This window comes from Canis lupus, chromosome 13 (genome assembly GCF_003254725.2).
Source record: "Canis lupus dingo isolate Sandy chromosome 13, ASM325472v2, whole genome shotgun sequence".
Lineage (NCBI taxonomy): Eukaryota > Metazoa > Chordata > Mammalia > Carnivora > Canidae > Canis > Canis lupus.
In genome coordinates, this window is record NC_064255.1 from 37,078,324 (window position 1) to 37,144,315 (window position 65,992).

General features: G+C 63.6%; 7 protein-coding genes across 7 annotated transcripts in view; 2 read left to right on the plus strand and 5 right to left on the minus strand.

Moving 5' to 3' along the window:
• The window catches only part of PSCA (prostate stem cell antigen), a 3,046-nt gene extending 1,378 nt beyond the window's left edge, over positions 1–1,668 (plus strand). Inside the window, exons 2-3 of the mRNA XM_025450987.3 lie at positions 26–133; positions 914–1,668. Coding sequence (XP_025306772.1) covers positions 26–133; positions 914–1,128 — 323 coding nt within the window. The 3' untranslated portion in view covers positions 1,129–1,668. The remainder of the gene's footprint in view (positions 1–25; positions 134–913) is intronic.
• A 6,079-nt stretch (positions 1,669–7,747) lies between these two features.
• On the plus strand, positions 7,748–11,884 carry THEM6 (thioesterase superfamily member 6). The gene is made up of 2 exons (XM_025450916.3): positions 7,748–8,287; positions 10,348–11,884. Exons 1-2 carry the CDS (start codon positions 7,775–7,777, stop codon positions 10,459–10,461), a joined length of 627 nt encoding a protein of 208 aa, XP_025306701.1. The 5' UTR covers positions 7,748–7,774; the 3' UTR covers positions 10,462–11,884.
• On the minus strand, positions 11,827–15,534 carry SLURP1 (secreted LY6/PLAUR domain containing 1). Its single transcript, XM_025450917.3, has 3 exons — positions 15,396–15,534; positions 14,861–14,980; positions 11,827–14,528 (listed from the first exon to the last, which is right to left on the minus strand). The coding sequence occupies exons 1-3, from the start codon at positions 15,454–15,456 to the stop codon at positions 14,368–14,370; spliced, it is 342 nt and encodes a 113-aa protein (XP_025306702.3). The 5' UTR covers positions 15,457–15,534; the 3' UTR covers positions 11,827–14,367.
• Positions 15,535–19,147: 3,613 nt separating this feature from the next.
• On the minus strand, positions 19,148–21,190 carry LYPD2 (LY6/PLAUR domain containing 2). Its single transcript, XM_025450997.3, has 3 exons — positions 21,020–21,190; positions 19,830–19,949; positions 19,148–19,412 (listed from the first exon to the last, which is right to left on the minus strand). The coding sequence occupies exons 1-3, from the start codon at positions 21,084–21,086 to the stop codon at positions 19,207–19,209; spliced, it is 393 nt and encodes a 130-aa protein (XP_025306782.1). The 5' UTR covers positions 21,087–21,190; the 3' UTR covers positions 19,148–19,206.
• Positions 21,191–24,556: 3,366 nt separating this feature from the next.
• On the minus strand, positions 24,557–29,865 carry SLURP2 (secreted LY6/PLAUR domain containing 2). Its single transcript, XM_049092826.1, has 3 exons — positions 28,988–29,865; positions 25,831–25,929; positions 24,557–25,558 (listed from the first exon to the last, which is right to left on the minus strand). The coding sequence occupies exons 1-3, from the start codon at positions 29,037–29,039 to the stop codon at positions 25,422–25,424; spliced, it is 288 nt and encodes a 95-aa protein (XP_048948783.1). The 5' UTR covers positions 29,040–29,865; the 3' UTR covers positions 24,557–25,421.
• A 157-nt stretch (positions 29,866–30,022) lies between these two features.
• On the minus strand, positions 30,023–35,801 carry LYNX1 (Ly6/neurotoxin 1). The gene is made up of 4 exons (XM_025450470.3): positions 35,652–35,801; positions 34,549–34,747; positions 34,245–34,346; positions 30,023–34,044 (listed from the first exon to the last, which is right to left on the minus strand). Exons 2-4 carry the CDS (start codon positions 34,598–34,600, stop codon positions 33,848–33,850), a joined length of 351 nt encoding a protein of 116 aa, XP_025306255.1. The 5' UTR covers positions 34,601–34,747; positions 35,652–35,801; the 3' UTR covers positions 30,023–33,847.
• Positions 35,802–46,588: 10,787 nt separating this feature from the next.
• Positions 46,589–54,807, minus strand: LY6D (lymphocyte antigen 6 family member D). The gene is made up of 4 exons (XM_025451011.3): positions 54,471–54,807; positions 48,131–48,247; positions 47,307–47,405; positions 46,589–47,113 (listed from the first exon to the last, which is right to left on the minus strand). The coding sequence occupies exons 2-4, from the start codon at positions 48,180–48,182 to the stop codon at positions 46,878–46,880; spliced, it is 387 nt and encodes a 128-aa protein (XP_025306796.3). The 5' UTR covers positions 48,183–48,247; positions 54,471–54,807; the 3' UTR covers positions 46,589–46,877.
• Positions 54,808–65,992: the final 11,185 nt, after the last annotated feature.

Here is a 65,992-nt window from a genome sequence, read left to right on the forward strand (position 1 = left end):
AGCCTCTGAGCACCCCGCCCCGCAGGCACCGCCCTGGAGTGCTACTCCTGCAAGGCCCGCGTCAGCAACCAGGACTGCCAGCGCGTGCAGAACTGCTCCCACTCCGAGACGCAGTGCTGGACCGAGCACATCCGTGAGTGGCCCTGCCGCCCCCGCAGTCCTCCCGTGACCTGCCCAGACTCTCCCAGGGCTGGGTGTGGCTCTGCCCTGCCTCCCGCCATCCCTTCTACTCCCTGCACACACCCCCGGTGGTAGGGGCTCAAAAAACCTCCTGTCCACCTGCTGACTTCATCTATCCACCCCCAGATACAGGTGGTTAGCTTCCCATCCATTCATCCCCCCGTCCCTTGTCTGTCTGTCCATCACTCAACCCTTTACCGTCCATCCCCCTTCCATCCCTCCTTCATCCATCCATCCCCCCTTCCATCACTCATCCATCCCCCTCCTTCATCCATGCATCCATCCATCCCTCCTTCATCTATCTATCCCCCTTCCATCACTCATCCATCCCCTCTTCTGTCACTTATCAATCCCTCCCATCACTCATCTACCCATCCATCCATCCATCCATCCCCTCATCACTCACTCATCCACCCATCCATCCCCTCCCTCATCCACCCATCCATCCTTCCTTCATCCATCCATCCCCCTTCATCCATCCACCCATCCATCACTCATTCACCCATCGCTGCATTTGTTCACTCATCAGGCATGTTGAGTGCCCAGCAGGTCTGGCCGGGCATGTGGACATGGATGAGGCCAGGTGCCTGCCCTGACACTGCTGGCAGTCTGGAGTTGACTACTCTAGAGTTTCAGTTAGAGTGGGGACAGGAAGAGGGCCATGGGCATGGGGACAAGGCCAGGTGGGTGAGCATCCAGGACCCAGCCCTAGCTGAGCGGCCCTCACTCCCAGGTGCGGTTGGCGTCCTGACCCTCATTAGCAAGGGCTGCAGCTCGCACTGTGTGGAGGACTCGCAGAACTACTACGTGGGCAAGAAGAACATCACGTGTTGCTCCACTGACCTGTGCAACGCCAGTGGGGCCCATGCCCTGCAGCCAGCCACTGTCACCCTGGCACTGCTCACTGCTCTCGGTGGCCTGCTGCTCTGGGGCCCTGGCCGGCTGTAAGATCCAGGAGGACCCCGCTGTCCCATGCTGGGCATTGATGTCCAGGGGCCCAGAGCACTCTTCACACACACCTGGCCCAGTTGAGGCTCCTCCGAGACCCTAACTCAGCTTGGACCGTGCCCCTCTGCCTTCTCCAGCCTTCTGTGGCTCCCCCCACGAGCCCTGCCCAGCTCCTACTGCTCAGCAGGCTGGGTTCTATTGCTGTGGCACTGTCCCAAATGAGTAGAACCCAGCCCGTACACAGTCTGTCCAACCCCCAGGCTCCAGCCTACCCCACAACCCTCGCTCAGGCATCTCTTCCTCCAGGAAGCCTTCCCTGCCCACCCCCTCCGTCAGCTAAGCCATGTCCCACCCATGGTGTCCCCCACCACCAGCAAGTCGCTGGCACTCAGGAGGGCCCCATGAAGGCTGAGGGGTGTAAGGTCCCACAGGTCCCAAAAGATGAGGTGTGGAAGGGGGTTCCAGCTCCACATGGCCATGGGAGTCCTGGGGCAGGAACCCCAGCACAGGGTAGGCCCTTAATAAAGTCCCCTTGACTTAGCTGCAGAGAGCTCCATTCTTGCATGCCCCTGCGTGGGGTCAAGGCTGGGGTGCAGGCCTGTGTTGGGGTGCCACCTGGCCCTGTGTCCATGGGCTGTGGCCACGTCCTTGGCCAGCCACGTGGGGTGGAGCTCTGGCCTGGCAGGAGCACGTGATGGGCGCCTGGAGGGAAGCAGCATCCTGGGGATCCCGGCTCTTGCAGTGTGGCCTCACTCATGTCCTTCGACCTCTCTGAGCCTCAGACACTTACCTGTGACCCCTCTGTGCTGTGAGAATTGAGGATTCACAGGACACGGGTTTCTGGGTGGGAGGGGCTGCTGCTGAGTGAGGTCCCCACGGCGGCCCCGCCCTGTCCTTCCCCTTCATTTGAGGAGAGCCCTTCCGTCTGCTTCTTAAATTTTTTTTTGTCTGTTGTAAGTTCTCCAAATCCACAGTGAAAAAGTCAAACTACGCTGAAGGGTCCCCAGCAGACGGGCCTCCCCGCCCCCGACCACCTGTCCTTCCCTGCTCTAGGAGCCCCCATCACTCCTCTTGGGGCTCCCTTCAGAGTACCTGTGGCCTGGGGGAGGCCACCTGAGGGGGGTGGGCCGTGAGGGCCGCGGGCCAGGGCGGGGACCTGCATGAGGTGCTTCTGGTCCTGGTCCAAGACACACACCAAGTGGTAGCTGCAGCAGGATTCGAACTTGGGATCTGGAGCTCTGGGTGGGGGCGGGGCAGGGTCACACTGCCCAACATGGCAGGGCCAGAGGCTCCGAGTCTCCCCCAGTGTGTCCCAAGGCAGGACACCAGGTCCCAGGGTCGCACCGTTGGGAGGGCAGAGTTCCCCACTGCGCCCTTCCCAGCCCAGGCGCCCAGCTCCTGTTGGGGAGTTCTGGGCCATGGCCTCTGCCACGATGCCCCTCTGACTCCGGTCCGGGGTCTGATCGAGGGCCCAGAGTTCAGGGCCAGGCTTCTGTTTCCTGGGAGGGCACCACAGACCTGGGGTCCCTGGGCAGACCCTTAGGCCCATCGGGGTCTGGCCCGGGCTGGAGCTTGGGCGGACAGCAGATTGAGGACTGGTGGACACCAAGGACGGGGCTTCCAGTGGAACTTTGTGCCTCCCTCCTGTGGGACCCAGGCCTGTTGACTCTGTCCCGGTGACCACAGAGGACACTGGGTGCATCTGCCCAGCAAACAGTTGCGGAGCACCTACTCTGTTCCAGGCACTGTTCCAGGCACCCAGAAACTGCAGTCGCCTGGGCTTGGACGGATTCCCCCACCCCCTGACCTCTCTTGAAGCCCTGGAGCCACCCGAGGTCATGGAGCTTACAGGACAATGGGGCCTGGTGAACAGGCAAATATAGAAATACGTAGCGGTCAGCTGGCGAGCTCGAGAAAGAGCACAGCACGGACAGAGGATCCCAAAGAGCAGTGTGGCCAGGCCTGGAAGCCCAGAGGGACGGGCCACAGCCCGCCGAGCAGAGTGGCGCGCCCACGGCAGCCCACACGTCAGGCACACCCTGGCAGGGGTGCCCCTCCCCTCCCCGCCTGCCCCCCCCCTCCGACCTGGGCTCCAGCAGGAGGGGAGAGAGGGCGGGCGCTGGGACAACGGAGCTAGAGCTGGGTTCTCCGTGTCCACAGGCCACGGACTCCTCTGACCTCCTGGGCTGTCCCCAGGCTCATGCTGCCTCACGCGGAGAACCCGGGCGCTGGCCTTGCCCCTCCTCCCTCCCCTCCCAACGCAGCACACGCCGGGCGCTGGTCCTCTGCGGGGGCTCCTCCTCTGGGGGTGGGGTCAGCAGGGGCTTGACCACCTGCAGAGCAGCCCACCGGTGGCGCTGCGCCCCTCAGCAGCTGGCCCAGGGCGGGGGGGGGGGGCCTCCTCTCCTCTCCCTGCACCGTCTCATCTTTATGAGCTACAGAAAAGCAAGAAAGAAGGGGTGCAGGATGCAGATCCCTGCACCCGAGGCTCGCTTCTCCCACCATCCCCGGGGTGCTTCCTGTGCACACACACACAGGTGCACGCCAACGTGCACACCGGGGTCACCATGCACACGCTTCCCAGTTTCTAAACAAAGATCCTCGCACAGCAAGCACTGGGGTCCCTCACGGCTGCGTCTGGTGGCTGAGGGCTCCCCTGGCCGGACAGACCTGGGGTCGTTTATACGATGCCATTTCCTGAGTAGTCACGGTGTTGGGGACGCCGTCTGGGCCTTTGGCATCAATCACAATAGGTGACAACAGTAGCAAGTGTACCATTTGCCACAGGCCCAGGCTCCCTCACGGGCCTCCCGTGCGAGCATTTGATTCCCAACCACCCTGAACAGGGAAAAACCCAAGGCGCAGGGATGTGAAGGAGCCGACCCAGGGGCACAGGGCTGGCTCCTAGCTATCCTCCCCGGTGGGCTCATTCAGCCCAAATCAGGCCTCCAGGGGCATCCCCGGGTGGGCATCGCTGGCCCTGGTGTCACGCCCAGCCTCCCGTGCCGTGCTGCCCCCGGCCTGCTGGCTCGGCCTGACCATCTGCCCAGGCCTGTCTGGCCGCTGCAGGGCCGGGATCGATGCCCCACCCCGGGCCAGCGAGGCCTCCACCTGCGATCACTCAGGTGTTTGTAGAGCACCCGGCCCACCTGGCCCAGGACCGGGCGCACAGGTCACTGTGTCGGTCAGCAGCCCGGACCCTGCTCTGCGAGGTGCCACCCCTCCCTGGCTGGACTTGGGGTGCAGGGGGAGGGCTGCTGAGTGGGGGCAGGGCGGCTGCCGAGGGGTGACACAGCAGCCCCTCTGGAGGCCAGGAAGCGGGGGGCGGGCAAAGAGCTGAACTTCCCCTGCCTCGGGAGGCTCCGTCTGTGGCATCTGGCTCCAAGCCCCACCTCCCCCTCGGCCTGGGTCTCCGCAGCCCCTTCTCTCCGCTGCGGGGAGCCCACCTACCTCTTCAGGGCTCCCCTCTTTCCCATCCTGAGGCCACGCAGGGTGGACACAGCCGCAGCCAGGAGGCAAGCTAGACAGGAAAGAGCCCTGCATCCCTGGCTGGGGCGCGGGGGCCCTACGGGGGGGCACGGGTGTCTGGCGCCCATCGCCAGTCCTGGAGAGGCTTGGCGCCCCCGCCAAGTCCCCAGAGCTGCAGGGCACAGAGCTGGGACCCCATCTGCCCACTCCACAAAGGCCACAGTGGCGGGGGGCACCCTGGGGAGGCGCCCTTCTGTGCGAGGCCCGGCTCTGTGCTGCTACCCTAGCCCTGAGCCCCCGAGCTGGCCGGCTGCCTGGACGTCACCATGAGCCCGTGGAACACACGGCCTGCCTCACGGCGCAGCATTCCTGCCCCCAGCCCAGGCATGGGCACACGGCACCCAGAAAACAGCCCCAGCGGGTGACCCCGCAGGAGCAACAGGCTGACTGTCCCCCGGAGCACATCCCAGAGCTGCAGCGGAGCCACCACCAGCTCGCGACCTCTCCCTTTCCACGGACCTGAGGCCCCAGTTGGCTACGGGCCCCCCGCCCCCCTTCCCCGGGGGGAACCTAGACAAACGGCTCTGGACCCTCTCAACCCCCCTTGGCCTCGCAGGGTGACTCCCTCACGGGCAGTGTGACAGTGGCCAAGGCCTGGGGCCGGCCTGGGAATGGGGCTGGAGGGGGCGCCGCTCCAAATGCTGGCACCGTGGCTCCCATTCCGCTGCGTGGCGCCATGAGCCCGCACTCCCCCTCTCCCTGCACCCTGGGAGCCCTGAACCCCGGCGGCAGCCACCTCTGTCGGCGACGCCAGGCGCTACCCAGATGGGACAATTCTGGAGGAATCGGGGGACCCAGGAGTACACCCCGAAGCTCCTCCACCCTGCGCGGTTCCCAGGGCTCACGTACCTCAAGCCAGTGCAGAGGGAGGGGCTTCTAGGTCCGATGCCCAACGGTCCCTGGCCTGACCGGGACCCCCAGGAATGTGCCGATGACCACCCCAGGACACCCGTGTCTGCTGTGTGGGACCGAAGCAGCTGGATGGTGGGAGCTGAGACGGAACTGCTTCGTGCGGCATTCCCGAGTGGGCTGTGGACCGTGCTGGCCCTGGGCCTGCACCATCAGAGGCCCACAAGGCCCTGCCTGGCCTCCTCTCTCAGGGGCCAGCAGGAGGTGCACCCCCGGCTCACATAATTGAGCCTGTGCAAAAGCGGGGTAAGCCCGGGACTCTGGGAACTTCATGGTCTGGGGGTCAGGGAGGGGAACCTTGGGAGGGGAGGGTCCCTGGCAGAGGGAAGGGTACCTGCGGTGTGCATCTGGTGGGGGGCTCAGCGTGGCTGGCAGAAGCTCCCAAGGAAGCTTTGAGAACAGGCCTCTGGGGGCGGCCCCTCCCCTGTGGGGATGAGACCAGGTGAGTGACCAGGCTGCACTCACAGAGCGGCTGCGGGGGGGGGGGGGGGGGGGGGGGGCTCAGGACGTTGCCATCCTGCTGCCACCCACCTCGGGGACAGGCAGTTGGAGCTGAGCCGGGACAGCTCCAGCACGACAGAGACAAGTGTGAGCCCCACGTGGGGAAGGCCTGTCTTACCTCCAGCGGTTCCTAGGCCATAGAGAATGAGCTTCCCGTCCCCGGGAGCATCCAAGCAGATCCAAGGATCCAGGAAACCCAGGTCCCATTCTACCAACTACTGGCCCTGGAAGCAAGGCCAGAAAAGTAAAGACCTTGGCCTCTGCCCAGAGGGTGCCCAGGGCAAGGGAAGCCACCTGCTGTGGTGGGACTGCCCCGGGAGCCCCCCCTTTCGGAGGGCAGTTAACCCGAGCCCAGGCCTGCTGTGGCCTGGATGAAAGCTCAGCCGCCTCTCAGGATGGGCGGTGTTCTCCAGGGCTCCAGGGTAGACCTGCGGAGGGGGCCTCCCCGGGGACCAGCCAGCCGTGGGGGGCAGGGGAAGCAGGACAGACCCCCTCTGGGCTTTCCTCCCCAGGGATGCAGAGAAGGGGATGGAGGCTGGAGTGCGGGCTACAGGCTGCTCGTCCACACTCCACCGCCAGGGGCTACAACACCTCAGAGTCCTGCACATTTGCGACTCTGAGCCTCCATCCCTGGCGTCACTGGTTCCCTTTCTGAAAGCACCAGGGATGGGAGCGCTCGGGAATGAGTTTGAGATGACCTGGGGGTGATGAGCTGGGTTACCGTAGGGGCCAGACCGGGACGCACCCTGCACCGCTGCCCGGCATGGGGGCCGTGGCCCTGCGGGGTGGGGGTGGGGAGCCAGCCCCTGGATGTTTGAGGGGCGTGGGATGGTCGGTCTCCAGCAGTCCCGAGGCCATGCCCGCGGGGACCACTGCACCCACGCTCTCGGAGGGCCCTGCCGCCTGGGCCAGGAAACGCCAGCGCTGTGACCCCCCTCAGGCCAGGGTCTGAGTCTCTGGGACAGGCAGGAGCCGGGACAGGTAGGCGAGGGGATAGGCAGGTGGGGGGGACAGGCAGGTGAGGTGGGGACAGGCAGGAGGGGGGACAGGTGGGGGGGACAGGCAGGTGGGGGAAGACACAGGTAGGCGAGGGGACAGGCGGGGGGGACAGGCAGGTGGGGGGACAGACAGGAGGGGGAATGGCTAAGGGGGAGACAGGTGGGGGGGATACAGGTAGGCGAGGAGACAGGCAGGGGGACAGCCGAGGGGACAGGCAGGAGGGGGTATAGGCAGGCGGGGGATAGGCAGGAGGGGGGACAGGCAGGCGGGCGGGGGGCGACACAGGCAGGCGGGGGAGGACAGGCAGGTGAGAGGGGACAGGCAGGCGGGGGGGGGGGCGGGGGGGACACGGGCAGGCGGGGTTCCGGCTCCGCCAGGCGGCCCAGCCCGGAACCTCCTGCGCCTGCAGCGCGGGGAGCCACCGCCAGAGGGCGCCGTGGCGCGGCCCGGAGGAAGGGGCGGGGCGGGCGGGCGGGCGCGGGGGACGCACCACTGCGGGCGCGGGGGGGGCGGCGCGCGGGGGGCGGGGCTCCGGCCTGCGGCCCCGGCGGGTTCCGGCGCGTCCCTCCCCGGCCCGGCCCGCGAGGTGGTTGGGCCCGGCGGCGCTCCGGGAGAGCCGGCAGGCGGGGCGCGGACACCGGCGGCGCCGCGAGCAGCGCCCCGCGCCCCCGCGCCCCCGCGCCCCCCGCGCCCCCCGCGCCCCGCCGCGATGCTGGGGCTGGCCGTGGCGTCGCTGGCCGTGGCGCTCGCCTACTTCGCGCTGCTGGACGGCTGGTACCTGGTGCGCGTGCCGTGCGCCGTGCTCCGTGCGCGCCTGCTGCAGCCGCGCGTCCGCGACCTCCTGGCCGAGCAGCGCTACGCCGGCCGCGTGCTGCCCTCGGACCTGGACCTGCTGCTGCACATGAACAACGCGCGCTACCTGCGCGAGGCCGACGTGGCGCGCGCCGCGCACCTGGCCCGCTGCGGGGTGCTGGGGGCCCTGCGCGCGCTCGGGGCCCGCGCCGTGCTGGCCGCCTCGTGCGCGCGCTACCGCCGCTCGCTGCGCCTGCTGGAGCCCTTCGAGGTGCGCACCCGCCTGCTGGGCTGGGACGCCCGCGCCTTCTACCTGGAGGCGCGCTTCGTGAGCCTGCGCGACGGCTTCGTGTGCGCGCTGCTGCGCTCCCGCCAGCACGTGCTGGGCACCTCGCCGGAGCGCGTCGTGCGGCACCTGTGCAAGCGCCGGGTGAGCACCCTCCGCCGGCCCCGGGGCTCCAGGCCCTGCCCCTTCGCCCAGGCCAGCTGCCTGAGCCCCCCGGGTGCCCGCCTGCCTCTGAGCGCCCCTCCGGCCTTTCCTCCGGGCCCAGGGCCTCCCTCCACTGATGCTCCTTTCCCGGGAACTCCCAGGGCCCCCGAATCGGCTCCATGCGCTCCTGCCGCGGCCGAGCCTTGCCCCTCGGACTCCACGCCCTCCCCTCCACCTCTTCCAGAACAGGGAGCCCCAGACGAGCCTGAGGCCTGGTGCTGCTGTGTGGCTTGGACTCTGGAGCCACCGTCTCCGGCCCCTGGTTCTGAATGCGAGTGGTGGGGTCAGTGAGAGGGCAGGTTACGGGGAGTTCCAAGGACCTGAGGACACCCACCCTCCCCCTGCCCTTCACACAGCTGGGAGCTGAGGGGTCGGGTCACCCGTCACCTGGATTTGGGCCCCAGGGGATTGAGCCCCAGAGAAGCTTTTCTGCTTCCCAGTTGCAGAGAGTCCCGCAGCGCCTGTGTGGGGCCGGAGCACCCTCCCCAGGGCCCGCTCCTCCCAGCTCAGCACAGCCTGCTCCTGCAGCGTGGCAACAGGGGCCCTGGGGACGAGCCAGGGCACCAGCACGGCGATCGTTTCCAGGCAGGCCCCAGCCTCAGGCGGGTTCCCATAAACTTGCCTGGAGCCTCCAAGCCAAAGGCAGAGCCTGCCCCAACCCCTAGTGCCCTAAACCAGGGCACTGCCCTCTCTGGCTTTGGACAGGCGCCTCCTGAGCAAGGAGGGTCACAAGCTCACCTTCATTGTGACAGGCCAGCCTTTCCCCCGTATCAGAAGTGGGGAAACTGGGGCTCAAAGAGGCCGTGGGAACTGCTCAAGGCTACACCTCGGGCCATGGGCACAGCTCCCTGGTTCTCTGCCTCAGCACACCCCCAGAGGTCCTGGATGCTGCCCACCCTGTGGGGGCAGAGTTGCTCCATACGTCCCTTCCCATGTTAGGAGGCTGGCATGGGCAGTCACTGGCCATGAAGGATTTTAATCGGGGACCAAGAGCTGGGGTTAAAAGAGAGAAGAGAGCTCTTCCTGCAGGAGGGGGGCCCCGGAGGAGTCCCACGGCCTGGGGGGACCCCAGACAGAACCCCAGGCTTAGCGCAAGGCCATCCAAGTCCAGTGCCCAGTGATCCTGCCTGCTGAAATTAGGGTGACCTTGGGGCGACAGAGGCACCGCAGCTGGTCGCTGCAGCGGGCTGGGAGGGCGGTGCTCCCAAAAGCCTGGCAGGGACGCTGAGCAGAGCTCCCCCGTCTATAGGGCCAGCCAGGGCCGCAGCCCCAAGTGCCTCTGCCCGTGCTTCTGCCCTTGGCCCTGAAACGCCCGCAGCCTGTCCACGAGGCCTCTGACCGCTCAGGCTTCACCCTACATCTTTTTTTCTTTTTTAAGATTTTATTTATTTATTCACGAGAGAGAGAGAGAGGCAGAGACTCAGGCAGAGGGAGAAGCAGGCTCCCTGCAGGGAGCCTGATGCGGGACTCAATCCTGGGACCCCGGGGTCATGCCCCGAGCTGAAGGCAGACACTCAGCCCCTGAGCCACCCGGGCATTCCCCTCACCCTGCGTCTCGCCAGCCTCCCCATCGCGCTGGTGGCTGAGTGTGCAGGGTTGGGGACACAGTAGTCAGGCCCAGGGCCACAGGCTCAGCCTCTCCTGATGCACTGAGGACAGAGGGGCCCCAGGCAGGCCCCTGTCCAGCACTCTGCCAGCAGAGGCGCTCTGACGGCCTCCTCTCCGCCCTGCTATCCTCCCCCCCCCGCACCCCCCCCCCCCGACTCCTGAAGCCCTCTGGGCCTCCTGTCTCTTGTCACTTCTCTCCCTGCAGCGGGCGTGGCCTCCGGTGTGGCCCTCTTGGGGACACGGGCCTGGTGAAGGAGGATGGTGTCTTGAGAGCTAGCACGGCGGGAGGCCCAGTGGTGTGAAAGCAACACCCTGGCTGGGCACTCTGCCCGCACCCCTGCTGGCCGCACTGGCAGTGGTGCCCGTGGGCATCATACTCTCTCCCCCTGCAGGTGGAACCCCCGGAGCTGCCAGAAGACCTGCGGCACTGGATCGCCTACAACGAGACCAGCAGCCAGCTGCTCAGGGCTGAGAGCGGGCTCAGTGACGTGGTCAAGGACCAGTGACCACCACGCCCCCCACCGGCCTCGCCCTGGGGCAGTTGCCCACCCGCCCCTGCATGTCAGGGGCAGAGAGCACAGAGTGGGCTGGCACAGAGTCGTCTCCCCGCTGGAGTGGCCTGCATCCCAGCCCCCCTTCCGACGCTCTGGCCCTCCCTCCCCCTGCTGGTCTTGGAAGCTCCTCCCCTGCCCCCACACAACGCTGGGCACCGGACGAGGGCGACACAGGTGCCCGGCTCCAGCTCTGCCCTCGGGGTGGAGGTGACGAGGAAGGTGGGAGGCCCAGGGCCCTCGGCCTGTGGGCTGTGGGGGGGAAGAGGGTTTGGCCCCACCCTGCTGATGGAGCCAGGCTTCCGTAGGCTCAAGTCGGGAGAGTGCTGGGACCAGAGGGACCAGAGGGACCAGCTGGAAGCACCCTGAGCCCCGGAGTCTGGAGTTTGAGTTTGACAGAGCTGCTGGGGGTGGGGCGGGGAGTGTTGTGGCAGGAGTGAGGCCAGAGCAGCCCTGGGGCATGGGTGGGGCCTGATCACAACAGCAGATCCCTCTGGCCGCAGGTGACAGCGGGGCAGGCCCAGGGTGGGGTCTGGGCAATCGGGGCCAGGCAGACCGACCAGAGGGCACAGGGGCGCCCCTGGGGTGGGGGCAGGACCTGTGGTTGGAGCATGTGCGGGGGCCCAGTGCAGGTTGGGGGGTGCAGAGTCTCCTGTGGCCGTACTGGTGGTGAGCCTCCCGTCCCAGCTGGGCCTGCTGCTGCCGAGGAAGCAGAGCAGCGAGCAGGGTTGTGCCCACATGCCCTCTGCACTTTGCCCTCGCTTCTCTACACCACTGGGTGCTCACTGGGCTGTGCTCTGACCGTGGTGAGGGCCCTGTCCTCTCTGGGCCTTCACCTCATTGGCCTGCGCTCCTGGGGTTGTCATCCCCATCTGCCTTCTGGGGACTTCCTCCTTCCCTCCAAGCGCTGGGGCCAGGGAAGGGTCTTTACGGCTTTGCTTGAGGGGCTCCCTGTCAGGGTCACCAGCTGCTGGGACACCAGCCGAGCTGCCTGTCCCCGCCGCCTCGCTCGCCTTCCTGCCGAGGAGGCCCGGGGACGAGCAGAACCCGGCGCAGAGCGGCCCGGCCAGGTGGGCAGAGCCGGGAGCCTTCGCTCCGGGTGGCTGGAGACGCGGCTCAGGCCCCGGGGGTGGCACTGCTGCTCACCCAGGACGAGGCGGCCGCCGCCACGCACCTGCTCCCACCAGCCCGTGGTGTGGCTGGGGCCACCCCCCCCCCGCCCTGCCGGGCCCCGCCAGCTGGAGCTGGAAGCGCAGCCCACCCACGTCCCGCCTGCCCCCTCCTGCCCCCCTCGCTGACGTCTGCCTTACAGCCGCAAGGGAAAGCTGCAACGTTTGTTTTATTTAAGAAAACCTGAGATTAAAGGGTTTTTAAAGTCCGTGTGCTGGAGGCAGTCCTCATTCCCGAAGCCCTGGTCCCTTGGGGAAGCCGTGGGCCACTCCCTGCGGTGTCTTCTGGGGTGGGGCGCTGTCTGAGCTTCTGGGGATCCCGTGACCTCAGGGACCAGGAGGGCAGGGCACGACTTGCTCCTGTTTCACAGAATGTGGGCCCGGGGCCCTGATGCTCTCGTTCCCAGGCTGCGACGGCTGGTGCACGTTTGTGGTTTGGTCCCAGGATCCCCCAGAGGAGTTTGGGAGGTTAGGCCTCAGACTCTGGGCTTCCTGGGGTGAGGTGGGGGCGGCAGGTTGGCAGAGGTCAGTGGGCCTTAACGGGTGGAGGTGGGGTCCCCCAGGTCCCGTGCCGTAAGTCCCTCAAAGAGGGCAGGAGGTGGGGCCGGCACATAAGGCGGGTGAGGGGCGCTATGGGCCACGTCGTGCCCTGACCACCTGCTCCAAGGGCCTGGAAGAGAACCGGCAGTTGGATTCGAAGTGGGCACTGGGGAGGGAAGGCTGCGGCCTGGCTGAGGCCGAGGGAGGTCGGCTGAAGCTCAGCTCTTCCCACGTCCCGCCTGGCCCTTGGGCCCTGGGGCTGGCCAGGCTGGGCCTCGCACCCACCCTGGGCAGCGGTGCCTGGCCTACAGGGGTGCTTGGGTATCCGTGTGGAACGTCTGTGTCTGCCCGTCTAACAGGTGTACGTGCAGGTCCTGTGGGGCACATACGGGGGGTGGGGGAGCGTGGAGGTCACCCCAGGTGTCACACGGTGGGACTGGGGACAGGAAGCGGTGTGCACACAGTGGGTCTGGGTCCCAGCAGGTCCCTGCAGTGGTGGCGGCCAGCTGGCACCCTGGAGCAGGGCAGGGGCTGGGAGGCAGGGTCTGTGTTAGGAGGTGTTCAGGATGGTTGGGGGCATCTGGGCTGAACATCGTGTGTCCCAGGGGCACCGGGGTTTCTCTGTCAACTCAAGGGAGATGCCCCAGCCAGTGGGGACGGGAGGGGAGGCTGTCTCACTCGTTCTGTTTGGAGGAGCTCCAACCAGGGAGGAGGATCCTGACGAGGGCCCAGGGCTGGGCCGGGGGGCAGAGGGCGTTGAGCAGCCTCAGCCATCCTGCCTGTGGAGCGGATCACCCTTGGTGGGCATCTCCCCTCCTGTGTTCTCTGTGACCCCACAGACAATTCCTGGATCCCAAGGCCACAAGTGCCCCCAGCTGTGTGAGCAGCTCCTGTCCCCGCTGTGGGTACGCCAGGGCCAGCCGTCCCAAGGCCTCCTCCGTGGCGTCCCCAGCTCCCGAGGAGACAGCGGGATGTGCAGGGCTGGCAGGCGTTCTCAGGCCTGCAGACGTCAGGGGCTTTCCTTGGGCTCAGGCCGCTCGGCTGCGTTGGTGGCCGCCCGAGCTCACGGGCTCTGGGCAGGGGCACCCTCTGTCAGCTGTGCGGCCCCAGCCCAAGGAAAGCTGCCGGACCCCAGATTTGGAGGCCTGGGCCCAGGGCCCCGTCTCACCACGGGGAGTGGGCAAGTGGATGCTGGAGCTCTTGGCTGCAGAAGCTCTGGGGAAGGCTGGCCAAGATGCAGAACCTGGAAGTTGCCCGGCCCAGAGGGCACCAGTGGGAATCGGGGCCTGGGGAGGGGTGGCGGCCAGCTGGGGCCAAGCAGGCTCCGAGGCTGCCAGTGCGCCGGGCGTAGCTCCCGCCCCACCTCCCCCCAGGGCTGCCGAGCCAGGTCAGGGCCGGGGGCGGGGGGGGATGGTGGGCAGCTTGCAGGGGAAACAGGGTCCGAGGTCTGGCCCCTCCGTCCCCACCCCGGGTGCCGCATGTCCAGTGTGGTGCAGGGCCCGGCACTGGCCCTTGGTGTCTGGGCCAAGCTGGCATGTCCTTAGCGCCTCCTACACCCCATCTCTTCTCACTTTGGCTGTCCCCAGGGCCAAGGACTCAGTGGGCCCTGGTCAGGGGAGGTGAGTGAGGCCAGGTGTGTGGGTGACACCTGACCCAGACGCAGCCCACCCCGTGCCCCCTCCAGGAGACCATGTGCTGTGCTCCCAGCCCCCACCCCCCGCCCCAGGGCGGACATACGCACCCTTCACTCCTGCTTCCCTGCTACCTGGGGGGCGGGAGTGGGGGCAGATTTCCCTTGGGCTCAGGAGCTGGTCCTGCTCTGAGGTGCCCTGGGACTGGTTTCCACGAAGGCCAGCCCAGGATGCATTTCGCACCCGAAGCCACCGCTCCCCCTTCCATGAAATGAGTCCAAACAGCCCGAGTGCCCAGAGTGGCCCGACTCAGCCCAGTGCTCCTGCAGCCAGGCTCCATGGGCTCTCGGCACCCAGGAAGGAACGGGGTCGCCTGTGCCTTGGCTTGCTTTATTCTCTGCCAGGGTGGGAGCCAGAGAGTGCCCCCTGCAAGGCTCTCACCCTTAGGGTCCCATGATTAACCTGAGGCTCGGGAAGCTCACGGAAGTGGGTAGAGGTGACCTCCGCTGGTGCCAGGACCTTCAGGGAAGGTGGCCAAGGAGCCTGCTGGCCTGCACTGAATTGCACAGGTCATGGAAGCAGCAGAAGACGAGGTGGGCGGCCCCAATACTGTCGGGGTCGGTGGCTATGCAGGAGCTGGAGCAGGACCGGGTCACCATGGGGCTCTGGTGGAACGGGTACTCTGCCGGCCGTGGGCAGGTGTCAGGGCCTGCTCCTCTACTCCCCGGGCCTGCCCAGCTGCCCCGACCTCCATGCACTTGATCTGATCCTTCCTGACCCCTCCAGTGATACCCTGTGACCCCCAAACTAATGGCTGGGCCTGGGAAGTTGTCCGTGCTCCCTCCAGGCCCCTGTTGGGGCCCGCGGTGTAGCCTGGGGGCAGGAGCCCAGGGTTCTGCGGCACAGAGCCCGTCTGTGGGCCTTCCACCGCAGCCCCCTGCACCTCCAGGCCTGAGGACCACGTGGGGAAGGTGACTGCAGTGGACCCCCCAGACCGCTGTGGGCCAGACTCACCTGACTCAATCTGCAGCAGCGTGGTCTTGCAGGCCGTGTCCTCTGGCTTGCAGACAGAGATGTTCTTGCATAAGGAAACAGGTGTGGGCAGCTCACAGGTAAAGCATCTGAAGGCCTCACCTGGGCAGGGATGGGCAAACTCATCACCTAGCCTTGAGAGCCCTCTCGGAGGCTAGAGCAGAGGCCGTAGGGTCTCGCCCCTGGGCATACCCCCAGTGCCCACCTGGCCCGTCTCCCCTCCCACCCCTGCCTGGGGAGGTAGCCCGCCTTGCTGAGGCCCTTCAGGCCCAGGGCTCTGACCAGTGGACCTGGACACTGCGTTCCTCTCTGAGCCTTGGTCTCCCTGCCTAGACAATGGGGCCTGGGAACCTGTCCCGGGTGAAGGCTCTAGGGCCCAGAAAGCCCATTGAGGCCAAGGGAAATGAGCTCAGTAGGGGCTGAAGGAGGCCTTCTGCCCAAGCCCCTGAAGGGCCCCCTCCCGAGTGAGGCCTTGAGACGGGTCCCTCGCCAGCCACACCACCGCCTGGCCACTCACCAGTGCGCAAGCTGGCGGCTGCAAGGAGCAGCAGCAGGAGTGCAGCCCCGCACCGGGCCATCTGCTGTGCTCGGAAGCTGGGAGAGGCAGTGCCGGGGCCACCCTCTGGGCACTTATACCCTCCCCTCTGCGGCGCAAGCCAGGGTGGTGGCGGAAGTGGCTGTGAGTCAGCAGGGTGGCACAGGGCAGAATGGGAGGCAGCGGGCGGGATGGTGGGCAGGCAGGCCGCCTCACTCACAGACCCTCAGGCAGTGGGACCCCTCGTGGCTCCAGCCCACCTGGTGGTGGCCCACATGGACACCGCACAGGCACTGAGCTCCCTTCGGCAGGCCCTAGTCTGGACTTGGTGTATCTCAAACCCAGCCAGGGCCAAGACCGGTGTCCTTCACACCTGGATGTCCTGCCCTGACACAGGTGCCCACCCGAGCACAGGCCCGGAGGTGGGGAGTCAGGCCAGGTGCGGAGGAGGGGGAGTGTCTGCTGAGGCAAGGGGATGGTGTCATGTGGGGTGGGGTGGGAGCCCAGGCTCCTCTCGGGATGATGGGTGTGAGGCTCCAGGCAGGCCCCACAATCACTGCCAGCCCCTTCCCTACAAATGACCTTTAGACCAAGCCTGAGCTTCCAGGTTTTAGGCCCCAGACAACAGGATCCTGCCCACCCCGTCTCCCGGCCTGATAGCCTTCTCTGACTTTGTTCACTGCCCACATCCCACCGCAGGCTTTCCCGTGCCCACACCTCTGCGTCTCAGTGGGCACCGTCTCTACTCTCCCATCCTAGCCTCAAGTCTTCCCCATGCTATATGGCCCAGTCCAGGTGCCCCTCATCCAGAGGTCATCCTGGTGTTCCAGACTCTGTTTCCTCTGTCCTCTGAGGGCCTAATGGGTGGCTGGGAGGGTGGATGATAGATGGATGGGTGGGTGAGTGGATGGACGGGTAGATGGGTGGATGGATGAGTAGATGGATGGATGGGTAGATGATGGATGGAGGGTGGGTGGGTGAGTAGATGGATAGTTGGGTGGGTGGATGGGTGAGTGAGTAGATGGATGGGTGGGTAGATGATGGATGGATGGATGGGTGAGTACATGGATGGGTGGATGGATGGTGGAGGGATGGGTGGGTGGGTGAGCAGATGGATGGATGGGTGGGTTGGTGAATGGGTGAGTAGATGGATGGGTAGACGGGTGGATGGATGAGAAGATGGGTGGATGGTTGGATGGATGGGTGAATAGATGGATGGGTGGGCAGGTGGGTGAGTGGGTGATATTTGAGGGAGTGGATGGGTAGAGGGCAGAGTGAATGGCTGGAGAGTACATGAATGGAGGGAGGAAAGATGGGGGGAGATGGTAGATGAGTAGACGGAAGAGCAAGTGGATGGGTAGGTGGCAGATGAAGGAATGCGAGTGTGCTGCCGGCTGGGTGTGTGGAGGGGGTGGTGGGCCCCGCTGCAAGGTATGGAGTCAGACCCCAATCTCCAGGCAGGATGACATGCTGGGAGGAGGTTGGGCTGGCACTCCAGAGGCCTGGGTTTTGGTCTTGGCTTTGCCACTGGCTCTGCGTGCGGCCTTGGGGTGACTCCCTTGCCCCTCCAGACTGCATTCCTGTCTGTAGGATGGGACTGGGAACCTAGGGCAGTTTCGAGGGCAGACGTGACCTGGTCCTGTGGACTGAGGAAACAAAGGGAGGGCGTTGCTTGCAAAGGACGAGACGGCGGTTGCTGCAGCTCCGACAACTGGGCCTCACACGGCAGGTGCAGGCACAGACAGCACCGGGGCGGCCCCTCCCCGGGGCCGGGTCCACAATCGCGCCCAGGATGTTGCAAGAGGAGCCAGGGAGTGTCTAGTGTGGAGTCTGATGGATCCAGTGGGTCCTGGCCCCGCCTGACCTCCTGTGTGGCCAGTGTGCTCATGAGCCCTTGACCCCCTTTCTTCCACCTATCAGCCAGGCAGAGCGGCCTCAGCGCCTGAGGGCAGCCGTAAAGACGAGGGGGGCGTGGACCTGGGACGGGCGTAGGCAGGAGGGCAAGAGACCCCACAGGCTGCTGGGGCTGCCTGGAAGGGCCCTGCTCTGGCTTTGGAGGGGAGGGAAGGCCAGGTGGGAGCGGCGGCCGGGAGGGGGGCACACAGCTTCCCGTGTTTGCCTGGAGGGCCGTGTGTGTGCGTGTACGTGCACGTGTGTGTGTGTGTGTGTGTGTGTGTGTGTATTGTGTGTGTCTCAGACCAGGCTGTGGGGCTCAAGTGGCCCCGCCACTCTCCTTGCCTTTGTGGGAGACACAAGAAACGCCGGGGGAGAGGCGTGATGAGTTACTGGACGGTGCCTCCCCTGTGACAGTCAGAGCTCAGGGCCACAACCCCAAACGCAGGCGCGCTGACAGCACTTGGCCGAGCCCAGCCTCCCGAGCTCCCTGCCAGTCCTGGAGACTGCGCGAGGGGCTCTGGGGCACATGGTGGCCATGCTGTGTGGCCAGTCTGTGCTGGACACATGGGGGGCCCACTGGGCAGTGGGGTTCTGTCCCCCAGGAGCTGGCTCAGGACCACAGAGCCCCTGAGACTGAAGGTCTTGCCACAGGAGGCAGAGGTGTGGGGTTCCTGGGGTCCCAGGGAGAGGGGTCCTTCTGGCCACTGGTCTCTGTCAGAGGCATGGGGTGTCTCCTGGGCCAGGAAAGTGCTGCATCGGGTCCAGGCTGCTGCCCTCCCCATCCCGGAGCAGGAAGTCCCGGGAGGAGGGTGAGGGCTGGTGGCGAGGGCTCTCTGGACTCAGGGCGGAGGCCGGCGGGAGCACCCTGGTGAGCTAGAAGGAGCTGTGCCCCCTCCCAGGACTAGGCCAGGAGAAGGTGCTGGAGCAGGAGGCCAGAGACGAGGGGCAGGCCCCAGGGTGACTGAAAGCTCTGGCCTCTCCTCCCCTCTCGCCTCCCTCAGGTTGTCCTGGGGAGGAGCCAGCGCTGGGTGGGAGCACTGGGGGGGTCCGTCCCTCCTCAAGTGCCGAGCCCTCGCTGTGTTTCCAGGACCACGTGTGTGAGCGTGTGTGCGTGTGAGTGCTGAGGCCCAACCTGGATGCCGGCAAGGGGTCCTCTGGGACGAGAGGCCTGCGGGGCAGGTGACTCCCAGGAAGATGAGCCGGAGGATGTGTGCCCAGGGCCAAGGTAGAGTGAAGGTCCCCTCTGCACTGGAGCCTGGCTGCCCAGGGCACCAGGGAGTGGGCTCGGTGGGCCTGGAGAAGGCAGGCGGTGGAGGTGCCACCCAACATAAGGGGACATGTCACTAGGGGCCGGGAGAGTGGGCAGGGGGCCTTCATGGAGCAACCCCAGACCCAGACCACTCTCAGTGCACTGGACCTTCCTTCCACCCGGCTGGGCCTGTCTCTTCTCCCAATCAGTCACCGAGAAGCCACCATGTGTGACCTGGGCCTGGCAGGTGGGGTGCTGCCCCCGCCTGTGGGAACCCACTCTCTGCCCCCACAGGGCCCAGGGAGCAGAGCCCTGCCCGCTTTGATGGCCTAGTGACCATCCCTGCTTAGCACATCTTGGGACACGGGGAGGAAGCAGACGAGGGCGGCCATGTGGGTGACAAGAGGGCCCCAGAGAGACCCCAGAGGCCAGGAGGGGCTGAGAAGGGTCCCTAGGGGGACACGGGACTGACAAAGCCAGACGGGGCCCGAGGGGGACACGAGGCTGACAGAGCCAGACGCGCAGCTGGAGGCCCCCCACCCTGGGTCCCAGCAGCAGAGCTGCCCGAAAGGAGATTCAGGAGGCCAGGTGCAGGGACAAGGCTTCTTCAGGGGCGCTCGGGCGGCTGCCCAGGCCGGCGGGGGTGCGCTACAGGCCGAGGCTCCAGAGCAGGAGGGGCGCCAGCGCCAAGGCCAGGCTGCGGCGGCCGTCCAGGCCGGGAGCCCCGTCCAGGTTGCAGAGCTCCGTGTTGCAGCAGGACACGGGCCGGGTCTGGCCGATGCTGTCCACGTCCGAGGGCACACACTTGCTGGCGCAGGACTTGGTCACCGTGGAGTCCCCCAGGAAGGGGTACACTGTGGGCCATGTTGGGGGCCTGGTCAGCTCGGCCCTCGGGCCCCCGCGCCCTGCCCCGTGACCCCCAGGGCGGGTCAGCACTGCCTCTCAGGCTGTCCATGACCCGTCCCCCCTTCCTCTTTTGTCCCGCCACCGTGGGCTGAGTGCCGCCTCTGCTCTGAGGATACAGGGACTTGCACAGGGGGTCCTGGCTGGATAAGGCAAGCCCTTTCCAGGTGACCCCCAGGCAAGGCGAGGATTCCTTTCCATTAAAGGAAAGAAGGGAGGAGGGAAGGAGGCCTAATTGCTTGGACCAAAAACCCTTTAGCAAATGGCTAAGGCGGTGGTTGCCTGCTGCGCATCGCTGGCCTGGGGTGACTGTCCTGGAGGCAGCTCCGCCCTGGGACCCCAGCCCCGCCCACCCAGCACCCGCTGACCTGTCTCCAGGGAGTAGAGGGTGGTCTTGCACATGGTCTCGTTGGTACCGCAGGTGGCGATGGTGGCACAGCTGGACACAGCAGTAGGCTCATGACAGGTGTAGCATCGTAGGGCCACCACTGGGTAAGGAGGGACGGAGGATGCATCAGGCCGACCCTGCCCCTCCCCACACCCTCTGTCCTGGAGGCCCGGGTTTGAGGGGGACAGTGCCATCCAGGTTCTGGTTGCCCACCAACCCAGCCCCTGGGAGGACTTGGGAGGTCTGAGCTGCGGTCCATAGAGACAGAGGGTGCCCCTGATGGGCTCGGCCTGCGGGGCCCGGGTGGGGAGGGGACCGCTCTGGAAGCATCGAGAAGGTGCCTGCAGGGCGCCAGCCAGCCCTGCAGGGTCAGGAAGGGTCAGGGTGGCCTCGGTGTGGCCGGACAGCCCCTCAGGTCCTGACCAGCAAAGAAGAGCACCCAGAGGGCTGCAGTGTGCATCGGGCACAGATGAGAAGGTGTGTGGGGTACAGGGCAGGCCGGCCCAGGGCTCCCAAGGTGCCAGCTTCCACAGGCGGGCAGAGCCACAGCCCAGGGCCCCAGGCAGGGTGGGGTGCGGGCCAGCAGGGGTGGGGCCCCGGGGAGCGTTTCTCTTCCCCACCCCACCCCATGGGAGCCCGGGGGGCCTGGCTGGCTCGTGCTGATCCACGCATGGAGGCCACAGGCTCCTCTGCCCCTCTGTGTGTCCCTGTGTCCCTCGAGTTGACCTCAGCTTCCCTCCGGCGGGGTCCCGCTCTGCCCAGCTCCCCTTCTGGTTGGGCTGGGGCCCCGAGGGGCAGGGGCGTCTCCCCCAGTTGCTTTCTCAGACCCTCCGGCAGCCCCCATTGGCAGAGCCTCCGGTCTCCCCAAGACACCCCCGAGGCCGGAGCCGGGGGGCAGGGTGGTGACCATGCCCTCTCCAGCTGACGGCCCTGCCCGTGCCCGTGGCCCCAGGGACTTGCTCCCAGGGCTCCCCAGCCGGCCCCCTTCCCCGGGCTGGTGCTGCCCACCCAGCCCACCCAGCCCGCCCCAGGCCTCTCCCTCAGCGCGGGGCTCGGCACGGGGCTCAGCACAGGGCTGGGCCCTTCCCTCCTGATCAGCCCGCTCCCCGCCCCGCCTCTCCTGGGTCTCCCCGCTTCCCCTCCGCCACCCCTCTGCCCAGCGCCCCTCACCACGCTCTCCACGCTCGCCCCAGGTGGCCAGCAGCAGCACCAGTAGCACCAGCCGAGTCCCCATCATGGTCGGGTCCTCACACCGCACCTCTGCACGCTCACCTCTGGCCTGCCTGCGGGCCAGCGGACACCCAGTGCAGCCACCCAACCGGTCAGCCAGGCGGATTAGTGGGATTGGGTTTCCTGTGGGTGGCAGAGATGTGGAGGCCCGCCCCTCCCGCCCTCTGAGGCCCTCCCGCCTCCACTGGGCGCCCCGTTCCTCTGTGGGGACTCCTCTGCCCTCCTTGTCCCTTCCCATCACTCTCCCTCCCTCCCAGAGCCCGGGTCCCTCCTCGGCCCCGAGGGCCCCCCTCTGTGGTTTGGAGGTCCTCACTGCCCTCTGTGACTCCCTTTCCTGGGCTCCCCACCGTCTCCTTCCTCCTCCACCCCTACCCCCCACCCTGGTTCCTGCCTCTGCCCCGCACCCTTCCCGCTTGGGTCCCCATGCCTATCTCCAGGGCAGAGTCTGGGTCCGGTGGTTATGGGTTTGAATGCTACCAGGGTGCCCTGATGCCCCCCCGCCCAGCTCCTCTGAGACAGTGTCATGGGGCACAGTGACATGGGGGCAGATTTCTGCCCGGACAACCAGCCAAAGTGAACTCAGAGGCTTAAGGGGACAAGGACAGGAGAAGTGCTGGGTCAACAGAAAAGTGCTACACGGAGGGCGGGGGAGGGGAGGGGCAGGGTCGCTGTGGGGATGCTAATCCCCGTGTCCCCAGTGTCCTCTCCCACTGTCAGGCAGGGAGGTGGCAGGAAGGTCCTTGTCCAAGGCCCAGACAGGATGGAAGTGGGGCTCCAGCCACTCCCCTACCCACACGTGTGCACATGCTTACACACACACGTGTGCCCCCCCCCCCCCCAGAGTGCCTGCACTTCAGCCTCCCAGGACGTGCTCCGTCTGTGACTCTCACACCCTCCACCGAGCCCACGGCTGCCAGGGTGAGCCCTGGGGTGGGGAGGGTTGTTGGCAGGTCCCAGGGCCTCTTGCTGGGCAGTCAAGGCCACGGCGCCCGGCCTCGCGGGGGCCATACTGCAACCCCACCCAGCCCCTCCGTCTTTTCCCAGTGGGTCCAAATCTGACTCCTCCTAGACTTTGCTCCTGCTCTTCCTGTCCCCAGGGATGCCCATCCCTCCCCGGCCCTCCCCTGCCCACTCCCGCCCTCCTGTGGTTGAAGTTCTCTGTCTGGGGACCTGACCCCGACCCCCATCCCGTGGCCTCCATGTGGGAGCTGGAAGGGCCCTGGGGAGGGCCGAGGGCGTGGCGCGTGGTTCCCCGTGTCACCTCCCCGTGTCACCCAGCGTGCATCAGCCACCTCTCCCGCGGGACGGTGCTTTCCTCACTACGCCACGAACAGCTATCCCGCGGACACAGGGTCAGATGCTCCTAGCAGCCGGCTGGCTTGGCCAGGGCACGAGCTCGGGCTGGGCAACAAGCAACCGGGCTTGTCCGATTTTACGCCCACTGAGCCACGGGCTGCGGGCGGGCCGGGAGCTGGGAGCGGCTAACAGGATCCGACACCCGCCACACACGCCCCGGCGTCCCCCTCGGCCAGCCCGCCGCCTTCGCTGCAGCCCAGGCCCGCCGACGCCTCGTCCGCAGACCAGGCCCCACCTGTGCTTCGGGAACACACCCCGGGCCGCTCTGGCAGTTTCGGCCCCATCCCTGGGGAGCCAGTGAAACTCCCCAGGTGGCACCTGTCTACTGAGGGCCGGTGGGAATGTGGCTCAGTCAGTCTGCGTGGGCTAAGACCCCTCCACGCTGAGAGGCCTCCAGCCGCCCCTCAGTTCTACTAGGGGCCTCCAGGGCTCAGGGTGTGACCAGGGTCAGGGCTCAGAGAGTGACTGGGGTCAGGGCTCAGGGTGTGACCGGGATCGGGGCTCAGAGTGTGACCAGGGTGAGGGCTCCTGTGCTCCCGCTCCATCTGCAGGCTAGGGTCCTCCTCCGCTGCTTGTGGTGGCCTCTTCTGAGCGGTGTCCTCAGACCCCAGGAAGGCAGGGCGCATGCTCCAGCAGGCCCCCAGTCGCCCGTTGCCCCCAGAGGCATCCAGCAGAGTAGAGTGACGGTTCCTAAGCAGGTGTTTCCTCCACTGTGACAGCAGCGTATGGTGTGACGTTCTCCCCAAGGCAGGCCCGAATGCCTTCTAGCTGGACCCCTCCTGAGGGACCCCCAGGTGGATGTACACAGGGACCCCCAGTGTTCGGGCACCTGTGTATTAGCAGGCATCAGGCTGCTCCCTGTGTCGTGCCGGAATCTTCCAGTGGGACGAGCGCTGGGAGGCACATAGCCGGGACCCCCGGGAACCCCCGTTGAACCCGCGGCGCCACAGGCTCCTTGTCCCGGCTCGGGGCTTCTCCTCCCCGCTCTCCACCACGCTTGACCCTCCGGCAGGTTTGCAGGAAGGCAAAGCTGACAAATGACTCCCATTCGTTGCAGGAACTTTGTGAAAGACGCAATCACTCTTCGATGAAAACCATTAGACAGCTGTTCACGCCTCAAGGCCCACAACTGGGGCCTCAGAGGCCAAACCGCGATCTCAGGGCGCTGCGTCTCCCCCATGAGCCGCCCCCCATGCACCTGGTCCTCAAGCCTAAGCAGGGGAGGCGCAGGCCCCGAGTAGCCGACACTCACTCCCGTCCACAGGTGTGTGGTGACATTTCGGGGGCGGCATCAACAAAGTTCTTGGGGCATCTTAGAGTTTGGCGCAGGCTTCGGACTCGCCTGCAGGGCAGCACCACCCCACACCCCACACCCCACACCCCACACCCCACACCGGCGCGGGGGCTGCTTCCCGCCTGTCGCCACCCCCTTCTCTGCTCCTCTTTGGGATTCTCTAGTGGGGAAGGGGTCATCTTTTTTTCACACGTGTGGCAGGCATTTCCAACCCTGTTTTCTGTGTTTCCGTTTTGTGTATTGTACTTTTTCATGTATTTCTTAGATTTTTTTGTGAGGTCATGAATCTTTCTCAGTGTGGATTATCAATCTTGTTTTTCTTTTTTTTCTCATTGTTTTTTTCTTGTTAGTTTTTAGCCAGCTTTATTGGATGGCCCTCACATTCCGCACAATTCACCCCCTGGAAGTGTTTCCCGCAGGTTCGGGCAACCATCCCCTGGGGCCCAGCGAGAAGCCCCTGCCCCCGGGCCCCCCCTGCGCAGCAGCACCCCCCCCCCAGCTGCCCTGGCCCGTCGTAGGCCCCCCGCCCCCCAGATTCGGCCTCCTGCGCTCTGCATCGCCTGCTACTCCCACACTCAGAGCCAGGGACGGACGCGCCTCAGAGCCGGGGACGCACCGCGGGGACTGTTGTGTCCCTCCGAGCACTGCCCTTTGCCGCCCTTTGCGCTCCTCGCACGTTGTTGCCACCAGGCCCCGTGGCAGCGCGTTCACGGAGAGGTTTTTGTGCGAACACATGTTCCCCTGTCGTGGGTATGCGCCTGCGGGTGGGAGGGCTGGGTGACTAGATTTTCTGTGACAAGCTGTCATTTTAACAATTTTTTTAAGTCTTTTTGTTTTTTTAAAGATCTTATCTATTTATTCATGAGAGACCCAGAGAGAGAGGCCGAGACACAGGCAGAGGGAGAAGCAGGCTCCACACAGGGAGCCCATCGTGGGACTCGATCCCAGGATCCCGGGGTCACGCCCTGGGCTGAAGGCAGGCGCTCAACTGCTGAACCACCCGGGTGCCCCCCCCGGCCTTTTTTTTTTTTTTTTTTACGTTTAAATCTCTGATTCAACTGGAATGGGAGAGAAGGCCCCGAGCCAGCCTGGTTTTCTCCTGGGGTGGTCAGCTACCCACCTCCCGAGTCGTGCTTCCCCCGCTGCCCCTCTGCGCCGCGTTAGCGCCTGCACAGAGCTGTTCTGCGGTTGGGGTTGTCCGAGTCTCTCCCATGCACCCTGAGCCCCGCCACCCGGAGGCCCTCCTTGTGCCCCTGTGTGGGGCTGCTCTCTGCTGGGACGCTCCCCACCACCGCCCCTGGGGGGCTGCACCACCACACTGGCTTTTCCACTGGCTTCCATGAGAGCGGCTGGGGAAAGGGAAAGGGCTGGGGGGTGGGCCTGGGAGTCACTGGGGAGGTCTTGGTCCACTTGACAGCTGGAGGCCGGCTGGAGCCATGCTTCAAAGATCCCAGGTGGGTGCGTGCGCATGCACCTGTGCGTGGGTGGGGGCAGAGCCGCCTCCAGCCTCACCCACCCACCTGCCCGCTCTGTTCCCTCCATGCTCCCTCCCACTCCACGAGGGCCCCTCCTGCTTCCTCTGACCCGCCCAGGGCCACCTGTAGGTGTTCCGCCCTCCTGCTCTGTGCGGGTGCAGCTCTGAGCTCTGCAGGTGGGGGGAGCCGCGGGGGGGTGGAAGCGGCGGTCAGTCGGTCAGTCGGTGTTGCAGAGGCTGAACTGGCAGCAGACGATGGACACGTGGGGGCCAAGGCCCAAGGTAGAGATGTCGGGGCAGCCACTGTAGCAGGATTTGGTCACCAGAGGCATGTCAATGACGCTGAAGGGGACTCCTGGGGTGGACAGAAGATAAACTGCAGGCTCTCTGAGGCTCTGAGCTGCCCATGCCCCCTGCCCCTTGCCACCAAGCCCAGAGGCAGTCCCCAGAGTGGGTGTAACTGGCCCCCTCCCTTGGGTCCTTTCCTGAGCTGCGGCAGGTGGATGCTACCCCCACCCTGTTCCTGACTAGCTGGGAGCCTGGATCAGCTCTGCACCCTCTGGGCCTGGGTCTCTTCTACTGGGCAAGGAGGGGACGGCTGGCCCACCCCGCACATGCCCTACTCACGGGTGGCGATGCTGACGCAGTAGTTGGAGCCCCAGGGGCATGTGGACGGACGGAGGCACCCTCCGAAGCCCTTGCACTGGTGACAGCTCAAGGCTCGGGCTGCAGCCACAGGTGGAGGGACGGGTGGATGGACACACAGACAGGGACACAGGTGTGAGCAACGCCCACCTAACAGTCCCTTCTATCCCCACCCGGTGCCCCCTGTCATCCTCAGGACCTTAGCCCCTCGTCCTAGGGTACCCAACCCCTCAAGATCTCCCAGATGGGGGGTGGGGGAGATGACCAGGGCCACAGCTGGGTTGGCTGCAGCTGGAGGCAGCTCTTCTGATGAGGACAGCACTGGGCTGGGGGGCAGGATGGGGTCTTCCCGGGCTCGCTGTGTGACTCCCCCACCGCCCCCCCGCCGGCAGTGGACGAGCAGCAGAGGGAGTGGAGGGTTGGGGGAAGTTTGGGATGGGAGAAGCAGGCGAGGGCTCCCCAGGACATGGCCTCGCCCACACGTCTGCGGGTCTGAACAGGACCCCTGAGCCCCTCAGGCACCTTGTTTCCGGTGGCTGAGGTGGTGGGGCCTCACGGCCTCCGTGGGGAGTGGGAGGCAAGGGTGACAGAAGCGCTGGGCAATAAAAGGGACAGGAGGAGGCTGGCACGGCCCCGTGTGTTCTTTGAGGATGGCCCTGAGGCTTTTGAAACCCCAAGTTCATTTCATAAGCGTCTGGCACACCTGCCCGTTGACCCGCCTGGCTCTCGGTCGCCTGTCCCCTCTCGCCACCCATGCTTCTCGCCTTGAACTTCCTGCCTCCCTCCCTGCCTCTCCTGTGCTTCCTGCACCCGAGCTGTGTGCCGTCTGAGCGCGGCGTCGCCCTGCTCTGGCCGCGTGCACCTGCGGGCACCAGCACGCACGCAGCCCAAGGGCCGGGGGAGCCGCTGGCCCGCGCCACGCACACCCGCCGAGTGCAGGCTCCGAGCCTCAGGACGCTTGTGCCGCAGTCCAGGCCGTGTGCTCACGCCCCGGCCACGCCCCAGTCAGTCCTCTGGGCCTCTGCTGGGCTGCCCCAGCCCCGCCGTCACCGCCCCAGGGCAGCACACTTTCAGACCCGGGTCCTTTGGCCACAATGATGAACCACACCCTTTAACCAGGCTGTAGTGTGCACGGCGCACGTGTGCACACACACACATACACACGCCCGGGCAGGGCTACCTGCACCCTCCTGGCTGGCCCTGAGCCCTCTGCTCACCCCTGGGGCTGTGAGTGGCCTCCTCCCTGAGCCACAGAGCAGGCGATGGAGACGGGAAGTCTCCATGGTGGGAGTGCCGCCGGCCATCAGCCAGCCCCACAGAGCCATCCGAGACCCCACGCGTGTCCAGGAGAGGTGACAGCTCAGGTCACAAAGCCCATGGAAGCTGCCTGAAGCCACCCTCACGTCTAACCTGACGACCGTGTGGTAAGCTGCATGTGCCACCTCATGGACAGACAGGGAATGTCACCTGGAAGGCAGGGTGTCTGTGGCCCTGAGACTTAGCAGGGCCTCCCGCTCTCCTCTGCTCGGCCTCCCAAATGCCTTCCTGCTTTGCCCATACTGTTCCTTCTGCCTTCCAGGCAAAACAGACCCCAGCTCAAATGCCGCCTCCTGGATTTCCAGGCAGAGTTGATGACTCCTCCTTGGACGTGCCCACCACGAGCTGCTGGCACCTCTGGCCCTAGCCTGGCGACAATGTCACAAGATCACACCCCACCTGATCTTGCTCAGGGCTCCCTCCCTACCCCCACTGCCTCTGATGTGAAGGACATGGGTGGGGTGTTTCACCCCCTCTTCTGTGCCCCCAGAGCATCCTCCTCTGTACCCAGTGGGGCTCAGGAGAGCTTTGTGGAAGGGAGGGAGGGAGGGAGGGAAGGAGGGAGGGAGGGAGGGAGGGAGAAAGGAAGGAAGGAAGGGAGGGAGGGAGGGAGGAGTGAGTCAGGTGGAAGGGCTGCAGGTGCAGCTGACCTGGCTCGTGTCCTATCCTGGTTCATGGAGCAGCAGGCGGACACCTCCCGCTCTGGACCCCGTTTGTTCCCTCTAAAGCAGGGCTGGCATGTGTGCTGGGGGACAGTGTGCTTCCCATGGGTAGCAGGGAGAGGACACAGGCAGCACCGTGGCATGGGGGGAGGGGGCTCCTGTGATCCACTGAGGGGAGGGGAGCCAGGGGAGGGAGGAGGGGCCTGTGGGGGCCACTCCCAGATGCCACCCAACCCCTGTGACCTAGCCCTGGTGGTGACAGAGGCTCTCCCCACCCCGGTCTATCCACACTGATGGCCCCGGGGCCCTGAGCCTCCCAGACCTTCCCCACCAGACAGAGCCTGCACAGAGCGTTCCTGCAGGGAGAGAGCGGCGGGTCCCGGACGCTGCCAGGTGCAGCCCTGTGCCCATGCCCGGGGCCGCCCAGACACTCTCTGTTGATCTCATTCAGGGCCACTGGCCGTGAGGAGCCGACCCAGATGGGGAGACAGAGGCCTTGCCAGGTGAGGGCAGGAGGAGTGGGCTGGTTGCGGTTGGATCGAGGGCCCAGCTGGTTTGGTTCGGGCCTCTGGGGGGGTGGGTGGAGATACCATCCCATCTCGTGTGTGGCAGGAAGATGATGCGGCCACGAGTGGGCAGTCCCATTCGAGGGAGATGCCCCCGAGCAGCCCTTAGGCAGGCATCGGGTCCAAGGGGCCTGGAGCAGCACCAGATGGGGCCAGTGATAGCGGACGTGGGTGCAGCCGAGTATGGAGGTGGCCAGAGTGGGGAGCTGGCCCCACGAGGGAGCCTGAGCACGGGAGGAGAGACCCGGGCCCCAGCCGGAGGAGAGTTCGGAGGCCCCAGAAGGGGGTGCAGGCCCTGGGAAGCTGGAAGGGAGCCCCACTCTCAGTGTGGGGCTGTGGGGGAGGTGGGGGGAGAAAGGCATCAAGCTCGGGGTAGCGCTTGCAGGACGAGGACAGCCTCGAGGGCTCGGCTGAGGGGCCTGCGGGTCCCAGAAGGGGGTCGGGGGAGAACTCCTGAATGCTCCAGAAGCAGACGGCGGGGAGGGCCCAGCGCCCCTGGAAAGGGGGTGGAGGAGCAGGACTTGGGTGCCCCTGAGGCGGTGGCTGAGGTCAGGGAGGGCTTAGAGCTGGGGAGGAGGTGGCCCCTGGACTCACCCGGCTCCAGGCTCAAGGCGGCCGCCAGCAAGAGCCCGAGGAGCAGCCGCATGGTGTCCTGGGGAGAGGCTGGTCCCGGGCCCCCGCTGCCATCTTATACCTGCTGTCCCCGCCGCACCCGCTCCGTGTGACTCAGTGGCTGCTGACTCAGCCGAGAAGCTGGCCGGGCCGCCCAGCGCCCAGGCCTGAGGACAGGCCCGGTGTACCGCACAGACCTCTTTCCTTGCCCATCAAGGGCGATCCCAGCTTGTAGGTGGGGACCACGGAAGAGCGCCTGGCACGGGGCAGACCCTCGGCGCACAGCCTCTGGTTTCTCCTGGGCTGAACCGGAGGTCTTCCCGCTGGCCGTGCCAGTGATGCTCAGGGCCCCCGGGAACCTTCAGCAGCGCTGCCTCCTGCGGGCTAGAAGACCAGCCCCCCTCTGAGAGCCAGAGCATGCGCGTCCTCAGCTGTCCTGCCCATCAGATGGGGCCAGTGGGCAGCAGACAGGTATCTGAGGTCCCATGATGGGTGAGAGCCCAAAAGGGCACACCTGGGAGCAGAAGCCAGCCATTCGGGCCAAAAGCTGCAGGCCTGGGGCACCACAGGGGCCAAGCAGTGGCTGTCCCGGGGCGTTGGCTCTGTCAGCCGCTCTATCTGGTGGGCTCCTTAGGGCCGGGGGCCGGGTAGACTCAGACCTTGCTCCCGGATGGGGAGCCAGGGTGAGGAGCCTGAGAGCCAGAGGTGGTAGGGGGGTTCCTGGGTGCCGCCTCCCTCCCCCAGCCCCCACCAGCCTTCTCTGCTCAGAGGGGGCAGCTGGGTGACTGGGTGGCCAGCCGCTTTCCCTGGACCCACGGATCCTCCTGCCTGTCCTGCTCGCTCCCCTCCCATGGGTCATCCCCTTGCCCTGTGCAAGCCCCGGCTCCGGCTCCGAGGGCGACTGGATGAGCTGGAGTCTGGGACCCACGCAGCCGGCATGACCAGCTGCACCAGACCGGAAGGGGGGACCTGAGGTCAGGCCCCGCTGGCTGGTGAAGACAGAGAGAAGGGCAGACATGTGTCCTCATCTGTTTATTCACACTGGAGATACTGAAGTGCATAGTGTGAACAGAGAAGGAGGCCCAGGCCCAAAGGCGGAGTCTCATGCGGGTCAGGGTCAGGGTCAGGGTCAGGGGTTGGCATTAGCTGCCTGCAGGGGCATGGCCCTGGAAGTGTCCAGAGCTCGCAGTGGCAGGAAGGGAGGAGGGACCACCCATGGATCTGAGGCCTCCTGTGTGCTGGGCCCTGGGCTGGGCACTTACACCCCCAGCTTCGTCCATCCCCCCGAGGCCTCGGCTTGGTGGGCATCATGCCCATTTTATGAATGAGCCAGCCCAGAGCTGTAGGACCCAACAGAACTCAAGAGGTCTAGAAGCATGAATGAGTTACATGTTTATCAAACAAGTCAGCAGCTGCGGAGGGAGATGGGGCGGTTGGTCGACCCCCCCTCCCCGCCCGCCCACCACCAGCGCACCTTCCTGATGCCTTCTGTATGCAGCGGGGCCAGGCCGCACACAGGTCTGGAGGGTGCCTTTGGCTGCAGATGCCCACCCTGTGTCCCCAGGGTGGGCGCCTGCTGCCCCCGCTCCCCAGCTGTGCTCCCAGGGTGCCCACAGGAAGCAGCACAGCAGAGACACCCAGGCTGCTTCCAGACTCGAGATTTGGACGCCACGGAGAGCTTTAAAGAGCCCGAGCATCGATTCACATGGACGGGACACTCATTTCTGTTGGGGGGACCCCCACAGTGGAAATGCCCACTGTCTCGCTGGCAGCTGGAGACACGGGCCTGGTGCCCCTGTGCCCCCCCTCTGCAACCCCAGCTTGCGGGACGCAGACGCGGGGCTGGACGCCTGCCTCTGGGCCTCACGGTGTCTCAAATCTCTGCTTCTACTTTTCCCCTTCTAGAGCTTTCCTGACCCTCAGCTCTTATCATTATCTCACAGGCCAAAATAGTTCTAAGTTTATAACCTGCTCCCTTCCCTGTCCCAGGCTCTGGGACGCAGCCTCCCAGCAGATGGGAGAAGACTGCACAGCGGGGGCAGGGTGGGGGGTGTCGGGCAGCCACGCCAGCGCCCCGTGCCTCAGCCTCCTCACCTGTAATGCCTTCTACCTCGCAGGGTGGTCGTGGAGTGCTTACAGCCACAGCACAGGGCAGCCGGACAGTCAGTTCCCATGGTCGCTGTGCTTGTCCCCACCGGCACTGCCCTTCCAGGTCAGCGTCACATGCGTCCCACCAGGGGCCGGGGCCCCCGTATTGGTCGAGGACCTCCTGAGGGCTCCGGGCTGGGTTCTGAGGACAGCCCAGCCAGCCAGAGCCCGGCCTGTGGCGGTGGGGTGGACGGCACGGTCCTGCGGGCCTGGTGCAATGCGGTGGGTGTTGGGCTTGGACCAGGTCACAGTGGACAGAGGGGCACAGAAGGCAGGTGTAAGAAGCAACCCCATACGGCGGCAAGCCCAGCTCCCTGGATCCCTGCTCTCAGTGACCCCAGAGCCCACGGGTGCCCAGGCAGGGCTCTAACGTCATCAGCCACTGAGGGGAGGGAGGACCGATCCTGTGCTCCTCCCGGCCGTGGCCTAGGATGCCTGCTGACCCAGGACAAAGGTCTTACACAAGCACTTTAACAACCGATTCCAAGCCTCTCCCACTGAGTCAGGTCAAGGGCGGCTAGGGCTGGAGGACTCTGTCTACCCTTTCTTCCAGCCGGCATCCGCAGGTAGAGGCCTGCGCTGGCCCTCCAGGCAGCCTTGTGGGGAGCTTGGTCTTCCTGAGACCAACCCTTCCTGGGGGGTGTCCCGCAGGACCTGTGGGAGCTCAGAGTTGGAGTCTGGCTTGCTGCCCGCCTCCCCCAGGGAAGGGCTCATACCGGATCGGGCCTCAGGAGGAGGCACCCAGGTGTCCTGTGGGGACTGAGCCCTTGACCGGACACTCTGTGGGGTGCAGCTCCTTTCCCGCCCAGGATGAGAAACTCATCTTCCCCGACCTTCTGGGAGGTCCAACCAGGTCTGCCCGAGGTCACCTGCTGAGGCTCCCCCAGGCTCTCCCACGATATCCTAATCCCTTGGGTTCTGGAAGCACTGGGTGAAGCTCTCAAGGCGGGATCTCCAGCACAGTCTCCCTTGACGAGGCCACGCTTGGGGGCCAAGAGCCTCTGCATTCCAGGGACGATGCCACCACACAGGCATTTGCCACAATCCTGCCCACTTAGGTCCAGACAGCCTGAAGGTGCTCCTGGGCCCCTCCCTGGACCCTCGGGCTGGGGACACTGGGCAGCTAAGGCCTCAGGCAGGCCCTGTGTGACCTGGGGCACCATGTGGCATGCAGTCTGGCCTCAGTGGGAGGAGGACCGGCGTTTCCTGGGCCACCCTGATCCAGCATGGTCTGTGCTGGGCAGACTCTTATCTCTGAAACCAGGCCAGGGGTGGGGTTCACCTAGGCTTATACCCTTTAAATAATGCCAATTCTTGGGCCTTTGAAGGTCCCAATACCCCACTAGGTTGGGGACACTTGCAGACCACTCCTCGGATCAGAGAGGAAGCTCTCCAGCCCCGGTGGGCCTCTCTCTCTCCTCAAGCACAGTTGGAGGGTAGAGGGTTCCCTGGAGACCCGCAGGCTGATGGGCTCAGGCTTTGGGGCCCAGGCCAGTTCAGCCAGCACTCACTGAGCGGGGCCTGCAGGCCAGAGCGGAGGGAGGCCAGCCGGAAGCCGCTGTGGGCAGTGCTTATTGGGATGGGGGTTGCAGAGGAAATCCTGGGGTGCGTGTCCAGAGGGAGCCTGGTCATCTGCATTGCATCCCAGAGTCGGCCTCTCCCAGCATCTCTCCGACTCCTCTCCTTCCTCCCAGGATCCTCCCCGCACCCCCCCACCCCGACCTCCGCCCTCCATCCTCCGCCCTCCACCCTCCCCCGCTGATTCGGGTGCTCACACTCTCAGGCACCTGCTGTGGCTCACTCCCCTCCACTAAGGGCCAGGCCAGGGCTGAAGATCAGGCTGTTCTGGTCCCACCCAGCTCCCTTCTCTCCCTGCCAAAAATAGCCCTGGGGTCAGCTCTCATGCTCCACCAAATATAGCCATCTGGCCTGCCTGCCCTGCCCCCAAGTGCCTGCCAGCCTCAGGCAGGGTGCAGAGGGGGGAAGGTCAGGGATTGGGCAGAGCAAGAAGGGAAGAGCCTCTTGCCAGGCTCCTGGGGCTGGGGGCCTCAGGGGCTCTTTAGGATGAGCCACCCCCACCCCTCACCCAGGCCTTCCTGGCACTCCCACCTGGATGGCTGACAGGGACGAAGCGTGGCCCTCTATGCCACGCCTACCCTGGGCAGCTCCTGGTCTGTCAGAATCACAGGGACAGACCTCCTGGGGCCCCAGAAAGCCCTTCTTCCCAAGACTGCCCCCCACCCACCCTGGGTCCCTGCTTTCCCCAGCGCCTCCACACACTTACTAGGCAGACTAGGCAGACTGGGGCAGACCCCCAGAGCTGCCAGGAGGGTGGGCCAAGTCTCCCTTCCCATCAGTGTTCCTCAGCCAACTGAGGACCCCAACTAAGCGGCACACTTCTCCAGATGCCCTCATCCTCATGTAGAGGAGGGGCGAGCTCTCCCACCAAGACCAGACACTTTTGGAAGGTCCCACGTCAACCTTTGGAAAATGGAAGGTGGTGGTCTGGGAGCGAGGCCCAGGATGGTGGTGGACACTCGAGTCCCTCCAGTAGGCAGTTCTGGATGGTGGCTGGAGCGGTTGCGGGGGGTGGTCTCTGGGAGCACAGAAGGTGGGGGCAGGGTGAAAGGGTGAAAGGGTAGGGCTGGGCTTCTCAGAACTTGTCCTTGCGTGGGTCCTGGTGGGGGCAGGGCTTCAGAGCAGACCCCAGAGGGTAGCCAGGAGTATGGGGGCCAGGGCCAGGGTTCCGGGGATGGCGAGGCCAGCGCCGTTACAGAGGTCGTACTGGCAGCAGGAGGTGGTAGAGGCGTGCTTGGAGTAACCATCGTACACGGTCTCGAAGCAGCTGGGCACGCAGGACTTGCTCACCTTCATCCTGGTCGGGGTGTAGTCTGCACAGCGGGGGTGGGCCAGGACTCAGGTTGGCCAACCCTGGCACACAGGCCTTTAGGGCAGCCAAGTGCTCCCAGGTGCTCCCCCAAGAGACTCCTAGGGCAAGCGGGGGCCTCCCTGCTCAGTCTCCCACCCTCCAGGGCTGGGGAAGAGCAGCCCCTCATGCTCCCAGGGACCGCTGGGGCACCGGCCGACTCACAAGTGCGCGTGGTCATGCAGTAGGTGACCATGGCCGGGCAGTGGACGGGGTTGAAGCAGTTCTCTCCGTTGTAGGCGCACACGTGGCAGTCCAGAGCCTGGGCTGGGGGCCAGGGGACGGGGTGGGAGCTGGATGGGGGTCCCAGAACCGGGAGGGGCCCCTCCTCCAGCCCATCAGACCATAGGTCCCATCACCTTCCCCAGAGCAGAAGAGCTGGAGGGACAGGGGATTAGGAGATCTGGCTTCTCTCCCCTCCTACCCCCCAACATGGGGCCGCCTGTTCTCTGTTCTCCATCCGCCTTACCCAGCGGGAGGCCCACCAGGGCCACCAGGAACAGGGTTAGCAGGGGCCCCATGGCTGGAGCTGAGAGTGGGCGTGGTGAGGTGAAGAGCCGTTGGTCCTGGATTCAACTCCGGCTGGGGCAGGGCCCAGGGGCGGGGGCGGGGTGTCTGACAACCCCCTCCCCTCCCAGAGCTCCTGCTGTACTGGAGGCACTGCAGCCCTGCACAGAGGTGGACAAAAGGCAGCTGGTCACCACAGAGACTGAGGGACCCAAGGGGACCTGGGCAGGGGAGCTGGTGGGCAGGAGAGCCTCCCAACTCAGCCTGGGTGTCCAGTTTCCTGAAGGAGGGGACACAAAAAGAGAAGGGAGCAGGGTGGGGGACATTCCAAGACGAGAGACTGGTATCTACAAGCCCAGGAGGCCTGTGGTGCAGACTGAAGGGGGGGGGGCTCATGCAGGGGCCTGTGGGAGCCTGACACACTGCACCCCCACCTGGGGCCCTGAGTGAGGGACTGGCCCCGGGGCTAGGTCTCTCTCACTGCTTCCCCTTCCCTTGGCTCCCGGGGTATCCCTGAGTGGGTCCCCCACTTCGGCTACTTTCGGGGTCCGGGGGCGCCGCTCGCTCTCCCAGGAAGCCGCCCGGGGCGCAGCCTTCCTAGGGCCGCAGCCGCAGCTCTGGGCAGGCGGCGGGGGAAGTGCGCTCTGAGCGCATTCCGGGGGCACTTGGGCACGGCCCCCGCACAGCTCCCCGGCTCGGCCTCGGTGAGGGGGTCGGGACCGAGCCCAATGTCCGGCCGGAGGCTGGGGGAATCTGGACCACCACTGCCCTCGGGCCCGCGGGGATGCTCGGGGGCGGCGGGGGTGGGGCCGCAGCGTCCCCACCAGGGGAACTAATTAGACTCGCCCTTCCCCGGAACATCAAGCCGCCTCATCCCCCCCCACCCCCACTCAACTTCAGGATCTAACAGGCCTGAGTGAGGCCAGGCCTGCGGCTCCGGCGCCTCCCGCCCCCTCCCGCACAGCCCCACCCCAAAGACTGCGGTCCCAGCACAGGGGGAAGGTTTCGGGGTGACCTTAACTGTGACCTTCAGCACGCTGAACCTCCGCTGCTCCCGGGACTCACCGCGGCCGCTCGCCGACCCCTGGGTCTGACGGCGCGATCGTCCGGGGGCCCCGCGGAGACCACGCCGCGATAACCCTCTGCGGCCTCCGCCGCCAGGAGCCCGCAGCCCTGCGGGAGCCGCTGCGGAGGCCCCGCCCCGGCCCGCCCCGGCCCGCCCCCGCCCGGCTTTGGACCCGCCCTCGCCCCGCCCCAAGCCCGCCCCTGGGCGCAGCCCCACCCCCGCCGCTTCCAGGCTCACGCCCCTCCCTCTATTTAACCTCGGTCCCGCCCAGTCTCCGCCCCTCCCGTCTCCGCCCCTTCCCCAGCCCCGCAGTCTCAGCCCCGACTCCGCCCCCTTCCCAGCCCCGCCCCCTCGCAGCCCCGACTCCGCCCCCTTCCCCAGCCCCGCAGTCGCAGCCCGACTCCCCCCTTCCCCAGCCCTGCCCCCTCTCACCCCCGACTCCGCCCCCTTCCCAGCCCCGCCCCCTCGCGGCCTCGGCTCCGCCCCTTCCCAGCCCCGCAGTCTCAGCCCCGACTCCGCCCCTTCCCCAGCCCCGCAGTCTCAGCCCCGACTCCGCCCCTTCCCAGCCCCGCCCCTCGCAGCCCCGGCTCCGCCCCTTCCCAGCCCCCGCCCCCTCGCAGCCCCGGCCCCGCCCCCTCCCAGCCCCGCCCCCTCGCAGCCCCGGCTCCGCCCCTTCCCAGCCCCGCCCCCTCGCAGCCCCGACTCCGCCCCTTCCCCAGCCCCGCAGTCTCAGCCCCGACTCCGCCCCTTCCCAGCCCCGCCCCTCGCAGCCCCGACTCCGCCCCCTCGCAGCCCCGCCCCCTCGCAGCCCCGGCTCCGCCCCTTCCCAGCCCCGCCCCCTCGCAGCCCCGACTCCGCCCCTTCCCCAGCCCCGCAGTCTCAGCCCCGACTCCGCCCCTTCCCAGCCCCGCCCCTCGCAGCCCCGGCTCCGTCCCTTCCCAGCCCCGCCCCCTCGCAGCCCCGGCTCCGCCCCTTCCCAGCCCCGCCCCCTCGCAGCCCCGGCTCCGCCCCTTCCCAGCCCCGCCCCCTCGCAGCCCCGACTCCGCCCCTTCCCCAGCCCCGCAGTCTCAGCCCCGACTCCGCCCCTTCCCAGCCCCGCCCCCTCGCAGCCCCGGCTCCGCCCCTTCCCGGCCCCGCCCCCTCGCAGCCCCGACTCCGCCCCTTCCCCAGCCCCGCAGTCTCAGCCCCGACTCCGCCCCTTCCCAGCCCCGCCCCCTCGCAGCCCCGACTCCGCCCCCTCGCAGCCCCGCCCCTCGCAGCCCCGCCCCCTCGCAGCCCCGGCTCCGCCCCTTCCCAGCCCCGCCCCCTCGCAGCCCCGGCTCCGCCCCTTCCCAGCCCCGCCCCCTCGCAGCCCCGACTCCGCCCCTTCCCCAGCCCCGCCCAGCCGCAGCCCCGGCTCCGCCCCGCCCCGGCTCTGTCCCCGCCCCCGCCCCAGGTCTGCCCGGGCTCCTCTGCCACCCCATCCCCCGCCTGTCACGTCAGCCTGCCGCCGCCCACGTGGACTGGAACCCCAGGCCTGGCTCCGGCAGCGCCAAGTGCCGCACAGCCACCCCCACGCGATCCTCAGATGCTCGCGCACCATTCGGGGCGTCACCACGGGGTCTGGCCACAGTCCCCTGGTGCAATCTTCTGTCTCTCTGTCCGCCTGCTTCTGCCAGGTGCACTTTGCCCCCTCGCCCACGCCACCCCCAAGCCCTGAGCCTTCAGCCTGGTTCCGCAGAGGCGCAGCCCCAGGGCTCAGTGACCCCTGCCCCTGGCTCCTTCGTCAGCCTGCCTGGGTCCCCACCGGGCCCTGCCTTCGCTGCTGAGGGACTTCTGTTCTGTTTTAGGCAAAACTTAAGATATTCATGGGCCCTACATTTTTCATTTTTTCTAATGTGAAAAAACATTTTATTTCACCATACAGGGTTTTTGTTTTTGTTTTTTTCTTTAAAAGAGGTGAACCGGGATCCCTGGGTGGCGCAGCGGTTTAGCGCCTGCCTTTGGCCCAGGGTGCGATCCTGGAGACCCGGGATCGAATCCCACGTCGGGCTCCCGGTGCATGGAGCCTGCTTCTCCCTCTGCCTGTGTCTCTGCCTCTCTCTCTCTCTCTCTCTCTGTGACTATCATAAATAAATAAAAATTAAAAAAAAATAAAAGCGGTGAACCATTTGGGGGGCCCTAGGCACCCAAGCCTCTAGAGCCATGGAGGCACTCTCTCTGGGCAGACTGGGATGGTTGGTCACCCTGTTGCCGGTAGTCACTGAGATGCTCCATGTGCCCCCAATATTCTCATCCTCATGAAGCTCACACTCTAAACACAGATCAAAACCAGAGCATGTCACAGGCTTCAGCATCAGGCTATGATGAATTACAGAGAACTGGGCTTGCTATCTTGCCTGAAACAACTAAAAAGGGGAGAATAGAGGAAGCAGCATTTTTAGGTCAGCCGAGGCAGTGGCTCTGGGCGAAGGGACTTGACAGGAGGCTCTGCAGGCCTTAGTGCTGGGGGACCAAACAGAGCCCATGGTCTCCCTGATGGAGGCAAGTGGGGAGTGGGGGAGGCCAGGGCAGCTAGAATGCACAGGGCAGAGCTCAGATCGAGGAGGGCTGCCCAGGACAGAGCTAGGAGGTGGGCAGAGGGTTCCGGGCACGCATTTGGGGAAGCTACCCGAAGACGCAAAGGGAGCTGCAGAGAAGGATGGGACAGGACAGTCCCCAGAGCCACACAAGGCCACGGGTCAAAGATCACAGGCTTGAAGACGAGACATCAGGCAGAGCTAGCCAGGACGTGATGATGACTTCCAGCGCTGCAGGAAGCAGTGCAGCCGTGTCCCTGCAGTCCCAGGAGAGGCGAGGAAGGGAAAACATCGTCCCAAGAAATAATTGCCAAATCTTTCTGAATTTGTTGAGCACTACAAACACACGGAACCCAGAAACTCAATGAACCCTAACAACAAGAAATATGAAGAAAACCGGGCCAGAGCACCTTGCGCAGCAGGTGTGAGAAGCAGCGACATAAACGGGGCCCTGAGGGCTTGCCAGGTGTGCGCCTCGGCCAGGGCCAGCTAGCGGCGCAGAGAGGCCAGGGCTGGAACCCCGGAACCCGGGCCACCCAGTGCAGCAGCCGCAGTGGAGGGGTCTGAATGCGCAGAGCATTTCCCAAGATGGCCTGTGCTCTGGGCCATAAGACAAATCCCAGTACATTTACAAGGAGGGAAATCATATGAATTGTTTCCTTAGACGACAACAGAAGTAAATTAGAAACCAGAAACAGAAAAATATTTGTAAGCTCCCCCAGATATTTAGACACAGAGCAATGCATTTCTAAATAACCTATGAGTCAAAGGAGAAATTTGAGAGGAACTTAGAACCCCCAGCCCAATGAAAGTGAAAACGCAGCACAGCAAAGTTAGTGGGCACAGCTAAAGCAGTGTTCGGAAGGGGGGTGCGTCTGCATTAATACTCACATTAGAAAACCAGAAAGCTCTCAACACAGCGAGACTAGAACAGGATCAAAGCAAACCCCAAGGAAGCAAAATACAGAGAATGATAAAAATAAAAGCAAAACCACCCCGCCATGAAATACCAAAAGAAAAACAACGTGGAGGATCAATCAGACCTAAAGCTGATTCTTTGAGAACATCAATACGATTTTTAAACTCCTGTGCAGACTGATCCAAAAGAGAAGAGCTGGGACAAAGCACAAAGCAGGAGTGAGAAAGGGGGCATCAGGACAGGTCGCGACAACATTACACCAATGTGTCCCACAACGTAGATGACTTGGGCCGGGTCCTGCACATCCACGGGACAGGCCAGCAGCGCTCACTCTGCGGGACATACATAAGTGATTATCCCTCCATCTTTCGAAGAAATTGAATTTGTAGCTAAAAATCTGCCCACAAAGAAAACTCCAGTGAATTCTACAAAGCATTGATTGATTGATGGTATTTATTTTTAAGGACTTTACATATTTGAGAGAGGGCGAGGGTGCATGAGGAGGGGTAGGGGCAGAGGAAGAGGGAGAAGCAGACTCCCTGCTGAGCAGGGAGCCTGACCCCACGCTCCATCCCACAAACCAGAGATCGTGACTTGAGCAGAAGGCAGCGGCTTAACCGGCTTAACCGACTGAGCCACCCAGACGCTCCTACAAAGCATTTAAAGTTGGGAGGCCGCCCTCCCCGCCATGACCAGAACCAGACACAGACATTACAGGGAACCGTGACAGACCGGCATCTCTCACAGACGTAGCTGTAAAAGTCATGAACAAAAATACAGCAAATGAATCCAATGATGGAGAAAAGGAAATATAAAACGACAAAGCACAACGCTGGTTTGACATTTGAAGATCAACGAGTGTGATTCACCATAGCACAAGCCGACTATCTGCATAGATTTGGGAAAAATATTTGACAAAAATCTCACATCCATTTCTGATCCAACCAACCAACCAACCAACCAATCTCTTAGCAGACTAGGGACAGGAGCCTGATGAAGGCATCTGCAGAAATCCTACAGCGGATGCAGGCGATTGGTACACCCTGAACGCTGGCCCTCCCTAGCAGGAGCAGAGCAGGCTCTGATGGTTCTTACTCAGCCACCTGCCGGAAGCCCCGTTGTGCAACGAGGAACAGAAGGACATAAAAGACACAAAGATTGGAAGGGAAGTAAAACTGCCTCTGGGTTTCAGATGACAAGACTGTTCACAAAGAAAATTTCAGGGAATGTACAAAAAAAAAAAAAAAAGCCCTCAAGAAAGCCTCTTAGAACTATGTTGGTTTAGCAAGGTTGCAGGATAGAAGGTTAACTGGCAAACATGTATTGCATTTCTATATTCCTATAACCAACAACTGATAATTGAAAATGGAAAAGACCATTTATAAAAAACATCTCATGCAATACTTGGGGATGATGTTGACAAAAGACATGCAAGAACTTTCACTTTGAAAGCCACCAAACAAATAACCAGGGAGGAAATTGAAGCAGTCATCAAAAACCTCCCAAGACACAAGAGTCCAGGGCCAGATGGCTTCCCAGGGGAATTTTATCAAACGTTTAAAGAAGAAACCATACCTATTCTCCTAAAGCTGTTTGGAAAGATAGAAAGAGATGGAGTCCTTCCAAATTCGTTCTATGAGGCCAGCATCACCTTAATTCCAAAACCAGACAAAGACCCAACCAAAAAGGAGAATTATAGACCAATATCCCTGATGAACATGGATGCAAAAATTCTCAACAAGATACTCGCCAATAGGATCCAACAGTACATTAAAAAAATTATTCACCATGACCAAGTAGGATTTATCCCTGGGACACAAGGCTGGTTCAACACCCGTAAAACAATCAATGTGATTCATCATATCAGCAAGAGAAAAACCAAGAACCATATGATCCTCTCATTGGATGCAGAGAAAGCATTTGACAAAATACAGCATCCATTCCTGATCAAAACTCTTCAGAGTGTAGGGATAGAGGGAACATTCCTCGACATCTTCAAAGCCATCTACGAAAAGCCCACAGCAAATATCATTCTCAATGGGGAAGCACTGGGAGCCTTTCCCCTAAGATCAGGAACAAGACAGGGATGTCCACTCTCACCACTGCTGTTCAACATAGTACTGGAAGTCCTAGCCTCAGCAATCAGACAACAAAAAGACATTAAAGGCATTCAAATTGGCAAAGAAGTCAAACTCTCCCTCTTCACCGATGACATGATACTCTACATAGAAAACCCAAAAATCTCCACCCCAAGATTGCTAGAACTCATACAGCAATTCGGTAGCGTGGCAGGATACAAAATCAATGCCCAGAAGTCAGTGGCATTTCTATACACTAACAATGAGACTGAAGAAAGAGAAATTAAGGAGTCAATCCCATTTATAATTGCACCCAAAAGCATAAGATACCTAGGAATAAACCTAACCAAAGAGGTAAAGGATCTATACCCTCAAAACTATAGAACACTTCTGAAAGAAATTGAGGAAGACACAAAGAGATGGAAAAATATTCCATGCTCATGGATTGGCAGAATTAATATTGTGAAAATGTCAATGTTACCCAGGGCAATATACACGTTTAATGCAATCCCTATCAAAATACCATGGACTTTCTTCAGAGAGTTAGAACAAATTATTTTAAGATTTGTGTGGAATCAGAAAAGAGGCCGAATAGCCAGGGGAATTTTAAAAAAGAAAACCATATCTGGGGGCATCACACTGCCAGATTTCAGGTTGTACTACAAAGCTGTGGTCATGAAGACAGTGTGGTACTGGCACAAAAACAGACACATAGATCAGTGGAACAGAATAGAGAATCCAGAAGTGGACCCTGAACTTTATGGGCAACTAATATTCGATAAAGGAGGAAAGACTATCCATTGGAAGAAAGACAGTCTCTTCAATAAATGGTGCTGGGAAAATTGGACATCCACATGCAGAAGAATGAAACTAGACCACTCTCTTGCAGCAGACACAAAGATAAACTCAAAATGGATGAAAGATCTAAATGTGAGACAAGATTCCATCAAAATCCTAGAGGAGAACACAGGCAACACCCTTTTTGAACTCGGCCACAGTAACTTCTTGCAAGATACATCCACGAAGGCAAAAGAAACAAAAGCAAAAATGAACTATTGGGACTTCATCAAGATAAGAAACTTCTGCACAGCAAAGGATACAGTCAACAAAACTCAAAGACAACCTACAGAATGGGAGAAGATATTTGCAAATGACATATCAGATAAAGGGCTAGTTTCCAAGATCTATAAAGAACTTATTAAACTCAACACCAAAGAAACAAACAATCTAATCATGAAATGGGCAAAAGACATGAAGAGAAATCTCACAGAGGAAGACATAGACATGGCCACCATGCACATGAGAAAATGCTCTGCATCACTTGCCATCAGGGAAATACAAATCAAAGCCACAATGAGATACCACTTCACACCAGTGAGAATGGGGAAAATTAACAAGGCAGGAAACAACAAATGTTGGAGAGGATGCGGAGAAAAGGGAACCCTCTTACACTGTTGGTGGGAATGTGACCTGGTGCAGCCACTCTGGAAAACTGTGTGGAGGTTCCTCAAACAGTTAAAAATATACCTGCCCTATGACCCAGCAATTGCACTGTTGGGGATTTACCCCAAAGATACAAATGCAATGAAACGCCAGGACACCTGCACCCCGATGTTTATAGCAGCAATGGCCACGATAGCCAAACTGTGGAAGGAGCCTCGGTGTCCAACGAAAGATGAATGGATAAAGAAGCTGTGACCTATGTACACAATGGAATATTACTCAGCTATTAGAAATGACAAATACCCACCATTTGCTTCAATGTGGATGGAACTGGAGGGTATTATGCTGAGTGAAGTAAGTCAGTCGGAGAAGGACAAACATTATATGTTCTCATTCATTTGGGGAATATAAATAATAGTGAAAGGAAATCTAAGGGAAGGGAGAAGAAATGTGTGGGAAATATCAGAAAGGGAGACAGAACATAAAGACTGCTAACTCTGGGAAACGAACTAGGGGTGGTAGAAGGGGAGGAGGGCGGGGGGTGGGAGTGAATGGGTGACGGGCACTGGGGGTTATTCTGTATGTTAGTAAATTGAACACCAATGAAAGCCACCAAACATTGCTGAAATAAATTTTTAAAATAAATTTTTAAAGATTGCTTCACCAGATGGAGCGGAATGTCCTACTCACTGATGGGCAGACTTAATAATGAGAGAGAACTCATCCAGAACCCAACTATGGATTAGATGCATTCCCAGCCCAAAGCCCAAGGGCATTTTTCTTGAAGAAATTAGCAGCTTGGGGCATCTCGGGGGCTCCGCGGTTGAGCGTCTGTCTTTGGCCCAGTGTGTGACCCCAGGGTCCTGGGATCGAGTCCCACATCGGGCTCCCTGCATGGAACCTGCTTCTCTCTCTGCCTGTGTCTCTGCCTCTCTCTTTCTGTGTCTCTCATTTATAAATAAATACAATCTTAAAAAAAAAAGAAGTTAGCAGGCTAAGTCTAAAATTTATATGGAAATGCAAAGGATCTAAAATAGCTAAGACCATTTTGGAAAAGAAGGTAAAAGGTAGAGGTCTCACACAACCTGATTTTAGGCCTTAATTTACTCACAAGACTGTGGTAGGGCTGTCACATGGACATACAGACCCAATGCACAGGACTAGCGCCTAGAGCAGACCCCACGTGTTTGGTCAGCTGACTTTTGACAAAGGTGCTAAGTCATTTCGATGGAGAGAGAACAATTTTTTCCACCAGTGAGCCAGACGCGAGCACACTGGAATCTCAGTGTGGGACTCACGCTGCACGCACAGACGAGCTCACAGTGGGCCACAGACCTAACCTAAGAGCGGCACCAGAAGAAATCCTAGTGACCGTGGGTACGGCAAACATTTCTCTAGAAACAGACTATGCGAAAAGAAATCCATAAACTGGACTGCATCACAGCAAAACTTTTGCTCTTACAAAACAATGTCATATAAATGAGCAGACGAGCCAGATTGGGAGAAAATATCTGCAAAATATGTATCTGAGAAGTTGTATGAATGAAAATGTGTGAATGACTTTTACAAATAATAAGCAGCCAAACGACCCAAAAGAAACAAGGGAGTAAGAGGATTTGAACAGTTTATCAAAGAAGATACCCAGACGGCGAAGACGCATGTGAGAAGATGCTCAGTGTTAGTTAGGGGCAAACGAACCCCGCAGTGAGACCCCAGGACCCCCGAAATCAGGACGGCTCCAGTTGAAGACCGGCAACGCCTAGTGCCGGCGAGGACGTGAAGCGACAGAAACCCTCTTCCGCTGCCGGGGGCATGCGGAGAATAGGAGTCTGGTGGTCGCTCGGGGGCGGAGGGTCCCTCTGTCATCTGCCCCGTGCACCCCACTCCTGGGTTTTATCCAAGGGAGAGGAAACATCTGGACATGAATGGTCATAGCAACGTCACCCTGAGAGCTCAGGCCCAGAACCTCCCAGCTGCCCGGGCACAGGTGCGTGGATGGACCCCTCGGTGGCCAGCCCGCCAGGCCCCGGCCCAGTAGGGGCGAGAGACCCAGATGCGCTGGAGCGGGGCTGCACCCCAGGACCCTGCCGAGTGAGAGAGGATGGCCACCGCAGAATGCCTGCTGTCGGATTCCATCTGGTCAAATTCTGGAAGCTCGGGGCTGACCCGCGGCGCTGGGGGATTTCCGGGTGTGAGCGGTCACAAAGACACCCCCACCCCCCGGGAGCACAGCAGATCCGTGGCCGCCTGGGGTGGGTGCGCAGGGGAGGCTGGAGGGCCCGTACAGGGGTGCGGGCAGCTGTGGAGGGGAGCCGTTCTCCCGCTCGTTCCCTTGAGTGCAGCGATGGTTTTGACGGCATGTGATGCGTGACGGCCCAGCACCTCGTGCCCTTTAGGTGCGTACAGTTTATTGTACCTCGAGTGTCCCTTGATGAAACTAAGACCAGAGTATGTTAGATGGTGAAAAGCTGTGGGGAAAGATTGAGGGGAGCGGGGGGGGGGGGGGGGGGGGGGAGGTGGAGGGAAAGCCACCCGGGTCACAGGTGTGTCAGACGGGGGCGCCCGTGCGCAGGGCTGCCAGGAGGGCGCACAGGCCAGGCCCTGGTGCCAGGCAGCTCTGGAGGCAGCTCCTCCCTTTCACCAGAGTCCTCAGACCATATGCGGTCTGGCTCCTCCTGCTCCTGGCTGGGCCTCCCATCTCTGCCACCCCTCAGCCAAGCACCAGCCGGGGCACCTCCTTGCCGGCCCTTGAGTCGGGTCTCTCTGTCTGACCCACCGTGAGGCCTGAGAGTGCCGTGACTGCCCCAGAGGAGGAGCGAGCCCCCAGGAGCCTCTGGTCTTCCAAGGAGCGGGGAAGGCTCCTTGTCTGGCATCGATTGGGTGCTGGACACTCACAGACACAATGATTCCAATTGCCCAGAACCCAGGCAGCGGGCCCAGAACCCGGGCAGGGACCCAGAACCCAGGCAGCGGACCCAGAACCCGGGCAGGGGCCCAGAACCCGGGCAGCGGGCCAGGACCCAGGCAGCGGACCCAGAACCCGGGCAGCGGGCCCAGAACCCAAGCAGAGAACCAAACCCAGGCAGGGGGCCCAGAACCCAGGCAGCGGACCCAGAACCCAGGCAGGGGCCCAGAACCTAGGCAGCAGGCCCAGAACCCGGGCAGGGACCCAGAACCCAGGCAAGGGGCCCGAACCCAGGAAGGGCACACAGAACCCAGGCAGGGACCCAGAACCCAGGCAGGGACCCAGAACCCAGGCAGCAGACCCAGAACCCAGGCAGGGGGCCCAGAACCCAGGCAGGGACCCAGAACTCAGGCAGCAGATTCAGAACCCGGGCAGGGACCCAGAACCTAGGCAGCGGGCCCAGAACCCAGGCAGCGGACCCAGAACCCAGGCAAGGGCCCAGAACCCAGGCAGGGGACCCAGAACCCAGGCAGGGACCCAGAACCCAGGCAGGTGGCCCAGAACCCGGGCAGAGACCCAGAACCCAGGCAGGGACCCAGAACCCAGGCAGGGACACAGAACCTAGGCAGCAGGCCCAGAACCCAGGCAGTGGACCCAGAACCCAGGCAGCGGACCCAGAACCCAGGCAGTTGGGCCAAGGAATGTTTCCCTCCCGTCCAGGTGGCTCAGCAGCCCTGGGGCCGACGTCCCCAGGCGGAGGTGGCGCGTGCGTCCCTGACCCTCCTGGCTGGGCGCAGAAGGAGCACCCGAGCCTTCTGCCCTGGGCTCCCAGCAGGCCTCCCAGGAGCCTCCCGCTGCTCCGCGGCTGCAGGGACTGTTGTGTCTCCTCTGAAGGTGAAGAAGGACAGTGGCATTTCAGGGGTCATGCATGATGCCAAGACTGGCCCCGGGTGACAAGCTCCACGACCTGGGGGCCTATGTGGCCGCGTGTCCCCCCTCCCCGCACCCCGGAGAAGCACAGACACAGCCACACTGGTTTTGAGTCATTTATTCCTATGCGGAGGCTCAAGTAGAAAAATAAATGGAAACCAAGCAGAGTGAAGGCGGAACCGGCAGAGGCCCGAGTGCGAGTGCTTCCTGTGCCCCCTCCTGCTGCTCAGGGAAGTGCTTCCTCTTGTCTCCGGGGAGGGGGGTTCGGGGTCACCAGCTCCCCTGCCGGCCCCCACCCATCCATTGGAACCTCCCCTCACCGCGTGGCGGGGCCTCTCCCGGGCGGGGCACATGGAGGTCCCCGGAAAGGGATGCGGGCCTCTCCCGGGGGGTCACAGGCTGGGGGCCACGAAGAGGGTGAGCAGGCTGAGGGCCAGCGCCAGGCCGAGGGCGGTGCTGGGGAGCAGGGTGTGCGCGGGGGCGCTGCTTTGCAGACTCCTGTTGCACAAGTCGTCCTGGCAGCACTGCGTGGCCGCCGCGCCGCTGCTCACCTGGCCCTGCAGGCTGTGGGTGGGCGTGCACGCCTCCACGCAGTCCTTCTCCACCAGGTTCCCCAGCAGCGGCTCCACTGGGGACGGACGGGCCCTGTCAGGACCCCGCACCCCAAGTCCCGGTTCCCGGCCCCCATCACCGCCGTGAGCCACCCATCCCCGACGTCCTCCCGCCAATCATCCAGCCATGGCGCCCTGTCCCCTGCGGCACCTGGACAGAACCCTGGGGGGTCCCGCAGGCCCCCGTCCCGCCCGGGTCCCGTCGCTCACCCTTGGTCCTGGTTCTGCAGTAGCGCGCGTTGGCCGCACAGTTCTGGGGTTTCTCGCAGTTGCTGGAGCTGGAGCAGACGTGACAGCGGAGAGCCCGGGCTGGGGGATGGCGGGTGCAGGGAGGTCTGGGGTCACAGTCTGGACAGAGCCCTCTGCCACCCCACCCGCCCCAAGGCTGGGCGCCTCGGAGCCCCAGGCCCTGCCAGGGTTCCTCTCCTGCACTCAGCTTCGGGAGTCAGGAGGGGACAGTCCTTGGCTGCTGGGACCCTGGGGCCCCTCCTGCCTCAAGCAGGTGCCTGTGTGTCTAGAGAACTGGTGGGAAGGTGGCTGATGTGGGGTACGCTGGGGGGCCCCTCAGGGCATCACAGAGCTCTGAGACTTGCACAGAGCAGCTTGCAGCCCAGGACTACTGTCCCCCTCCCCAGAGCCTGTCCCCACCGGGCAGCAATGGTCACGAGGACCCGAGGCTAAGTCAGGGCCAGGGGCCTCAGCTTGACCACACTGCACTCCCGGGAGGAGGGGCTTCCCCGGGGACAGAGAGTCAGGGCTGGATGACCTGGGCAGTGGCTCTCCTGGGTGGGGCATCTCAAGCCGCTCCCCGCCTCTCTCTCCCCCTCTGCGTGTCTGATCCCGGGACCGAGTCTAAGACTCCCTGGTTCTGCGATACTTTAAGTCTGATTCCACTAAGTTTAGATGAGGGTTCATTTTGTTTCAAATTCTGAGTGTGGCATCCCCTGAGTCCGGGATACCCTGAGCCTGAAGGCCGGTACCCCAGGCCTCCATGCGTGTCCACGCTGCCCACCCCGCCCCGGGCCCTCACCCACCTGGCCCGGCGGCCACAGCCAGTGCAACGAGGAGCAGCAGGGCTGTCTTCATCTTGGGGCGTCTCTGGGAGCAGTGGGGGCCCCTCCTCTCTGGAGGCCTTATAGCTGGGGCAGGAGCTGGTGGGAGGGGTGGAGGTGGGCAGCCAGCCAGGCAGCGGCATTCCATGCGCCCCACCCTGGCTGGCCCACACCCACCACCCAGAGCATGGCTGCCCCTGCCCCTGCCACCCGGGAGGACCTGGGTCCCTGGCTGCCCACCCCCCCAGGCAGGGGTCTGCCCTCCCCCGTCTCTAGGCTGTGGACAGAGGCCTCGCTGGCTCTGTGCTCGCTGCCTCATCGTCCTCTCTCTCTGGCTGTCTGTCCAGCTCTAGATCACTTTGTCTCCGACCTTCCCCTCTCACCCTCAGATAAGAGTCTCAAGCCCACGCAGGTGTCCTGTGGGTGCCCAGAGCTGTGCCCACAGGGCTAGCGAGGTGGGAGTAGGCCCTGGCCCTGCCTTCCTGGGCTTGGGGCTCAGTATTGCTAGGTCCCCCCCGTGGAGCCCTGGGGTAGGACCCCCTCGGGATCAAGGCATCTTGCTGAGATGTCGGGACCTCAGCGTAGTCAGGGGAGGGAGAGACCATCCTGGAGTGGGGTAGGCAGCAGGCCAGGCGTGTGGCTGCTGGACGTGCCTGCAGAGAGGTGAGCGCCGGACCAGGGGCATCCCTGGAGGGGCAGGGCGCTCCCTTCCCTGTCGGCTTGCTGGCCCTGGGCCCCCCCCTGCTGCTCTGCTGTGCCCCGCGGGACCCTGCTGGGCCATGTGGCTGGGCCCCGTGGCTGGGCCCCACAGAGGCCAGCCCCTGCCTTGCCCCAGCCCCAGCCCCAGTCCCAGCCCCTGCCCCTGCCCCTGCCCTGGCCCCTGCCCCAACCCCTGCCCCAGCCCCTGCCCCAACCCCTACCCCAGCCCCTGCCTCTGCCCTGATCCTGCCCCTGCCCCGGCCCCTGGCCCTGCCCCCCACCCCCACCAGACTCACTGACAGCCATGGTGAGTAGGGCCAGAGCGCAGAGCCCCCAGCCCTGCAAGTCCTGGAGGGGCAGGGCCTGTTGCAGGGAGGGCCGCATGGGCTAGAGGGAGGGCAGGGCCAGGGCCAGCCCACAGCTCTCGGGAGCACCGCGGCCTCAGGCCGGAGAGATTGGGGAGCCTTGGCCCTTCCCCCCACTGGTGGGGCCTGGACAGGCCGGCCCCTGAGTGGGTGAGGTGGGCCGTGTCACGGTCCCGGGGGTCCAGGCAGGTGCCACCCTCCCTAGAGATGCTACTGGACCTGGTAGGCCCCAGGCCGACAGTGGAGGGGTGGTGTGGCATTTCTCCTAGGACCCAGGGGTGGGCATGGAGGGGCGCAAGCAGCAGCCCCCGAGGCAGCCCCATGTCAGCACCGTGAGCCCGTCTCACGGGCTGGTCCCCGGCTCCCTGGGCCTTAGTTAGGGTAGCTGGGGTCTCTCTTGACAAGGCAGGGAACGTGGGGGACCCCGCACCCTCCCTCGAAGCTCTGAGGCCTTCTCAAATTCCTTAGGCACAGCCCTTCATGGGCCGGTGGATGGTGGATGCAGGACATAGGGCTCAGTGACGGGGCGGTGACTGGCATGGGGTGGGGGATGGTAGGTGGGGAGGGGTGACTCACTGAGGCCAAGGGGCATGGAAGCTACTAGAAAAACAGGTTTGGGGATTGGATTTCCTGTAGGGCCTGGTAGAGCTAAGGGGTCCGGGGGTGTTGGGCCGACTGGGGCTGGACGTTCCGACGTGAGGCTGCTGGGCAGCAGGAGACCCCTGCACACCCGTCCCGTCCCCGCGGCCACCGCAGGCTTCACTGCCCGCGGACCTGCACCGCCCGAGGCAGAGGGGGCAGCTGGCTCCTGGCTCCGCGGGAAGCAAGCCTGGGCCTCTGACGGGACTGCCAGCGAGGGCGCGGGCTGCCCACCAGCTGCGAGCTGCATGTCCCGGGGCTTCCTAGCAGAACCATCAACGGCAGCCCCCACGCAGTTGACTTGGGGAGAAAGTGGGCGATTGCCACGCAGGAGCTCTCGAGAAGCGGGAGTCCTGGGAACGCTGCAGGCAGGGAGGGCTTCCTGCAGGGGGTGACCTGGTTGCCCCGACCTTGGAGGCAGATGTCAGGGGACAGAAGAGCCATCGTGGCCTCTCAGGTTGAACCCCTTCCCACATCTTTTTACTGGGAAGGAAATGAGTCCCAAGGGGGCCCTGCCGGCGCTGCCAACGTCACCCCGGGAGCTTCTGTGCTGCATGGCCTCTCCTGTCCTCCCTCCTCCTCTGGAGAAAGCCGCCACTCTCCAGAACCCAAGCCCCCTCACCCAGTCCCTGGAGCCCGTAGAACTAGGCCCCAGGCTGGGGGCTGGGAGGACGGGCACCCCCACCCCGCACCCTGCCTGCTTCCCGAACTCAGAGGGCCAGACAGACAAGCCCAGACCGCTGCCACCCGCCGTGCTTCCCTGCTCACGCCCCCGGCCCCGCCCTGCCTTCCCACCTCCTCACCTCTCCCCGGGGTCTTGGCCTTGGTGGGGGGCGACGCGGGAATCAAGGCCTGGACCCCTCGGCTGTGGGGTCACTGGGGTCACACAAAGGGGATGAGTGGCCCAGAGAGGGAAGCGCCGGGGTCAGTGCAGTGGCCACTCCAGACCCGAAAAGGCAGTCTGAGCGGCGTGGGTCCGGCCCCGCTGTGGGTGAGAGTGGGCACCAGGACGAGCAAGGCGGGCTCTACCCGAGGCACCCCCCAAACCTTGGGGCCTGCAGACAAGGCTTCTTCACTTTCAGCATCAAGGGTGAGTGCTGGCCGCCCACACTCGGGGGCTCGACACCTGCCTGCTCGCTGGCTCACTTAGCGGCGCCCACCACGGACGGACCACGCTCAGGGCGGGACGGAGCCGAACCTGAAAGGCAGGCCACCCCCAGGACCCCTGATGAGCTGGGGATGTGGGGATCTGAGGCCCCATGTGATGGGATGATCAAGGAGGCCGAGGGGTGGGGGCAAGGACAAGGGGGTTGGGCCTGGGTCTGGGCACGGGGGTGGGGGGCTCGGGCAGGGCAGACTCCTCCTTCCCCAGCAGGGCTGAGGTGAGCACCCCGTGAGTCAGGCTTGCTCTGCCCCTCCGTTCACGAACCCGCACACACAGCCAGGGCCTCCCTCCGATGACACAGAGGACCACACAGCCAGCCAGTGGGAACCAGAGCGGGGCCTGCCCTCCTCCCCGACTCTGTCCCCAGCTGGCCCGGGGCGCTTCCCCCGTGCCCAACCTCCCTACCCCCCTCCCGTGCAGGACACTCACCTTTGCACACAGGACCACAGGCCTAGACCTGGGTGTCTCTCGCCTGCTTCCCAGGGCCTACACCTGTCCTAGATCATCCCCTGGAACCCTGGCGGCCAGTGCGGGGCCTCCTCCCCTGCTCTGCCCGAGTGCAAATCCAGGGAGCAGCACACGGGCAGCCCTGCCCTGCCTTGGGCATAGCCTGATCCCCGGGAATGGCTGGACTGGAGCCTGAGACTCCTGAAGGCCAGGAGCGCCAGCCAGTTCTCAGGCCTGCCAGGTAACCCCCCGAGAGAGGCCCCACAGGATCTCTGCCCCCACCAGCACCTAGCACCAACACCTAACACCAGGACCTAGCACCTAGCTCCAGCACCAGCACCAACACCTAGCACCAGCACCTAGCACCAGGACCTAGCACCTAGCACCAGTACCTAGCTCCAACACCAGCACCTAACACCAACACCTAGCTCCAGCACCAACATAGCACCTAACATCAGCACCAGCACCCCACACCAGCAGAGGTCTGGCGTGGGCCCTGCATATCAGTTTCCCTGGCTGCATCCCTGAGAGACACCGGGACTCAGGGGACCTGGTGATGGAGGAGAAGCTCTCAGAGTGAGGATTGTGTCCCTTCGTGAAGTGGAGGGTGTGGGCACGGAGCCACAGAGCCACAGCAGCCTTGGGGACCTCAGAGCTCCAAGAGAGCAGGCTCTTAGCAGTGTGGGCTTGCAGAGCATGGAACCCCAGAACTTCAGGGCCCAGAGAACCCTAGAACTGGGTACCCTGTGGGGGTTTATTCTCTCCATGTGAGGAAAGCTCCCTCTGGGGTTCTAGACAGAGTGTTAATGCTGCTCATGGTCTTTTTTTCTTTAAGATTTTATTTATTTATTCACGAGAGACACAGAGAGAGAGGCAGAGACACAGGCATAGGGAGAAGCAGGCTCCCCGTGGGGGCCCCGACGTGGGACTTGATTCCGAAACCCTGGGGTCACACCCTGGGCTGAAGGCAGACACTCAGCTACTGAGCCCCCCAGGTGTCCCTGTGCTCATGTTCTATCCGAGGTTCTCGCCTCTGCTGTGTCACTGCTCACTGCTCCTCCTGCTGTAGCCTGAGCTTGTGGGTCCAAGCCCTTGAGCTCCATGATGGCATCAGGTGTAAGTTCCAGAGTAATGAACACCTATACCTACGTAATCCCCCCTTCCATCCACCCATCCATCCACCCATCCACCCATCCATCCATCCATCCATCTTCCATCTGTCCATACATCCACACATCCACCATCCATCCAACCATCATCCATCCACCACCCACCCACCCACAGCCAGCCAGCCCTGTACCCACCCATCTATCATTCATCTATTTATCCATTATTCCATCCATCCATCCACTCATCCATTCACACAAAGTATGTGTCCTGTAGGAAATAGTTACCATGATGTGTCTCTCTCCTGTCCCCTCTTCCCTTTCTCATTGACATGCACAAATGTGAGAAGAGAACACAGCGATTCTCAAACTGTGGAGTGAAACCCAGTGTGGGCTCTGAGAGTCTTAGGTCTGCAAGTGGTTGGCAAGCAGCGCTGGGACTTGTGACACCCAACGTGCAGATGTGCTTTTTCTTTTTTGTAAGATCCTATTTATTCATGAGAGACACAGAAAGAGAGACAGAGAGAGAGAGACAGAGAGAGAGAGGCAGAGGCAGAGGCAGAGGGAGAAGTGGGCTCCATGCAGGGAGCCCGACGCGGAACTCGATCCCGGGACCTGGGCTGAAGGCAGATGCTCACCCACTGAACCTCCCAGGCGTCCCAAGACACACTCTTTTTACTTAAGATTGTATAATAAGTTAGGGGTGGCTTTGAGAGGACATCATTGATCCTAATGCTTAAGAGGGGAATTAATATCTTACATACATCGTGTGCCCTGTTGGTCTGTCTGTCCGTCTCTATCCACTAGTACCTCTTACACGGAGCAGTGCAGATCCCTTTCCTTGAGAATCCCCAACCCTCTCATTTGTCCCTTATCTTTGGGAACAGGAAATGTCCCCTTGTTGGGTCCTGACACTCTTTAAGCCCCACTAAAACACCGCCAGGACAATTGGATTTTTTAAAAAAGATGTTTTGGAAACAGCCGGTAAAGTTCTCAGGTGTGGACTACTGTCCGTGGGTGGGGAGGGCTCCCATCTCACAGTGAGGCCTGGATTTCGGCCTCTTTCCAACCCCGCATTTGATAGATGGGGTTCCAGGCACTTGTTGGGCTACAGGATGGTGAGAGCTGGCGGGCTGTGTCTGCATCGGCCAGGTGTCCTGGGGCGAATGGTGCCTTGTCCTCGCAGGGCCTAGACGCTGAGCAGACCCAGCCTCTGCTCTTCTGGGCCTCAGGCAGCTGCTGAGCTTTGAATCTGGGCCAGCCCAGCTCAGCCACACCCTGCTTAGCCAGGTGGCCCCAGGGGCCCGGCGTTGGCACCCAGCGCTGGTCCAGGAGGTTTGCATGCTGTTGCAACCTGCTCTGGGTGTGGGGACAGGCTCCCCAGGGCAGGGAGTGGGTCCCAGGTTGGGCCTGGCAGGGAGCTCATTACTTTGCCTAAAGAGCTTAGGGGATCAAGGGGCTTGTGTCACCTCACCCTGAGAATATTATGTAAGAACAGAGAAGGGCTGCTCCTCGGGGAGCAGGAGATGCTGCAGGGAGGGCCAGGAACCCCCAGAGCTGAACGCAGGCCCAGGAGCCAGCTCCAACTGTGACCCCAGGGCACACAGCCAGGACAAAGGCCACTAGGCTGGCCATGGCCGTGCTGCTCTCTGCACATCGGCCAAGCTCTCTGAGCTCCAGCGGCCGCCCTGCCTTCCTGCCTGTGCCCTCAGCCACTTCAGGAGTCACAGGTCAAGGTCTGAGTCCTCGGCTGTGGCCCCACACCCACGCCACCCCACACGCTCCTCCCTGAGCATCCTGCTCTGTCCCCAGCCCAGCTTCCCTGCTCAGCTGACGCACCTGCGGCCCACCCTGTGTTCCCACCGCGTGGCCTCCTCGCAGGCCCTCCAGCCCTTTCTCACCTCCAGACCTTTGTACCTGTCGTCCGCACGGGCTTCCGGGGGTCGGGATCGCAGCTGTCACCTCCACTTCTGAGCGGCCGGCAACCCCTGCAACTCCCCACCCTCCCCCACAGCCCCGGCAAGGCCTTGCTGGCTGCCGCCGTGTCTGTTCGGGTCCGGGTCCGGGTATGCAGCAGGCACTCTGAGTGTCCACTGACTTGGAGACCGTGCTGCAGGCCGGGGCAGGGCCGGAGGCGGAGAGGACTCGGGCTCTGGGGCAGACCACTCTGCCAGCCCGGAATTCAGTCTGAAAGGCTTTTGTGTCTCAGTGTCCTGTGTAGCAAGGAAACAAGTGTCCTCGCATGGAAGCCTCTCTTGGCGCCACCCTGACTTCTGACAGCAGAAGCTCTTGGAGGAGGAGGCCATGGGTCATCATGTGGCACCCAGTGGGGTTTTCCGTTGGGACTTGTATGGGTGGGACCTGCCCTAGAGGGAAGGCTGGTCAGACAGGAATCAAGAGAGGGAATTTCCATCCTCAAGAAGAGAAACCCAACCTTCCAAGGCTGCATGGGGTGGTCCAACCCCGGGCCCCAACTTGGCTCCTAAGGCCACCACTTCACATGGGCTCCATGACCGCCTCCTCCTGGAGGCCCGGCCACCAAGGGAAATCATATTGGAGGCTCAGAGGGGACGCTGACACTCCTTGTTTCAAGGCAGGCCCCGCTCGGCCACCCTGCCTTCCAGGATGCACAGAGCCACAGAAACGCTGCAGGAGGGCGGGCGTCCTCCACCCGCCTGCCTCCCCGCCCGCCCTCGGAGCACTGTGCTCCCCGACGGAAGGGCCGCGGCCGCCACAGGACCATCATGGGCACGGGGGACCCCGGCAGGCCGGGCTCACAGGCACTGGGGGGCAGTGGCTCTGCAAGGCCAGAGAGTGGCCGCGGGAATGGACAGGAGCACGCAGCTGGGTGTGGGAGGGCGGAGGCTGAGAGAGGACGGCGGGGAGGCTGGCGTGGGAGCCGCACATCTGCCGCTGGGCTCCCAGAAGGAGGCCCACGCCCAGCTAGGGCAGGACCCGCCGTCACGAGCCCCACGGCCTTGGCACTCGGGCGGCGGGGACCTAGCTCTGCCAGGCAGGCATGACGTCGGCCCTCAGCCCCCGGGGGGACGTGAGGGTCAGTGATGTGGGGGGAGGGAAAGGCGAGGGGGCCCGAGGAGAAGCCCTGCGCAGCGGGGAGGGAGGGGCGCTGGAGGCCCTGGCCTGGCCAGCTGACAGCCCTGGGGACCTGGCTGGGCCCTGACCGGGGTGCGGGATGGTGGGGGCTGCGGGACATAGTGCAGGGCTGACCACGGATGCTGGGGGACCCCTGCGACCCCAAGGCCAAGCGGATGGGAGTGGGTGCTGGCTTCTTGGGTCCGAGGGGAGTGTGCTTTTTCCTCTCTGAGTTCACGCCTGCAGAGTGCTCCCTTACAAAAGGTGCCCCTCTCCTGCCTCTGGGGTACAGAGGGACCCCCAGGTTCAACGCCTCAGAGAATGGGGACAGGACAGGATGTACAGCTTTATTCTGCTCTTACGAGCTGTCCTGGGGGTGGGCTTGTCACAGGAGCCTCTGGGGGAGGCGGGAGGCCCCCCACACCTGGTGAGAACAGACACCCGACTCGGACTGGCCCCCACAACGGGCAGCCAGGGGACCATGAATGAGCCTCCTTCACCCGGCGGGGCTCCTCACCCCATCTCCAGTCGGGCAGTGGGCAGTGGGGGGAGCCCCTGAAGGACTGCCTGGGGGGCCTGGCAGGAGGCCCAGGGGGTTCACGAGGAGCGAGTGTGCCCACCGAGATGTGAGTCAGGGGTGGAAGGGGAGAGCGGACGGATGCAGGTGGGAGGCCAGCGGTGGCCGGAGCAGGGGACGCCCAGATCCCCGCCCCTCCCCACCCCGTGCACAGGGAAGCTGGGGGACGAGCCCCCAGGGGAAGCCCCTGAAATGAGGCGGAGGGCGCCAGGGAGGATGGAGGTGCCCTGCCCACTCCCGCGTGGCCGGGACCCCAGGAGAGGGCGGAGGGTCCCTTGGAGGTGGGTTCCCTGCAGGAGGGTAGGAGCCCCAGGACGGGGCTGGGTGTATCCTGGGGTAGGGGGAGGTGCGGCAGGGGAGCCGGGGACTGTCCCTGCGGGCAGGCAGGTGGCCGGGTGCCTGGGAACGACTGTCGGGGGCGGGCTCACCAGGCCGCCCGGAGCAGCGGCCCCATCAGGCTGGCCCAGGCGCCCAGCCACAGGGCCCCGGGACTGGCTGCCAGGCCCCCGGCCGCGCGGTTACACTGGCTGCCCTGGCAGCAGGAGACGGAGAGGGTGCGGCCGTCCGAGGACATGGTGCTGTTGGGGCACACGGGGGCGCAGGACTTCATGACCAGGATGCCACCGGGGTTCGCTGTGGAGAGAGGGGCGAGGGCCCATGGGTGGCTGCTCCATCCGTCCCCACGCAGCCAGCCCTCGGAGAGGCAGGCCCATGGCCTGGGCCCTTCCAGGGCTCCTGGGGCACCAACATGAGTGCCCCAAAGAGCCTTCTGAGGTTCGGGGCTCCTTCCGTGGGGCCGGTGGGTCTGGAGATCCCCGTCTCGCCCTCACGCCAGGCCCCTGTGGGACTCAGTGATCCCCACACCCCCCACAGATGCCTGGGCTCCTTCCTGTGTCTGACTTTCGGGGTCTGGAGGGGGGGCCCGGCCCCACCCGCACCCACCTGGTCCAGGACTGAGAGGCCTTGGGGAATGGTGTGCGGGGGAGGCCGGGACGGGGTAGTGGGGGACAGAAAGTGCCTGAGGAAGCCGCTGGGAGAGGCCCCGGGGGCAGGACACCTCCACCCGTGGGACCTGCTGGCCGGGCTCCCGCACCCCGGGGGCAGCTGTGCACAGGGATCCCGAAGTGCCGGCCAGTGGCGCCCTGGGCCGATCTCTCTGGCTCGGTTTCCTCATCTGGGAGATGGAGGACAAGAGAACTCGGAGGCCTCCGAGATTGTTTGGGGATCAGCTAAGTTCCCACGTGGCACCGGAGCCTGTGGACTACGTGCTCCTGGCGGCAGGTAGCAAGCAGCGGCGTCAGGGCTGGGGGGGCAGCGCCAGGAGTCGGAGCCCTGACTCGGCCAAAGAGGAGAGGGACAGACGCCCTGCGGCAGGACAAGGAGGGTGTTGGGGCCCGGCCTCGGGCCTCAGGGTTGGCCGCAGGCCCAGCCCTCGGGAAGCCACCCTGCACAGTCCCCCTCCCGAGCCCCGGCCCGAGCAGGATGCCGCGAGGCCCAGAACATTCCTCAGTTAAACAGGAAGGTGGTGAGGACCACGCTCGGTTACCGGAATCAGGAGCGTATATCTGTGGGTAGAACGGGACGGGGCGGGTGTCCCCCAAGGAGCCAGTGCCTGGGGACCCTGACGCCGTGTGGCCGCCTCCTGCCCCGCCGGGCTCTTGAGAAATGGAGTATTAGGCCATGCGCGGCAGGACGGCGGGGTCACAGGGCGCACCCACGGGGCCTGCGCACAGCAGGACATTTGTCTTTGTTTTGCGAAAGACCTGCTCAGCACTTTGGCACGAGGACGACCATGTGGTCCCCCCCGTGCCCCGGGATCACCAGCAGGGAGCCAGAACCCCCTGCCACCTGCCACCTGCTGTCCCCACAACCTGCTGGAGGTGCCCCAGTGATGCAGGGAGCAGGTGGGTGTGAGTACCCTGCCACTGCCTGTGCCCGACTCACACCAGCTGGGGCGTCTTGTCCCCACCCCACCCCGGGTGCTACCCCGGGATCCGTCCCGCCTCTCCCCGCCCACCAGCACCCTTCCCCCACGGAGCGGGGTCTCAGAGGAGCACGCCGTCCCCCACTGTCATCCCGGGCACCGCATTATGGCCCAGTGGTCAGCGCATCTGCTCCCCCTACCCGGAGGACCCGCTCGGGGAGTGAGGAGCAAGCCCCGGGACCCCGGTGGGAATGGCAGGGTGGGGGGTCGAAAGGAAGCCCCCCCCCAGAGACGGAGCTGGGGGCCCTCAGGGCGTCTGGCCCTGTCCAGGGCGTCAGAACAGATGCTTCAAGGGCAAAGGGAGTCTATGGGGGCTCCTGGCTCGCTGGGGACCCGGGGAGAAGCGGTGCCCCCTCAGCCCCTCTGCCGCCCTCCCGCCCGCCCCCTCGCATCCAGGTCAGTGGTCTAACCTCCCCCCACACCGCCCGAGGCCAAGAAGCCACAGGTCCCGCCGCGTGCCAGGCCCCCAGCCCGCAGCGCCCCCAGGGGCTCGGGGCTGTCGGCCGGGTGACCGAAAGGAGCGCAGCCTGGCTGTGGCCCCCACGCCCAGGGCTTGGCCAGAAGTGGGGCAGTGTCCCCTCGTCCCTGAGAAAGTGGCACGTCCTTGGGCAGGGTCCTCCACCACCTGATGGGGGAGGGTCCCGCGGGGCCTTGAGGGCCTCGTGCTGCTTCCTCACAGGGGCCCCGGGCCAAGCGGGGGGCGAGGTCCAGCTGTGACCCAGGGCCAGACGCCACGTGTCCTCGTCATCAGGGGGCTGTGTCCCTTGCGGGAAAGCCGCGGGTCTTTAGGGAGCTGGGGCCCGGAGGGGCGGCCTGGCTGCCCTGCCGGGCGTCTGCGGGTGCTGCGGGACCGCCACACACAGGACACCATGGACGGCAACGGGGAGCACATGCTGCTGCCTGCCGGGCTCCGGGACCACACGCTGCTGTCCGCGCTGACCCACCCGTGTCCCGTGGTGCCTCCGCCTCTCCCGGGGGCGAGGGGCTTGCAGCTCCCATCACTTCGAGGCCCCACCCGTGCCTGCTGTCCCTGCAGGCCAGCCTCCCCACTGCCCTGTCCAGCTCTCTGAGACCCAACAGGCTTCCCGCTCCTCGGGGTCACCGCAGTGTGGCAGCCCTGTCCCGCTCAGACTCCCGCCATGTAACCTCTGAAGCCCAGGCAGCCGGGGGATGGAGGAGGCGGGCTCCAGGGGTGGCAAGGGAGAGGCGCCCGGGGTGGGGGCTGCGGGTCCCCATGGTGCTCTCTGCTATCCCCGGGCAGCCCTGCAGGGCTGTCCCCACCGGGTCTCCAGGCGCCAGCCTCCCTCCAGGCCTCTCCTTGCCAACTCCCTCGTTGGTCTGCTCCCTACTCCCGCGTCTCGTACCCGGACTCCCTCTCGATAACTCAAGCTGGAAGGCCGCGTACGGCCTGACTCCGACGGGGTAGTTGTGGGCTGCTGGCACAGCTGCTCCTACCCTACCCGCCACCAACCCGGGGGAGGGTCAGAGTGGGACGGTCCGTCCCTGCCACCTCCAGCACCCTCGGAGGGCCAGGGTGGGCCAGGGTGCGTGGGGCCCCGGGTGGGCCCCTGGCTGGGCCGTGGGGTGGGCACGGGGTACTCACTGGCCTGCGTGATCACACAGTAGTTGTCAGTTGGGGCGCACTCCACCAGAGACTCGCAGTCCTTGTGGCCACAGCACACATGGCAGTGCAGGGCCCGGGCTGGGGGGAAAGCACAGGCCCCGGTCAGTCTGGACCCTGGGGGGCGGAGGGGGGGACCTGGGGGCCTGGGCCCGGCTGCCTGCTGCACGGCCACTGCCCAGCTGGCCTTCCCTGAGCCTCACTTTCCTCCCACCCAACCTCCAGAGATGCTCCTGGTCCCCTGGGGTGGGGCTGGACTCGGGGGCGGTGACCCAGGTGCCCCACACCGGCCGGGGGCACTCAGCAGGAGTGAGGGTGCGGGCTGTGGCCGGGGTGCCTGCAGGCCACCCTGGGATGGAGGCGGGCAGCCTGGGGTGACACGAGGACAGTTAACTCAGGCATGTGGGCTCTGCATTTCAGGGTCCCTGCCCCTCTCCGAGGAACAGAGTCCTCCCTGTAAGATGGGACCGAGCGCACGCACTCGGCTCCTGGCCCGGTCTGCTGCCCGGACAGAGCACAGCTGGGCCTCCCATGGATGCTCCCAGCTGTTTCCTTACTGCCCGTCGCTGCCTGGGACCTGCCAGCGACCCCAGCCTGGACCCATCAGGGCAGGCGACAGCAAAGGGCCCTGGCCCGACCCCATGTGCGGTGTGAGTGGCCCCAGTTCCCGACAGCAAGGAGGCCCTTGGGCGCCCGGGGGTGGCCAAGCGAGGTACATGCCTGAGTGGAATGGAGGGGAAGGTACAATAGACACTTTGTGGGACTCCTGGCTCAGACAGAGCTTGGGCTCCATCTGGGAAGGCTTCCTGGAATGGATGTCCCTGGAGCTGTGACGGGGCAGTCGGGTCGGGGGAAGGCCAGGAGCCTTGCCCAGGACGGAGGGGCTGTGTTGCCAGAAAGGGCACCTCTGCCCCGGGTCTGGGGGGCCTTCGGTGTGCTGGGGCGAGGCGGCGCCCACGTTAAGAGCTGGCACCCGGGGGTGGGGTCCAGGCAATCAAGTCAGGCTCAGAACCTGGGCTCCGAGGCCAGCTTCCCAGGTTAGGGTTCTGGAACCCTCCAAAAAGAAGAGCCCTGTCCGTCTGGGCGAACCCCCAGCCATCGTTCCTACGGCCCTGGGTGCTGCTGGGGTTGGGTCCTAGGCTCCTCTGAACAAGAACCTCGTAGGGTCTCGGCTTCCCCTCTGGGACTGGAGCAGTCCCGCGGGCTGGGGGGGCCTGGGCAGAGCCTCAGTGGGCCTCCCCGGCGGCCGCTCCACACCTCTGCCGGCCTCTCTTCTGACCAGCGCCTGGTCCCCTGCCCTGTCCCCAGAGCCCGCCCAAGCGTCCCCTCCCTGTTTCTAGCCTCCCCCAGGCTGGGTCTGGTCCCAGAGGACTGGAGGCCCCACCTCCCCCACCTCCACTCAGGGGACGCTGCGGGGCTATTATCCCTGGATGGTAATTAGCTGATAATCACGGGCTGCATCACCCCTTCCCCAGGCCCCATTTCCGGTAGCCCCAAAAGCAGCAGGTGCTTTTTAAGGTCACACAAGTAAGTCATCAGTGGAGGCAGAGCTGGGGTTGCAAGGGTGTGGCCAACCCATTTTCCTGCTTTGGGCACCCGAGCTCTGCCCCCCGGGAATGTCGGGGACACAGGACAGCAGTCACCCAGCTACTAGCTGGTCCCAGCGCCAGCCCAGGGCTCTGGAGACTCGGGCCCCCTCCCCGGGGTCTTTCACCTCACGAGAGACAGCCAGACCGGAAACTGTGCCCACGGAGACACAAAGGTGTGCGGTCGGGCTGGTGGAGGAGCAGCCATGCGGGCTCCCCTCGCTCCCTGCAGCTCCCCGCAGCTCCCCACAGACTCCTCGGATGGGGGCCAGGCCGCCAAGCACCCGTCTGTCCCCGTCTGTCCCCGTCCGTCGCACCCGGGTCAGCAGCCCTTACCCAGGTCAGCGCACAGAGTAGCCAGGAGCAGAGACAGCAGGAGTGGCCTCATTGCGGGGCGGCCGCCGGCGGGGTCTGGGCAGCCGCCGCCACCCCGGCCTTTATAGGGCCGAGGGCCAGCGCGCGCAGACCTAGTAATTTAGCGGAGCTGCGCTGGGGGCGGCAGGCCCGCGTGACTCACGCTGCCCAGCCGCCCTGTGCCCCACCCCGGGCTCCGGGGGTGCTCACGAGGTCGCCTGTGCCCCCTCCGTCTGTCTGTCCGGAGCCATTGGCATCCGGGTCCCCGCAGGTATCCCAAGGCCCCAGGTCAGGCTGGGGAGCAGGAAGAGGCCTGATGGCCTGCAGGTGGCGGTCCCCTCTCAGGGCTCGGCGGTCACAGCCCTTCTGAGTGAGCACAGCCATTCCCCCGGGCCCGTCCCTGGGCCCAGGGCAATCAGGAGTCAGCAAGCCCATTGTGGTGGGGACACTGAGGCACTGGAGGCTGGAGGCTGGCTTTGGGCCCGTATGTCTCCATGTCTATGCAGGCCGACCACACGGGGCTCAGACAAAATGCTGATCCCGGCAGGAGGCTCAGGCAGGACCTGAGAGCCTGCCCCCTAGCATCCGGCCAGGGATGGGCAGAGCCAGAGGGGCAGGCCGGCACCTCAGGGGGCCCAAATCACGGCCCCAGGTCCCCGGGCCAGGCTTGGGGCCCACGGGTGCCCAGGGAGCCCTGGGAGGATGCAGGAAACAGCCTGCACACGGTAGGCAGGCCCCAGGTGCGCTTTAGGGATCTGGCTGGAGTTCCAGAGGCTGAGAGTGGGCTCTCACCCATCCCCTCCCAGGGTCACCAGGCTCTCTCTCCTAGTGGCTGGAGTCCCCTCCCCAGTGGCCAGAGCCACCACCTTACACGCAACTTGGACGGTTCCAGTCCGTGCAGAGCCCGCAGGTGCGCACCACCCAGGCAGCCTGTTCTCCCCTGGCCTCCCCTGGGCCTCCACGGGGGCCCCACACCTCCCCGTCCACCAGGCCCGGCCTGACGTCCCAATGCCCTGCCTTCCTTTCCTTCCCGGACAGAATCATCTCTGTCTAGGACGGTCCTAGACCGGGTATTCCTGTCTGCATCCAGGCTCTGCTGGGCTGTGTTGCTGGTGCCGTCCCTAGACACAGGGCCACAAAGGACGGTGGGGGTGGAGGTGGGGCGGGCGGGCTGCCCCGGGCTGAATGTGCGGCCCGTGCAGGGCACACAGGTGACACCCCGGGAGGACGGGCTCCCGAACGGCCGCCACCCAGTGACACTGCCAGGACAGGGCGTCCAAACGTCCATCAATTTATTTGATGGTAACTTTGTCCATGACGTTTTATGTCACCTTTTTTAACACTTCTTCTAGAACGTTCAAATTTCAGTCTTAGGGTATGTGAGCCTCACTGGCCCACACCCAGACCTTAGGGCGGCCTCCGTCCTCAGGAACCTGCTCACAGGACCTGCAGTGCAGCACGCGCTCTGCTCACTCCCTGGCCACCTTGTGCAAACGCAGACACGGTAGGGGGGCGACGCTGGGGCCGAACCCAGTGTCCAAGCATGCCTGGCGCTTCACTCACCTCCCCGCCACTGCCTCCATCTCCACCATCTCCTCCATCCCTCCATCCCCACCATCCTCCCATCCCCTCCATCCCCCATCCCCTCATCCCGGCATCCCCACCATCTCTCTATCCCCCATCCCCTCATCCTCTCCTTCCCCCTCCATCCCCCCATCCCCACCATTCCCTCCATACCCTCCATCCTCTCCATCGCCTTCATCCCCTCCATTCCCTCCTTTCCCCCATCCCTCTATTCCCTCCTTTCCCCCATCCCTTCATCCCCTCCATCCCCTCATCCCCCATCCCCTCATCCCCTCCCTCCCCCATCCCTCCATTCCCTCCATCCCCCCACCCACTCCATCCACTCTGTCTACTTTGTCTTGCTCCATCTACTACCCTATCTACTCTCTGCATTCTACTCAGTCAGCTCCTCCTATACCATCCAATACACTTCATTCCATTGACCCCGCTCCTCCCACCTTCCTCTCCCTTCTGAGCTTGGTGACCTCCTGTAGCCATGGCCCGTGACAGCCAACTTGGCCTTGCTCAGTGGTCCTTGGCTTCCTTCGCCTGAACCCTTACCCTGCGTGAAGCTGTCCTGAAATGGGGACTGGATTCTGAGAACTGAGTTCCTTTCCAGACTCCACATCATTCTCAGCCCAGGCCTGAGAAAGTTGCTTACTTTGCCTCCAGAATTGGAAGGGGTGCGGTAGAGCCCAGACTGATGCCATGACATAGGAGCACAAGGCAAGGGCTGGCCCTAGATCCAGCTCAGAGGCCAGAGAGTAGAGGCCAGATGCGTGCTCAGTGGCTGACAGATTCTCCAGGTCTTTTAGCAGGGCCCTGCCTGGGCTCCAGGAAAGGGGAGCCCATCCCTACATGTGCAAGCCGCCATCGCCATCTTGGGTGACTGACTACAACCCTCCTCTCAATGAACTCAGACCTGCTTCTTACTTTCCCACCCCCAGCACCCAGGCAGCTCTACTCGGTAGGTAACCTGTGCCTGTATGAATGTGCAGCAGAGCAGCTGTGGATGGGGAGAGAGCCTGAGACTCTGGGATCACCCCCTCCCCCCCAGATAATGGATGTAGCTCATGGGTTCCAGCAGCTCTGATTCCTACTGAGTGACAGGCTCGAGCCCTTGGTGCAGAGGATAGGGGTGTGGCGGACCTGCACTATCAAGATTAGTCAGGTAACATGATGGGGACCCCAAGCCCGGCCTAGTTCTATCAATGCCGAGGCTTCTATCTGGAGAAGGTACCCAATGGGTTGCATTTTGAAGTAGGGGCGAGGAGAAGGGGACTCTTCAAAGTAGAGAAAGAGCCAATGCAAAGGAGCAGCCAAGTCAGGGTGATGAGTCCCCAAAACTCTCAGTGTAAGCAAAGTTGGCTGGATCTTACCCAGTGGGCACAGCATTTCTCAAATTTCAAGGTCCATGTTCCTGCGTTTCTGTGAGTATATTCTCTTCTAATAAGGTCACCTGAGAAATGCTGAACCTTGTGCATCTTAAAGGGCCTTTGGGGCAAAAATGCTGCAGCCTCATGGGGAAGGGACCCTAGGAAGGGCCTGCCTTCTTGGGGAGACAACCCTCAAGGAAGGAATGACTTTCCCCATGGGAAAAACAGGAGGACAGGAGCTGTCCTGGCATGGGTGGCCCAGGTGCTGGCGGAGGAGGTGGACCCACCCCTTGTTGAACTAATTGGGCATCTGAAACTTTATAAGCTGGGTGTTCTCCAATTAAGGCCCAGATTCCCACCCAGGCCACCATTGATGCATGGCTTCCCTCGCCTGGCATTGAACTCCACTCCTCAGAGTGGCTGAGAGGGAGACGTGGGGTTTCCTGTCACACAGGTGTGCAGGGCAGGTGGAGGAACTGGGGCAGCAGTGCACCTCTGGACTGGACACCCAGCATGGACCTTGCCAGCCCAGAGCGCTTGCTCCTACCTTCCAGGAAGAGATCTTGACTGTTCTTAGGAACGCCAAGACCTCCACCCAAACCAGAGGCAGAGTCCTGCACTGACCTCCCCATCCCTTTCTCTTACCTTCCCTTGGCCCCTCCTTTCTACCCTGCTTCTTACCCTCCCTCCCTCTTGTGCTGGGAAGGAAGGGAGGGGGACCCAGAATTTGAACTGAGGCCCCTCCCTGTTGGGCAGGGGCTGCAAAAGGGGTCTCCTGTCCTACATGACCAAAGAGTACCCTGATATTGGTCACACCCTGAGCCCTGAGCCTGGTGGAGGGTTCAAGACAGTCCTCCACTCCGACTCCCACAGATAGTACCAATTTGGCATGTGGGCTATTTTGAGCTGAAGGCACTTGAGATCCTTCAGCCTCAAGAGAAACTTTTGTCCCTCCATGAACTCTATTGAAGAATCTGAATTGGGGGTCTTTCCCAGAATAAGGGCTATTAGCAGAGATAAATGTTATCTGAGCGCCCCATCTATACAGCCGGGCAAATGGCTCATACCAAACACCTGCTCTTCTTGTCACCCGGAGAAGTGCATCCCTTTCCTCTGAAATCTCAAACCACTTTCTCCTTAGTTCACACTGCCACATACACCTCATTTCTCCTGCCTTTGGAATTTGCATGTCTATGTGGATTCCCTGTAGTGCACCTATTAAATTTTATTTCTCCTGTTAATCTGTCTTGTGTTGATTTCAATCTTAAT

Excerpts from the sequence above, each read along its gene's own strand:
- LYPD2 (XM_025450997.3), bottom strand. The coding sequence starts at position 21,086 with ATGATGGGGACTCGGCTGGTGCTACTGGTGCTGCTGCTGGCCACCTGG. Across the intron at positions 19,950-21,019 it reads GGGCGAGCGTGGAGAGCGTG|TGGTGGCCCTACGATGCTAC; the intron begins GTGAGGGGCGCT and ends CTCCTTACCCAG. Across the intron at positions 19,413-19,829 it reads CCTCTACTCCCTGGAGACAG|TGTACCCCTTCCTGGGGGAC; the intron begins GTCAGCGGGTGC and ends CATGGCCCACAG.
- THEM6 (XM_025450916.3), top strand. The coding sequence starts at position 7,775 with ATGCTGGGGCTGGCCGTGGCGTCGCTGGCCGTGGCGCTCGCCTACTTC. Across the intron at positions 8,288-10,347 it reads GGCACCTGTGCAAGCGCCGG|GTGGAACCCCCGGAGCTGCC; the intron begins GTGAGCACCCTC and ends CTCCCCCTGCAG.
- SLURP1 (XM_025450917.3), bottom strand. The coding sequence starts at position 15,456 with ATGGCCCGGTGCGGGGCTGCACTCCTGCTGCTGCTCCTTGCAGCCGCC. Across the intron at positions 14,981-15,395 it reads AGCCGCCAGCTTGCGCACTG|GTGAGGCCTTCAGATGCTTT; the intron begins GTGAGTGGCCAG and ends ATCCCTGCCCAG. Across the intron at positions 14,529-14,860 it reads GCTGCTGCAGATTGAGTCAG|AGTACCCGTTCCACCAGAGC; the intron begins GTGAGTCTGGCC and ends CACGGCCGGCAG.
- LYNX1 (XM_025450470.3), bottom strand. The coding sequence starts at position 34,600 with ATGGGGCCCCTGCTAACCCTGTTCCTGGTGGCCCTGGTGGGCCTCCCG. Across the intron at positions 34,347-34,548 it reads CCTGGTGGGCCTCCCGCTGG|CCCAGGCTCTGGACTGCCAC; the intron begins GTAAGGCGGATG and ends CCTGGCCCCCAG. Across the intron at positions 34,045-34,244 it reads CTGCATGACCACGCGCACTT|ACTACACCCCGACCAGGATG; the intron begins GTGAGTCGGCCG and ends CCCGCTGTGCAG.
- SLURP2 (XM_049092826.1), bottom strand. The coding sequence starts at position 29,039 with ATGCGGCTGCTCCTCGGGCTCTTGCTGGCGGCCGCCTTGAGCCTGGAG. Across the intron at positions 25,930-28,987 it reads CGCCTTGAGCCTGGAGCCGG|CCCGAGCCTTGAGCTGTCAC; the intron begins GTGAGTCCAGGG and ends CTGTGGCTGCAG. Across the intron at positions 25,559-25,830 it reads CTGCGTCAGCATCGCCACCC|GAGTCCCCTTCAGCGTCATT; the intron begins GTGAGTAGGGCA and ends TGTCCACCCCAG.
- LY6D (XM_025451011.3), bottom strand. The coding sequence starts at position 48,182 with ATGAAGACAGCCCTGCTGCTCCTCGTTGCACTGGCTGTGGCCGCCGGG. Across the intron at positions 47,406-48,130 it reads GGCTGTGGCCGCCGGGCCAG|CCCGGGCTCTCCGCTGTCAC; the intron begins GTGGGTGAGGGC and ends GCCATCCCCCAG. Across the intron at positions 47,114-47,306 it reads CTGCAGAACCAGGACCAAGG|TGGAGCCGCTGCTGGGGAAC; the intron begins GTGAGCGACGGG and ends GTCCGTCCCCAG.